The 60,948-nt window shown below is 39.2% G+C and overlaps 1 protein-coding gene and 1 pseudogene across 1 annotated transcript; both read left to right on the top strand.

The window, feature by feature from the left end:
- Positions 1-21,269: 21,269 nt before the first annotated feature.
- Positions 21,270-22,250, top strand: LOC145099736 (BTB/POZ domain-containing protein At5g41330 pseudogene; annotated as a pseudogene).
- Positions 22,251-22,788: 538 nt separating this feature from the next.
- Positions 22,789-24,522, top strand: CM1 (chorismate mutase 1). Its single transcript, XM_079035282.1, has 6 exons — positions 22,789-23,025; positions 23,203-23,425; positions 23,522-23,608; positions 23,697-23,840; positions 23,930-24,022; positions 24,099-24,522. The coding sequence occupies exons 1-6, from the start codon at positions 22,841-22,843 to the stop codon at positions 24,333-24,335; spliced, it is 969 nt and encodes a 322-aa protein (XP_078891408.1). The 5' UTR covers positions 22,789-22,840; the 3' UTR covers positions 24,336-24,522.
- Positions 24,523-60,948: the final 36,426 nt, after the last annotated feature.

The raw sequence follows: 60,948 nt of genomic DNA, 5'->3' as shown, positions 1-60,948 counted from the left end.
AGAAGTTGTGTGATCTTTTGGATTAGCTAGTGTTGAAACACTAGCGATGGTAAGTGTGGTTTCTAGCAGATTGGTCATGGGTGGTGAGAAGGATTGGGAATTCTTCCAGTTTTGTGTGCTGTAGGGCATTAGCTGAATCAAAGTGGGGGAGAATGGCCCAAGGATTCAGAAGCGGGAGCAGTTTTGAGACTAGGATAAGTTTCGCATCTTTATTGGGAAGGAAGATAGCCCAAGCGGTTGTATGGTTTGAGGATAGTGTGAGATGGAAGTTTGAAGAAGCTTGCCAATAAGGAGATCGCGTTCCCGTGATGTTACTAGCAAGCCTTAAGGAATAAGGTTTGGGATTCCAGTCAGGACATGAGTTCAGCTGAGTGCGGGGCAAGCACGTGTTCGATCCAGTATCAGAGTGTTGTAAGTATGCGGGTGTAGCCGTAGCATTCAAAAGATTAGCAGATAGTACTAGAGTGATGTGAGTCTGTGGGTGTAGCCTCAGCCTTCACTAGGTTGGTAGATAGCGTGAGTGCGTTGTTAGGACGCGAAAAGAACAGTAGTACCCACCAGTTCGAGTGTAGCAGTGAGGAAATGGAAATACATGGATTGGATTTCGGAATTTCCCAAACGGATGAGACCTGGTTAAGCCAGTGATAAGATTGTAGAAGCACCGCTACAGAGATGAGAGCAAGGAAGCAGTGGACTGCTTAAGGTCATTTATGACATAAGGCTACAATTGGTCATGTAGCAATCGCGTTTAGCTGTAGGTTGGTAACCTCAGGATTCGACGTGTGGAACTGATCAGTTAGATCAGAAGGCCGCTAGGTCCACAGTAACAAGATAACTAGTAGTTGTTAGTTTCAGAGAAGGATTTCGTTCAGAAGTTGTGTGAGGCGACTAAGTAGGGAGTCCTTGGGGCTCCGCAGCCGGGCGGGAACCCGATATTTCAAATGATTGGCGGAAAATTGAGACCAAGTAGGTTCCCGTAGATGTTGGGAAGCAGCCATGAGGCAGCATACAGTTTCAGACAGTTTGGTTTTCAGGCAGTTTAGTGTTTTCAGGCAGATCAGGGATTCAGACAGTTTTTGGTCTCCAACAGTAATGGTATTTGAGGATCTCATGTATGATAAGCGTAACATATTGCCAAGTAATTTTTAGTCACCAACTGCGGGGTTTATCTATAATGATTCAGTATGAGTGGTCTGTTAGGGATTCAGATCATCTAGAGATAGCAAATTTCAAATAGAGTGCATGTGATCTTGTTAGGAGGAATTAGTTCGCCTACAGATGTTAGGGATTTGTGATGATTGGTCACAACTACCCTAGGAAGGCTAGGGTGTGCCCATGATGATGACAATGTTACATGAGTAGTTAGTGTGTAAGGAATGGTAAGGAATGATTTCGAGGACGAAATCTAATTTAAGTTGGGGAGAGTTGTAACGCCCCATTTATTTAAATAAATTAGTAAATGTAAGACCCGGATTAATTTGTGAAGAATTTTAGAAGTCGGGGGTTAAAAGAGTAAGTTTCAGATGTAATTTGAAAAGGGTTTTAGAATTGGGGGTTGCTTAGTAATTTTTAGGATCTAAATTGAAAGGAATTGGGAGTGTTGGGGGCTGAAGTGTAAATTACGGATTTGTTTTGAAGAGTTATGAGAAGGAGGGACTGGAAGTGTCAAGTTTGCTTGAAGTTTGAATGAACACGGGATTAAACCTGGTGGTATATCATTCCCGTCATATGGTCATCACTTCCAAAACCCTAACCCTAACCTTCTAGCAGCCGCCATCACCTTATGACCCCCAGCCACCATCTCTCTCCTTCGCGTCCGTTTTCCGATCAAACGAGGCCGCCAGCGACCACCGTGCCAATGGAACGCTACTGTGACTTCCCGATATCGTGGTTAGAAGAAGAGAACCCCACCTCCGGTGAGCACCTCAGCCGCCATGCGTGAGCACCCCAGTCGCAGTCGCCATTTGATCGCGCTTTTCCGACCAAGCGAGCCGCCGAGCGTAACAACTTTTATCTCCGGACGAGGGCAGTCGACAGCGTGGCTTCCGGGTGTGTGTGAGTCGTCATTTTTCCGCCATCCTCCTCCTTCTTCTTCTTTTGCTGTTGATGCTCAGGGTCCGACTCGACTGTCCGACGTCGCTCTGACCACCCTTCGCCATCATTTTCCCAACAGACGAGTGGCCGCCGCCACTCCGAGCACCTGATGTACGACGATGTTGCCGCCTCTCCGCGGTTCTGCCATCGCCAAGCACCACCAGGTGGTGGTCGTGTTACTTTTCCAAGCACAAGGGTGGGTGTGTGTTATTTCAGTGATGTATGATTGGGATTGTTTGATCGGAAAGCCGGGAATAGCCACCGCCACCACCGTGAGGTGGTGGCTGCCGCCAAGCACCGCCGCCGGCCACCATGGTGTGGCTATGTGTGTGTGTGTGTGATTAGTTTAGTGTATGTGTTTATGGTTAATTGAGATTAGCCTTGTAAAATGTAACTTGAATTTTTGGATTAATGAAAGGAATCAAAACCACCACTGTAAGGTGGTGGCCGCCTCCGTAAGCCACCATAGACCACCACTACCGGAAGTGGTAGTGGATGGTGCCCCACTAGCAAACCCTAATGGGTTTAGAGATTGGTGTTGCGCCTATTGGGCCATGTTTCGGTGGAAGACCCTAATTGTTAGCATTTGGGCCTTGGACCTATTTGGACCCATTTTTGGGCCATTGGGATTGGATTGTGAATTAAGCCCAAACTATTCCAGGCCATTTATCTAGTAGAATAAAGGACTTAATGGACTAAGTCCTTAATGGGCTAATTGAGAAAATGCTAATATTTGAGAAATTATCAGGACACACGAGAATTATTTAATAAGTGAAATATTAAATAATAACCATTGGCAGGATTAATCTAAGCAATAATGGACTTAATGGATTAAGTCTTTAACGGATTAAGTCCTTAGTGGGATAAGCCCTTAATGGGTTAAGTGAGAAACACTTAACCCTAATTGTCATTTTATGTGAAACCCTAATTTCACTTGGGCTTTGTGTTTGGCCATCCAAGAATAATTAAATGGACTAGAGTAATTAGTTGGGCTTTAGGGTAAGGCCCATATGAAGGATTGGGCCCAATTTGGAAAATTGGGCCATAGTTGGGGCTTAGATGGTTGTATGATATTGGGCCCCTAGAATGAGACATGTTGGACTGGATTGAACAATTGGGCCTTAAGGGAAGTCCATGTAGACGTTTGGGCCCAATTTGGAAAATTGGGCCATATGTTGGGCTTTGATCCCTAGTTGACTTTAGGCCTATGAATTGGGCCTTGGGCTTGGGTAAGCCAAGCTAGGGGTGATGTAGTAATTATCCAAAGCATGTATTTATAGTTATGTGTTAGAACCCAATTATTAATCGAGTGTTATTTTGGTGTCGACAGTTCGAGAATCTGTCATCCAGCAGCTGGGGTTGAGTCTACGGGGCTTCAACAGTGTGGGATTGTGTCTACGGGACTTCAGCAGTGTGAGGTGAGTTTCCTTTCAGTAGGAACGGGTCTATGACCATAATGCCGACCCGTTTAGTTAGCAGTAGTTCCGGACTACAGTCCGATGTAGTAGTTCATTATGCTTGGTGTCTTTGTGATACAGATGAGCTGTGTGTTCCGAACTATGGTCCGATGCAATATGTAGTATATGTGTTTATATTATATGCTATGATTATGTTATGCTATGTTCAGTTAGTTTCGGACTACAGTCCGATGCAGTAGTTAGAGTGCTTGATGTCTTTGTGATTCAAGCATGTTTTGTGTTATGTGTTCCGGACTCTGTTCCGATGCAGTATGCACTATATGTATTCATGCTAGTTGATATGTTAGGATATGCTATGTTCAGTTAGTTTCCGGACTTCGGTCCAATGCAGGGGATGGGGTCCCAGTCAGTTTTGGACTTCGGTCCGATGCAGGGGACGGGGTCCCAGTTAGTTCTGGACTTCGGTCCGATGCAGTTCCCGAACTTCGGTCCGATGCAGTGGGCAAGGCCCAATATGTGTTTATATGTTATTGTATGGTATGTGGTAGTTTGGGGGAGCTCACTAAGCTTCGTGCTTATAGTTTTAGTTTTGGTTTCAGGTACTCAGTTTTCAAAAGAGGAGCTCGGGAAGATTGCAGTGTACACACCATTTGTACTGCCTGGGATGTTTATACTCTGATATACTTGACAGTTGTTATAATATTTTGAGATACATTGCTTATGATTTTTATATGAGGTTTATTGACTATGGTTTTTATTATTAAATTAAATGAAATTTTCAGACTGTGTTTTTGGGATGTTACAGATATAGATTTAATTTTTCATAAAATTCAATTCTAGACATTTAAAACGAATTTGGTAATTCTCCTAATCAAACAAAGATATCAAAATGAAAAAAATCAGGGATCTGACAACCCGATTCGTCGAGTTATTGCAATGCACTCGTTGAGTAGGTGCAACTCGTCGAGTCTGATGAACAGATTGACGAATCTGTTCCCTCCTCCTCTGGACAATTCACATATGCATTAAATTCAACTGAAAAACAGCTTGACTTTGATACCACTGATGGGTTTTCATCATAACTACATCCCATGTGATCATGCAACCCTAATTGCTTTGGATCTATGTTTTTCACTAGTTGAACATACAATTGAATACAAAAGCAATAAATGTGACATCCCCAATTTCACGGCTAGAAAAGACCGATTTTACTTATGCTTTGTTTTATAAAATCAGAATAATCTTTTAAAGATACGGTTGCGGAATTTGTTCCCAAAACAAGATATGATAATAACTTATCAAATCATTTCTCAAAAAGAATGTATTTTTATTCAATAATAAAACCTCGGGATGTCATATTCCGATACAGACATATAAGCATAAGCAGAACTTACATTTAATTACACAATTGATTTATATCTCCTTTAAATCTCTCTGTGAAATATGTCTTTGTATTTAATACCTGTGATACAAAGAAAACTGAGTGGGTCAGGCTTGGGAGCCTGGTGAGCATATAGGGTTTTCAACCCACAATAATGTAATTATTATATTCAACCATCAAACAATCAACCCAATTACCCATCCCTATTATCTCCTTTATTTCTTAGGATTTTACCCTAAGAATTCAACTACCCGTCATTCATCCATTCCTAGGATTGACCTAAGGAATTAGCACAAAAATCTATTGCTACATAAGGCGCATCTACCAACATCATCCTTTAAGCGCCTCTGCCAGGATTACGTCATACACTATGAGGCGCGACTGCCAGGTTTATGACATTTTCTTTTAGGCGCATCTGCCGACATTATCTTATAAGCGCATATGCCAAGATTACCCTATAAGCGCATTTGCTATTATTATGAAAATCTCTATTTGGCGCATCTGCCGACATTATCCTATAAGCGCATCTGCCAGGATTACTCTATAAGCGCATCTGCTTTTATTATGACAATATCTATTTGGCGTATCTGCCGACATTATCCTATAAGCGCATCTGCCAGGATTACCCTATAAGCGCATCTGCTTTTATTATTACAATCTCTATTTGGCGCATCTGTCGACATTATGCTTAAGCGCATCTGCTAGCATTATGTCATTCTCTATTTGGCGCATCTGCCGACATTATCCTATAAGCGCATCTGTCAGGATTACGACATTCACTACTTGGTGCATCTACCGATATTATGCTTAAGCGCATCTGCTAGCATTATGACATTCTTTAATTGGTGCATCTACCAATACTATGCTTAATCATCTTTCATACCTCATCATTTTATCACATACCAACTATCTCATCTACCCATGTTCTACCCAACATATTTGTAGATATAAAATACATATACAGTTTAACTCATTTAAAACTATATAAAACATCCATTCCACACTCATCTCAAATAAACAACAATATATAAACACATAGCACGTATTTTATAACAAATACTCCATATTTATGTGTTAGAAGAAAGTAACCACACACTCACCCAAACATATACTTAATACATTCAAACGATACTTGTATTATACCCGTGTTTATGAAAGGGACTATACACATGATACATTATCGAATGAACACGTAATTCAAAAATATATAATCCGTACTCCCGGATCTAAAACTAACCTCCTGATCTGATCCCTACTCTCGGATCTAAAACTAATCTCTTGATCTGATCCATACTCTCGGATCTAAAACTAATCTCTTGATCTGATCCATACTCTCGGATCTAAAACTAACCTTTTGATCTGATCCATACATCTAGATCTAAAACAAGTTTATCTCTTTATTCTTTTATCTCATGGTCCAACCCACCTTTTATCACCTACCAACAACCTCATCTACTCATGTTCTACCCAACATATCTTTAGATACAAAATACGTATATAGTTTAACTCATTAAAACTTATATAATTCACCCGTTCCACAATCATCTCAAATAAACAACAAAATATTAAACACGTAGCACGTATTTCATAGCAAATACTTAATATTTATGCGTTAGAAGAAAATAACTACACACTCACTTGATCAGAAGATGATCGGACAACACTACGACTTGCAGAAGTAGTAATCCTCAGCATATCTGGAAGATCTCTTCAAAAATCGAACTTCTCGCGGGCAGAGCTTCGGCTCGGGAACCGCACTTCTCGGGATTTTCGGGATCTCGGGACTTGCCTCGGGGCTCGAGTATGATACCGGGGCTTCGGGGTATTTCTGGCACGCATATCGATGCAAAATGGGAGAGAGAAGAGAGAAAATAGCAACCCTAAACGGCTGGCCCTTCAAATCTATTTATAGGGAAAATTTGGCCCTTGCCACGTCGTGGCAACCTTGTTCCACGTCGTGGGCTTGGTCGTCACTGCATGCGTCATCCCAAGTTGCCACGTCGTGGCAACCTTGTTCCACGTCGTGGGCTCTGACAGTTTTGGGGTTTCGCGCCCCGAACTTCAGAAATTCATAACTTTCGCATACGAACTCCGTTTTCGACGTTCTTTATATCGCCGCGAAGGTGAGATTATGCTCTAAAACTCTCGTTTAGACTCCATTGGCTAACTTTGATTTGATTTTTAATATATTATAAGTATATTACTTATATAGTATTTTTAGTAGGCCGGGACAGGAAAACTTCGTTCGAAATTCATAACTCCTTCATCTGAACTCCGTTTTCGTCTGTCTTTTTATCGTTGGACTACTATCGAAGAAATATTCGACTCTCGTTTAGATTACTAAGGATAGATATCTATCTACCTTAAATTCACTATTTACGTCGCGCTGGGTCGCGCTAGGTCGTGTCGGTTCTGTCGCGAAACTTCGACAGGTCTTAACTTCTTTGTTATAACTCGGATTTTGGCGTTCTTTATATGCACGGAAACCTTGTGACATATACTACAACTTGGTTAAGATTAATCCTTCTAAATAATCTTCCATCAAAAAGTCATTTTGATGCTTATCGTCTCTAAATCGACTAGCCCTGATCTACGGGCGTTACAATAAACCCTAGATCTAGCATATAATTTTGAAAATCATATAACAAAAGATTTTTGATGATTACCTTGTTTTTTATGTAGTAATAACAAGAATTCCTTGTAGATCCTTGACTCTTGAAAGCTTAGTGCCCCAAATATTGCACCTCAAATAACTCACAAACACTACTAGCAAGAGGATGAGAGGAGAAATGAGTGAAACACTTAGAATATCGGCTAGGGTTTCTTCTTAGAAAGCATTGGTCGAAAATCCCAAGTCTATGGGGTCTTTATATAGCTGAGGGATACTTGGGTTTTTGGAGGGAACCCTAATTTCCTGCTTAAGGCTTAAGCAACCCATGAACCTCAATTAGGGAGCCTTAGACGAAATCTATAGAGCCTCCCTATAGAATTTTGTTCACTCCTAATTAAGGAGTCCATCAGCTCAGTTTCACAACTATCAATGATTTGCGAAACAACCTCTTTTTTTGTAATTAGTTCCTTTAAACCCAAAATTAATTCCAAATTAATTTATGATTAAATACTAATTAAATAACATGATTTCCAATTAATATATTATTTTCATAGTACATTAAGAAATCAATTTATTATTCCAAATAATAAATTCAACCTCTCTCTCCAAAAGTAATCATGTTATGTTGCTAAGGTGAAGGCAACCCAAAAGGACCATGCTATTATCAAATCAAGTAAATACCAATTATATTTATGGTCTTAGACACCTAATCCAACAGAGCTTAGTCAGATTCACAACACTTTTCATGTCTCTCAATTGTGGAAGTGTTTGGTTGATGATTATCCAGTGGTTCCATTAGAGGACATCCAGGTGGATGATCTCCTGAATTATCTAGAGAGAGCGGTGGTGATCCTTGACAGGCGGATGAAGACTCTGTGAAACAAGGCTGTGGATCTCATGAAGATATAGTGGCAGCACCGAAAGGGTTCAGAATGGACGTGGGAGCCAAAGGACAAGATAAGAGAGCATTACCCCAAATTATGTGAGGTGGCAGACTTCGAGGACGAAGTCTAATTCAATTGGAGGAGAGTGGCAATGCTCGGATCTTAAGGTACTTTATTTGTAATTGAAATGATCATTTTGACGGTTTCCACAACACGGTGGTGGCACCACCACAATATGGCGAGGTGAGAAGGATTTGCGTGTTTTTTAAGCCACCACGACACGGCAGTATTGGCCACGATGTGGTGGACGGCTTATATGAAAACCTTATTTTTCCGGGTTTGCTCCTTATTTAAAGGAATGAGGAGGCTAGGGTTTGTTCGTCCTCAGCCTCCATCAGCCCCCCTCAAGCCTTAAAGAAAACCCTAATCACTTTCCTCCATTATTGAGCAAGTTTTTGTGTTCCTTGAAGCTAAAGAAGGAAGAAGGAGGAAGAATGAAGCAAAGATCAAGCAAGAAAGTCTCTATTCTTCACCTTGGCACTCTTCTAGACCTTTGTAATTGTCCAAGACTCGATTTTTATCATGCTAGGTTTTTAGTGTTGGATTAGGTGTCTAAGCCCATAACGATAATTAGTATATACTTGACCCGAGAGTAGCATGGTCCATTTGGGTTGCATATCAGCAGGACAATTTGATAAGATGGACTTTTGAGAAGAGGTGATTTATGATTTGTTAATATATTATAAGTTCTAATCTATAAATATGAAATCATATTATTTAATTAGTATTAATCAAAAATTAATTTGGAATTAATTTCGTGATCAAAAGAGACTAATTAAGTATAAGGGATTGATTTGGTAAATCATCCATTCTTATGGTGTGGGCCAATGATCCATGATTCCTTAGGTTGGGCTAAACCTATGTGACAACCCATGGATGATCCATGGAGGTTTAAATCCATGGAGCCTAAGGAATATGGAAGGCCATACACATTAGGGTTTACATGGTGTAACCCTAATCTTGCCACACTATATAAGAAGCCTCATAGCATCCAAAATGACACACTAGTGTTCTTGGAGATCATTGAGCCGATTTCCATGTTAGGATATTCTCTCAAAAGTCATCATTTGTCCTTGCTGTGTTGTGATTCCTTTTGAGGCATTCATACTATTGGTGCTGAGTTCTTAAAGGCCAAACACAACAAGTTCTATAAGCTACATAAAGAGGTAAAATCCTAACTAGTATTTTATGTAGTTTATGACATTTGTATGCTAGTTGTAGGCTTAATGATTTGGAAACAATGTTGCATGTATAATTAGAGAAAACATAGATCCAAAATATTTAGAGCCGTATGTGCACCATAGGATGTTGTAGTATACTAAAACCCAACACTGGTATCAGAGCCGTGTGTTGTTTTCTTTTATATTTGATGCAATGTGTTAATTTTCAAAGCTAAAAATTGTTGTCTGACAGCCCTACTTGGCGAGTCCATTCTTGTACTCGACGAATAGGTTGAAGTTTGCCTTAGACTCGTCGAGTCCAGTATGGGGTCGACGAGTTGCCTGTCCAAACAGCAGTTTTTCGAGTTTTTGGCCTGTTTTGGATTAGAATCATTACTACAAAATGTTTCAGTTCATAAAATCTAATTTTGTTGATATGATAATGATGATCTCATCAAAATAAAAGATAATTGTCAAAGTTTCATGATTTTTATTAGTTTATATTATTAGGCTAATTTCTTGAAATTTGTTTGATATGAATTATCTTAACTTATGAGTTTAATTAGATCATAGGCAAATTGTTTGACTTTGTTAGTTGGAATTTATGATCTAATTGTCTTTGGTGAAATCCATAAATTGTCATAAAGTTATGGAAAATGAAAGGTCTCATTTTTAAATGTCATCTTAAATGGTCTTATGTCTTCCATAACTTGTCCTCAAGTTATGGAACTTGAAGAGTCTTTTACATAAATGTTTTTATGAACTCCATGACATGTCCTCAAGTTATGGAATTTCAAGAGTCTTTTCATAAAACCTATATTAAACTCCTAAGTTATGGATACCAAAAGTTTTTTAATAGTTCAAAACTTTCCCTCAAGTTTTGGAATTTGTAAATGCAAAATCTTACTTTGAAACATTTAGTTCCAAGCCCTAGAGTTTTAAAAGTTAAAATTCAATCATTATACTATTATAATATTATAGGTTTAATATTTATATATGTATAAGAATAAAGTCAGTCTTACCGTTCGTAGGCCTCATTCACGAAGCATGTCTATAAGGGGGGGGGGGTGTATAAGAATACTGCCTATAAAATGACAGTTTAATGGGTGTCCACTCTCACCCATCACTTCCTTGACTGGTGGAGGGTCGTTAACCAAACGGGTTTGACAGGACATTTAAATGTATAACAAAATCCTAAGTAACTAAACACTTATAAATTCCCAATCTTAGTTACTTAGAAAAATGTAAATTTGGTGCTAACCCATGAAATTGCACTCTGCACCTTGTTAAGTCATTAGTGGAGCATGTGTGGTTAATCGGCATACTAAGGGACTGACAGTGTATGGAAAAGGGTAAATTAATGCTAATCATAGATCAATGGAGCGTGTGTGGTTAACCGACACATTGATTAGGTGGTTGTAATATTGAGTGTACCAAGCTAATTGGCATGGTTATTCACACCTTGTTTGTGATCCTCGGCATCCAGTCACAAACTTGAAAGGCACAATTAGGATTTAAACATGCCATTGAAAAGTTCAATGAATCTCAACGGATCTAGGAATTTCAATCTGTTTAAAACCTAATGATCAGTTTCGTTTTTCATGGTGGAAATTGGTAAATCGTCATTTACCTACCTTCAAATATTTTGCATTCGGATTACAGCATCCCTCTTTCGAATTATAAAATATTGTGTTGGGTCCTAGCCTTAATATTTCATTTCGGTGTTATATTAAGGAGTTAAGTCAACTAACTTGAATTTCTTCCATTATAGATGTCTAGTTTAGACAACTATGGTCTCCCCAAATCTTTTGGAACAAGTTTTCCTCTTGAAGATGATGTTTCACGATTGGATCGTGGAGGTGGAAATCATACTTCACTTCCTCTACCTCCTCTGATTATTCTCCCTAACCCACAAGTTCAAAGACTTGAAAAGTTCAAGCTCGCTCAAGCCCTATTGTATAACAAACACAAGGATGGAAAGTCTGTGTGTGCACATGTCTCTAATATTAAGTCATACATTAACAGGCTGCGAATGTTGGGTGTTGTGTTCCTAAGGAAGTTGGTTATTGACTGGGTTCTTCAGTCACTTCCTGAGTCATATAGTGAGTTTGTTAAAGACTACTGTGTGACAAATCACGACATGACCCTTATTGATCTTACTTATTTGCTGATTGCTGCTAAATCAACAATGATTTGGCGCAATGGTCAAGAAAATTTGACTGGAAGATCTACCTCTCAAGCTGACATGGGCAATGACATGGATATCCCATAAATGATTCCTTCTCCTAAAGGAAATGAGTTGGCCATGATCAAAAGTTTTGATCATAAGGGAAAGGCCAAATCTGAGATTGTTCCATATGTCATTCCCAATGAGCCTGTTTGTTTCTATTGCCAAGGAAAGGGACATTGGAATCGAAGTTGCACTGACTACCTGACAACTTTAGTCAGATTGTATGGTTCTGCTTCATGTAAGTCCACTATCTAACTCTATTAAGTTCCTAATTGTTGATTCTTAAAACATGATGTGACAAGGTTGCATTTTGATGTTTTGTAGGATCATGCAAAAGGAAGGAAGCTTAAAGGAAGAGTATGTTGAATCTGGTTGCGAAGATGGATTTCAATCACATGGTTCAATGATCGGATTTTTGAGCTGTTGCTTAAGAGTTGTGATAGATTGCTTAGAAATTTGTAATAACATACTTTTCATTTGTAATTGCATTGTAAGGAAAAGTTTTTCGCATTTTATAAATAAATAAAATTTTATTTTATTTTATTATATCTCCTTGCAATGGCATTTGTGAAAATTGACGTTTGTATGTTTCTATTTTAGCAATATGAATTTGATTCTTTCATTTGTGGTGGTGTCAAAATTTACTAAATAAGGAAAGATTCTCATCACCCAAGTTTCAGTTGGATAGAAACTTGGAATCATGTAACTTGTAGTGTGTGATGAATGAGAACCCTCATCTTTCGTAAATTAAGACTAATTCCTAGTTCACATGTATATGTGAGTCAAGTGAAGGACTAGGGGATCGGGTACACTGGGTGTGCGCTAGTCAGGTCCACCTCAAAGAACGATAAGACTATTTGTCATGATTTACTAAAGTTTGGTAAATATGGTTATGCTTACAAGTTCAAGTATAATTCTGAACATTAAAAAAGTTTCAATGTATGACAGAACGAATAAGAAGAATCAAATTAGCCAGAAAGATAAAAGTTTCTCCAATCTGAAAAGATGGGAGAGTACTTTAGTATCATGGTTCAATTGATCCTCTAAGGTCATCTTAGTGCATTTTCTATGACTAAGAAGAGGAATCGTGAATTGTTGGAATGGTTAAATCAAAAAGTTGAATCATACTTTGTTCCAAATCAAGTATTAGTATCATACTCCAAGATTGAGTCTTCAGTGACATAATCTTAAGAAAGGTTTATAAAACTTATCAAGTGTAGAGTAAAATGTTTTCTACTCTTTTACATTTGAAATTGGTAAGTTGTGATGTTTTGGAAAAAACAAAGATCAACTAAGGCCAATTATGTGAAGTGTTAGTCTTGATTAGAATCCGCACTAACTCTTGAATATTTGTTTGTCAAGGAATGGTTCTTAACAAGAGGGTCTTATATGTCAAAAGGTCAGTGGGAGTCTTAAAGATCTTAACAAGTTTCAAGAACTAATCAAGAATAAAACCTATTGTTAATCACTAGCACACAACTTGAGGTTGTAACCTATCGTGTCGACATATTCTTGTTTCAATGCCCATTCTAGTTAAAATTGACTATGCATGTGAGTTCTGAGAGTTCTGAATTGGTTACATAACAACCTAGAAGCAATGGTAGGCCCTTGTGCTGCCAAGTGGCAAAAAAATAAGATTGAACAAGATCAGTCCATAGGGTTTGGATTTGTCACTTTCATTTTCTTGTGATTATCGTTTTGACAAATTCACATGGATAGGAACACATACACCATAAAATCAAGTGCCATAAGGTTTCTCTCCACTTCATGAAAATGATTGTGAGGAAACGCTTTCACTAAGTAGATTCTAAGGAGATAGCAATTATGGTACTTGCATTCTCAAATTCGATTATGATTACGATCCCTCTTTATAGTTCGAATTGTAAGAAATGGAAAAAGTTCTAAACATTTGAGACTTATTGTTATAAGTTCTAAAATTGTTTAGACACACATGTGAAATATCTAAGGAAAGGTGTATGAGTTTGAGAAGCTTAGATAAAGTCTTATCGAATCATCTCGTATCAGAAATCTAAACTTTGGAAAGGAAGTCAGTAAGTATTGATTTCTAGAAGTCTAACTAAATTCTGAAAACATGTCAAAGCTAGTGGAAGCATAAGTGTTATGTTAGTAAGATAATAATTATTATTTTAGTGGGAGCATAATTATTATGGTACGTGTTGCAAGTTAGCAATGTTAATTATAGAAAACAAAAGTTTTAATCTACAAAGATGCAGGATTTGAAAAGTTGTTTTGCTTTAATTAAGGGAGAGGGATTCATACTTCAATTCATTTCAAATCTAAAAGCTTAGATTGTGAGATTTTAATCAAATTTAGTCATACTTCAAGATTGTATTAATTGTGTATTCAAAATTCGATTATGATTACGACATCCCTCTTCATAATTCGAATTATGAGAACATGGCAAATAGAAATATTGTAGCAAAATGTTGGTCAAGTATCATGTCTTTATGTTAGACATCATGAATCGTGTCCAATATGCTTCAAATATAGGATCGATTACATGTGCTATAATATTTATTTGTTCTAAATTTTCCAAATGCCTAGAGCATTAAGAGGGAAAAAGGATTAGAACCGGATATAACTAAAGTGGCCAAACAACTGTTAAGGGCAATCTAAGGTTCGCTAAGGATTGGTCGTTTGTAGTTGGAAGTATAAAAAAGGATGGACCATATTGACATATTCTGAAAAGATGCAACTCTTGTTCAGAAGTGATAGTCAAAATGGGAATATGGAAATATTTCCATAAGTGGAAGCTATTCTTTAAATCTGTGTAAGATTAGAAAACTTAATGCAAGAAGGATGTTCAAAGGAATGTACTTTGCATTTGAGACTTCCTTTCCATGGAATTGCTCTCCGTTGGAATGCTTTGTAATGTCTGTTGCCAAGTCTCTGTGAAATTTGTGCATAGTCATTACAAGAGGATCATTGCATATAAGTTTAGAATCTAACATATTACAGTAAATGACAAGAGTTTAGTAATCTTACATTTACGGTAAGGATTTGGAATTGTGAAATGAGCATCATTGAAATGTTGTCAATTGATCTATTTCACAAAGTAAGGATCATAGATAAACATAGTGTGCATGCTTGGAGCATGGGACATCTATTGTTTTAATTCAAGTATTAAGTTGATTATTTGAAACATTATATAATGAATAATGAGTAATCAATATGGCACTCAAAAGTTTTGGGGCCATATAGGATTAGTATTATTCTTGTGTTTCACTTTGCATGTTTTGACTTCTCGAATAACTATGTTATTCAAACCATCCACAGTCGATCATACTTTGGAAGTAGCTATTGAGGCAAGACTGTCATGAATGGGTTTGTAGTTTGTCTAGGTGTTTTAGACATAGTTGTAGTGTTCATGAGTACTCCTGGAATAAGATTCGAGTATTGGATTCAACTTACGTCATCTGAATCACTTCATGTATTTTACCACGAGTGATTGTGAGACGATAATATCTTATATTATTGAAACCAAGACATGTGAGTTGTAGTTTACACGTCGGTTGCACATTCAGTAACTTGGTGTTATAAAACATATTGTTATGTGTAATTTGATGAGTAAGTACAAGCAAGCATTTGAGTCGAAGTTTATCCATTCCCTTTTACCCAATGAGGGATAAAAGCGATATCTGTGGGCTCCTCGATGATTTAATGATGACACCCCTAAGTGCTTGGCCAAGCCTGGACTGATTTGGTTTGTTCAATTAGTCGGTCTTCATAAATCGGAAATCAGGAAACAACATATGGGCAAAGAGAATGATTATAATCCATGTCTCACTCCATATGATATCTAGAATGGAGGAATATATGATCCCTTATCTAATGGACGCGTCATTGACCAGGTCAGAGTTCGACAACGACTTTTAAGAGCTACAATTGCTAGTCAGGTTGTAGATTCATACTTGCAATAATAGTTATTAGACTTATCCAAGTGGGAGACTGTTGGATTAGGTGTATAAGTCCATAACTATAATTGGTACGTACTTGACCCGAGAGTAGCATGGTTTATTTGGGTTGCATATCACCAGGACAATTTGATAGGATGGACTTTTGAGAAGAGGTTATTTATGATTTGTTAATATATTATAAGTTCTAATATATTAATATGAAATCATATTATTTAATTAGTATTGATCAAGAATTAATTTTGTGATCAAAAGAGACTAATTAAATATAACGGGTTGATTTGGTAAATCATCCATTCTTATGGTGTGGGCCAATGATCCATGATTCCTTAGGTTGGGCTAAACCTATGTGACAACCCATGGATGATCCATGGAGGTTTAAACCTATGGAGCCTAAGGAATATGGAAGGTCACACACATTAGGGTTTACATGGTTTAACCCTAATCCTGCCGCACTATATAAGAAGCCCCTTTGTATCCAAAATGACACACTAGTGTTCTTGGAGGTCATTGAGCCAATTTTGGTGTTAGGATATTCTCTCAAAAGTCATCATTTGTCCTAGGTGTGTTGTGATTCCATTTGAGGCATTCATACTATTGATGATAAGTTCTAAAAAGGCCAAACACAACAAGTTCTACAAGCTACATAAATAGGTAAACTCCTAACTAGTATTTCATGTTGTTTATGACATTTGTATGCTAGTTGTAGAATTAATGCTTTGGAAACAATGTTGCATATATAATTAGAGAAAACATAGATCCAAAGCATTTAGGGTTGTATGTGCACCATAGGATGTTGTAGTATACTAAAACCCAACAGTTAGATCTTGAGTTTTGTCCCATAAACTTCTTGTTCTTATTTGTTGAGATGATGAGATCTCAAAAAGTTTGCAACTTTATGAATCTCAAGGGCATTTGGTATAGTTTGTGACTTGGATCTGGAGTTTGGTTGAGTTTTCAATCCATGCATGGGATTTAGGTCATAAAACCCTCACTTTGACCTAATATGGATTCAAGACATGCATTGAACATGCATGTCTATAAAGCATCAACTTTTAGGTTAGTTTTGGTGCTATAAACACTACTGGAGAAGATAGACTTCAGATTTAAAGGAATAAATGCTTAACGGTTAAGTTCATGCCTTATGGATCCTAGGGTTTGAGTTTTGGTCCTTAGGGGCAAAGTTAGAAATTTTATCCCTCTAGATCATGTTTTGAGTGAGATCTGAGCTTTGTAGCTCGAGAGGTTGAAGAAAACAGCTTAATCAATTAAGTTGTTTGGAACCCAGTTTCCACAACATGGTGTCAGGTCACCACGCTGTGGTGACTGGGGGTCAGATCGTCTGTTTTCTCCTTTAGGGACCACGACATGGCGAAGGACCACCACGACGTGGCAAGTCAATGTTAGCTGCTTTTTGACTTTTGACTTTTTGGCCAAGTTTGACCTGAGGGTATTTTGGGTATTTTGAATTGTATTTGAGATTGGTCACTATTTGATGAATAGGTGACAGGTAGAGCTGATATTTGGATCCGAGACCTATTTAGCTATTAGTTCCGACTGAGAGGTGAGTCTCCTCACTGTACTTACAGGTCAAAGGCACCAATGTCGGCCCATCAGATTATGTTATAGTATGCTAGCTGTCTTTGTGGCTCTTTCATGTATTTTATGTTTTTATATGTATACCGGGTGACGCCCGATGCCAGGCATGGCCTGATGAGTGTGTTGGGCGGGGCCTATCGCATGTTATTGACAAATTTGTTCCGGGCGGGTACCGATGCTTGTTGGGCAAGGCCCATTGTATGTATGGTATGAGGTGTTTTGAGGAACTCACTAAGATTTGTGCTTACGTTTTTTAGTTTATGTTTCAGGTACTTCCTATTTGAAGGGGAAGAGCTCGGGATGATCGCATTGCCGCTTTATTGATTATGATGTACTTTTGGAATGTTTATTGATATACACTGAATACTTCATGCTTTTGACAAACATATTTCGTTGATGGATTATTCAGCATAAAAAGAAAATTTTTGGCTGTGACTGCAATGTTCTAAATAACGTAACGCGTGACATGGCGGCAATGTCAAGCCTCAAGCTTTTCCGAGCCTTGGCGAGTCACGGCGTTTGTAAGGCGTGACTTAAGGCGGCAATTTTCTATATAATTAATATTTTTATATGTATTTTCAACTATTATTCATTTTTATACACATATATGAGTTAAGGCGGCGTTTTGGCAAAGCTTGGCGGCAAGTGCAAGCCTTGGAGTCGTGGCGCGCCATGGCGGAGCCATGGCGAGCTTTTTAGAACCTTGGTTCTGAGTTTTGGTTTGGAACGTTAAATATTGATTATGACATCCTTACATATTTTATTTGAGGCAATCTTGTTCTCAAAAGATTTTTATATACTGAGATTTTTCGCAAATGAAGTATCATGATTTTTAAAGCGTAAAGAAAGTTCTTTTTGGTTTTGAAAATTAGAGAATGTCACAAGAAGAGGATAATCGACACCCGATTTACAGGCTCCTGAACCACTAGTTGACACCCTGCACCCTCCTTCCATCACTGGTTCTGATTCCAACACTCAAATAAACTAACGATAATAAGCGGGTTGATTCCTCCCATATAAATCATCGAGTCCCGAAACCCGATTGAAGCATCAACATCTGGAAATCTAATTGAAAGCATTAGGCATTAGTAACAAAGTAAGGGATGTTCTCTTTCGTCTTCGGTATGCTGGAAACTCAATTAAAGCATCAAATTCAGAAACCATCTATTTTTGGGATTTTTCATGATTCAATTCCAGTGGGGGTCAATTTTGGATTTTGTTTATGGATCATTTTTGGTGGGATCCAACATATATGAAATTAAGAATGAGAACTTACTAGTCTCCATACACAGGTTAGCGACATCATTCAAGTTTTTTACCTTACTCATAGTTCTAATAGTAAGTTCGGGAACATCAGACTCTTCTTTCATATCAAGAGCTTTGAAACTCTTCATTCAATCAGTATTCATATCTCAAACTATATATCACATTACACATACACCAAAGTTCACAGATTAATCGAAGGAATAATCGAATTTCCCAAAGTGAGCAACCAAAATTAGGGTTTCTCCAGCAATCTTGATGATAATGCAATATAGAGTGAAGTGTGGGAAATATTGGTGTTTAGAATTTAGAGAAACTGAGCTATCAGATTTGATTTTCCTGGAAGGTGTGATGTTAATTAGAAAAGAGGATGATCAAAGCAACCAACACAAAGAAAATGAAAGTGAGAGCAACATCTCGTGGTGTCGTTCGAGCTTCAAAGAGGGGTAAAAAGAAATTATAAAAGAAAATGAACTTTTATAATTTTTAAAAATATTTTAATATTTTTTTAATCTAGAAATGATAAATAAACAAAAGTAAATTAAAAAAGAATTTATTAAGGGCAAAATAATATTTTTATGTCCGTAGGGATGAAGTGTGAAACTTTTAATGACATGAACGACGGTCCGAGTTAATTTTTGAAAATATAGATTATACATGCTTTTTGGCACCTGCACGAGAAACGATTCGTGTAATTTACCATTGAATTTTCTTTATAGAATCATAACTTATGTGATTAAAACTTATAAACTACAAGGTAAAGTTTTTTCGATATCATTTGATTATGCATTGAATAACAACGTTGAAGGTGTAAAAAAAACTGTCAAGCAAATGCTTTGAAGGTGAAAAAAAACTGTCAAGCAAATGCTTTGTGATATTTTTATTATATTAACGTTTGATATCATAAATATATTAAGTTTTGTGTCGATGTGAATGCCTTTTTCTTAGGTCCGAACTGAGATGTACCTACTCGATGGAACTGCACATGTAACATGTTTGAATGTGGTTTACGTCAAAAAGATACTTTAAAATATTTCATGACAACCTTATGAAACGTAATCGAGTTATGCCTTATCCAAAATCGAGTTGACATACTCTCAAACTTAATTGTTTCCAAAAATGCTTGGAGTTTTAAAAAGCTTTTGAGTCACAAATTTATTATCCTCCAAGTCGTTTAACTTTAAATCAAATATTTTTAATGTGTTTGAAAAAAAATGAGATTGAAATGTGGAGTGACATGTTTGAAAATGGTGAAACCAATGAAGGGCAAGTTTATGAAATATTCCGAAAGTATCCTTCCCATTATAAATTGTGTCGCGGTTTTGAACATGACTATAAATGTTGGCTGGGTTGATTATAACATTTCTTATTCTAATGATTTGGGTTTATTAGAAAAATATTAAGATTATGATTCAAAAGAAATATCAAATTTTAACAAAGTTTTTCAAAATTTGTCTGATGTTTTATTTAACAAAATACGATTCAACAAACATTCATGATATGATGCGAAATTTAGGGACATCTGGATCTGCTTTTCATGATAATAGCTAAACAATTTGACTCTATAATACTTTTAGAAACGAAAATATCAAACGAGTTCGGTCTAGCACTCCTAGTAGCCAACTCGAAAGGTATATTGGATCCGACTTTTTGGCACATATAAATATAGAGTTTGAGAATTTTGATATTTTGCCTGTGTGGAAAAATACGGAATCCCAATTTCCGATTCTAGCCGCTATGGTCCGTAATGGACTAACCGTTCAAACTTCTACAATAGCTTTGGAATTTGTTTTTCCTGTTAGTGGCCATGTTATATAATCTAAAAGAACAAAACTTACCACTTTGCCGGTGGAAGTATGCATATGCTTCAAAGACTACTTAGCTGGCGTTGAATGAATATAAAATGTTTCACCACTTACAGACGAGTTGTTGAGGGTTAAACGAGAAATAGTGATGGGAATATAAATACCATTTATCTTATAAAAACTTGCATATGAATCAAAATTACGCGACATGAAGGAGGATGACTAAATCCAAACAATAAAAGGACGACTAATCAAAACAAAAAACCACTATGTTTAATGTTTTCATGTTTGAATAGGTATTATTTTAATGTTTTATTTATATTTATGAAAAAAAAAGCCTTATGCCTCGTGTAGTAATGCTTTCGGAGTTTATTCACTGCCACATTAATTTTTTTATTGACAAAACTTCAAAAATGTTCCTGTGGTTTCCGAAAATATCAAGTTTAGTCCTTAAGTTTAAAAAACCTCACAGATGGTCCATGTGGTTTCAAAACTTTTAACAAATGGTCCTTCCACCTAACTCCGTCAGCTTTCTACCGTTAAATGATGGGCATTTTCGTCATTTCAATACACAGGGACCATTTATGAGGTTTTCTCCATTTATATATATATATATATATATATATATATATATATATATATATATATATATAATTATTTAATTAAAGGGCCTCTCTCTCTCACACACACACACTTTTCTAAAAATTCTTTTCTTCTTCACCTACACAAGCAAACCCTAAATTCTCTAAGATCTCCAGCAAAATACAAAAACCTAAACCCTAATTCTGCCATACATAAACATTGAAACCCAAAGCCAAATATTGCAAAAATGCAGTGCCTAAGCACTAATTCCTTCTGTTTCAACTCTTCTTTATGTGATTGTCATCCTGGGTACTTGTACCACGCTACAACCAACATATGCTCCCCTTTCATCGTATCCAGCGCCAACGAGTTCTTACTGGGTACCAGAGTTGATTATTCGATTAATTTAAACTCTATATTGGTATACGACCTGAATGATAACTCTGTAAACTCGGAAAATATGACCAAATCTGGTTCAATTGTTCAAGCAACTGGAACTTCCCCTGAGCTTTTATTCACTAGTTTTGAATCAAGTCGTAGGAATTCAAACTCTATGTTGGTATATGACTTGAATAATAGCTTCAAAGTTGTATAAGAAATTGGGCATAATGTAATCTTTGGTGCTGATCATGATTCTGCAATTCCATCAACAAAATTGAATTGGATTCCAAGTCTTAAACTGCTTATGGCTTCTAGGTATCACAGTGGACCATTTGGCATTTCAGGAAACATCAAGTTTTGGGATATAAGATCCGGGAATCTTGTTTCAGAAAAATAAAAGAGAAAGTGGATTGCTTTTCGGATATCACAGTTTATGATACCCTTTCATCTATTTTCAAGATCGGAAAAATTTTGGAGAGGTTTCATACATTGATTTTAGGAACATTTTGTCAGATAATTCTTGGAATTGTCTTGGTGATTCAATAAAAGTGATGAATGTGAAGAAAGAAGGGTATGGTTGTAAGATTGAAAGTCATGGGAATCAAGTTTTTTTTGCAGTAAAGAAGGTGAATTGGAGCTGTGGTCTGAGGTTTTGATGGATTCTTTGAGAACTGGTAAAAATGGGAAAGAAGAGAGGGTCTTTAAGAAGAACATGTTGGGTAGGTCGAAGGATTTAGGACAAAATAGGATCACAAATCTAGGGTTTGGTGGAAACAAAATGTTTGTTACTAGGAAAGATCAGCAATTTGTTAAGAGAGAGAGAGAGAGAGAGAGGCCCTTTAATTAAACAATTATATATTTTTCTTTTTTTTTAAATAGAGAAAACCTCATAAATGGTCCCTGTGTATTGAAATGACGAAAATGTCCCTCACTTAACGGTAGAAAACTGACGGAGTTAGGCGGAATGACTATTTGTTAACAGTTTTGAAACTATATGGACCATCTGTGAGGTTTTTTAAACATAAAGACTAAACTTGATATTTTCGGAAACCACAATGACCATTTTTAAAGTTTTGTCTTTTTTATTTTTGATGTCTCTTGGGCCAAATACAAAAGCATACGCTTTTTCCGAACCGATTTGGCCTGTTTTTCAATTAAATGGGCTGTGATTACCGAGAGAAGAACAATTACAAACAACAAAACAGAGTGAAAATATTTTCAATTTGCCCTGTTTTTTCCGAACCGGTTTCCCTTAAAACAGTGTCAATTCGATCCGATTTCTATATGCTTGAGTATCTTCCGGTTTAAACCTGCTTGATATCGAACCGGTTTTGACTTGTTTGACTCGATCCCATCCGATTTGGGCACTGCCACTTCTACCACCAACCCCTTTGTTTTTCTTTATATGTGATTCACTTCGTCATTGTTTATTTTTCCATGGAGGCTACGCTACTCAGAATCCCCTTTTCTCCTGCCATCTCCGCTACATCTTTGTCTAAATCTTGTAGACCGATCACTCCATTTCGTCCTCCAATGTGGAAGAACTGGAACTTGCAGATACCCAATTCAGGGGTTTCGAAGAATGGTGTTCAATCCGTTCAAGCATCCGCGACTTCATTTGGGTAAATTATCTTCAATTGGTCTGCAAATTTCTCGGAATTTAATCGATTCGAACTCTTTCATTGGCATTTCTTGTAATTTCGACATAGATTTTTTAGGGTTCTATCCAATCCCACCTCGATCACATTCCAATACTTTTCAGAGAACAATATTTCATATGTTCGTTTTATTCCTTATAGATCAAAGAATGAAACACGAGTAGACGAGAGTGAAATCTATACTCTTGATGGTATAAGAAGTTCTTTAATTCGACAAGAAGACAGCATTATATTTAGCCTTGTAGAAAGAGCTCAATTTTGCTACAACGAGGATACATATGACCCTAATGCTTTCTTCATGGATGGCTTCAAAGGTTCTTTAGTCGAGTTCATGGTCAAAGAAACCGAAAAAGTCCATGCTCAGGTAATTCAAATTCAAATCCACAATTTCACATTCTGTTACAAAAATTGATGATTTCATCATAAAAGATATCGACTTTTCACCCTTTTCTTATCACAGGTTGGAAGATACAAGAGCCCTGATGAACACCCGTTTTTCCCAAAAGACTTACCTGACCCTATGTTGCCCCCATTGGAATACCCACAGGTAATGATAGTTGGAAAAATGAGTTCTTTTATTAGTTTTATTGGATTGGATTTACATCAGTTTTTTTTTATTGATATAATAAATATAGGTGTTGCATCCTTGTGCTCAAGATATTAATATTAACCTCAAAATATGGGATATATACTTCAAAGATCTTCTCCCTAGGCTTGTAAAGGAAGGAAATGATGGTAATTGTGGATCAGCAGCAACCTGTGACTCCACCTGCTTGCAGGTATGAATTTTAATTTTTTAAAAAAATTATTTCAGAAAACGGAGGGCAAATTTGTAAAAAAATAATCTTTACTTCGTGTTAATATGCAGGCCCTGTCTAAACGAATTCACTATGGGAAATTCGTAGCGGAAGCAAAATTCCGAGCTTCACCTTCTGATTATGAAGCTGCGATTAATTCGCAAGTAAGAATCGAATCCGAATGTATTGGTTATTATTTTTTTGGTTTCACAAGGGTATAATGGTAATTTCGAGATGCAGGATAAGAAAAAGCTGATGGATTTATTGACGTATCCGGCTGTGGAAGAAGCAATCAAGAAACGGGTGGAAACAAAAGCGAAGACTTTTGGGCAAGTGGTGACTGTTGGGTTTGGGGAAGATGCGATTGAGCCTGTGTATAAAATAGAACCCAGTTTGGTTGCGGATCTTTATGGGGATTGGATTATGCCATTGACGAAAGAAGTACAGGTTGAGTATTTGTTGAGAAGATTAGATTGAATGATTGAATGAATGTGTATGAATTGTGTTTTTTTTTCAAAGATATATGAAACTTTTTAACACGATTTGGTAGAAATTAGTGGAGGGATTGATGATCGAAGAAATCTCAAACGAGTTTGAATCGAATTTGGATGAATGTCTTTTGGAATTTTTGAAAGTAATCGAATCTAGAAAAGGAATTGGAATATGAGAAGATTTGAATCCCGAGAATTATAATCTATCATGTGTTTGTTTAGCGGGAAATTGGATGGAAGTGATGATAAAAATTTATATAATATTTGAATAATTTTGTTAATTACAAATTTGATTTTTGTGCTTTATTAAAAACAGCTAAAAAACGTCTGGACGATTTTGACTGTAGTGCAAAACCGCCTCCAGAATTAACCGATTAATGTAGAAATTTCAAATTTAATTTAGCAAAAATTTGTTATAGAAATGGAATGTAAAGATGAAAAAAATGTTGTAAGACCAATGTTGTGTAACCAAAGTAGCTATTTGACCAAAACTACTTTATTGCAAAAGTTGTTGCATGGATAAAAATGTATGACTAAAGCAGATGGCTAAAGCATGTATATAAAATTTTGGAAAATAGTTATAACTTCTTTTTGTAATTGCAAACGATTTTTGAAACCGTATTTTTTTTTTTCATCCTTATCAGTTTTATGTATTTCTTGAGTCTAAATAGCCAATATAATTCAATTTTTTGAATCAACAAGTTTGTTACTTTATTAACAACTATATTGGAATCAGTGCGCCTTTGGCGCTGTGGTTTTGGAATTAAACTGCACCGCAGTTTTGCATAACAGTTATGTAAGACTTAGACATAGCAACAAAATATTTACAACACCAGATTTCTTGCATAAGGACAGTTACATACCAACATAATATTCATAGCAAAAGATTACTTCATTAAGGGTTGCATAGGTACATATTGTTTATTTATAGTAGAACATCACTAAATAGGATAACATATTACTTATAAGGATGCTTGTCTTTAGGGAGTTTCTTGATTTGTTGCTTGAGATTGTTGATAAGGGCGTTATATTTTTCCTGCATTTCATAGATGATGTTGGTCATTTTTGCTGTCTCGTAGTGGTTGTCAAGCAGCACATGTTACATAGTGTTTGATCGTCAACGTCGTCACCGTGATTTGTTATGTATAGTCGGATATTTTTGTCAATTGTGAAACTTTCTTCTAACCTCGATTGAGTTGCTTCAAGTATGTCTGCAATTTCTCTAAGGAAGGAACTCGATCATAATCATCAAAGTGTTATTGAAATATGTACTATTCATTTTGATATTTATGATGCGATGTGGTTTAGATTTAGTTTTCAAAGTTACAATTTATATGTGTGGTATATTGTCATTTTGTGCATGTAGATAATGTAAGATGTAGTTATATACTTCCATGTGTGATGTTTTCCTGTTTGTAGCATTGCTTATTGATTACTTACAAAGTAATCGAGAATAGTACGTGGCTTGTTATGCAGTGGGTTGGTAACAAATGTTATAGTAGGTTACAGTTGAAGATTATTATTATATGATGACAACTTTAAGTAAGTAAAAAACAATAATAGTAAATAAAATTTATAAAAACTTATAAACGTGTGGTATATTGTCATTTTGTGCATGTAGATAATATAAGTTGTAGTTATAGACTTCCATGTGTGATGTTTTCCTGTTTTTAGCATTGCTTATTGATTAATTGCAAAGTAATCGAGAATAGTATGTGGTTTGTTATGCAGTGGGTTGGTAACAAAATGCTATAGTAGGCAGTGGCGGACCTTAGTGGTGACCCAAGGGTCCCGGGCCACTGCTCCGACGCCGGCACCCGACACGTAGTGTAAAAAAGAAAATTAATGTTTTTTCTATTGGATGCACTGGCTTAAAACACGAGTGACACTACTAATATAGATTTATTTGAAATTTTTTTTTAGTGTCACCCTTACGAAAATGTTCTGCGTCCGCCACTAATAGTAGGTTACAGTTGAAAACTATTATTAAATGATGACAACTTTAAGTAAGTACAAAACAATAATAGTAAATAAAATTTATAAAAACTTATAAACGTGTGTGTGGTTAGTTATGTAGAAAAATTTAGTTGGAATATTACTTTCATGTTTTCTAATAATATATTTTTTATTTAGGTCGTATTAATTTAGTTTATATGAATATGTATTTTTTTTTAACTGACTCTTATTATGATGTTGTATAAATATATATTTTTGTTTTACTTAAAATCAATTACGTTTTTTTTTATTATCTCATAGAAAATGTGAACAGTAAAATATTATATGTTGTAGTTGATAAGATATTAGTAGAGTTAGATATGTGCCCCAAAGTTGATAAGATATTAGTAAGCTATTATAGGTTGTAGTTGATAAGATATTAGTAAAGAAAAGAAACAAAAGGAAAAATATGTGCCCCAAAGTGAAAAGGCGAAGACTCCCATATGCAATGAAGAAAGAGAAGAAAGTATACTGTTCATGAAGGTTTTAAGTTTGTATGTTATATATAACAAGTTTATTCCTTTGTTTATTGTGCGTAGGTGTTTTGTAATGAGATAATCTTGCGGATAAACCTAGCAACGGAGCATGTTTTAACCCTAATCAAATCCAAATCTTATAAGAATTATGTTTGTATACTTGTTTATGACAATTACTCTTAGCTATTTTATTATATGGGTTAGGTGGAATTATGGATTATATTATTGATCATTTCCATTTATAACTAGCTCCATTAAAGAATAAGACTTTGAAATTTGTTAATAATGTTTGGGTAAAAGGTTGATTCATTTCAAATCCATTCTACGAGGATTACCCGAGATTATATTTGTTGATTTAAAGCATATGATGCAAAGAATTTTAAGCGAAAATAAAAACACGATGTAATCAAGATACAAGCAACCTCGTTCCTTTGATCCACATCATAACATTTTTTTTTTCTTTTTTTGAATTTTACCCACGTATTTTTCAATAGTGACAAAATAATGAACTTTAATCTAAGTATTTTATTTTGTTTCTTATACATTTAAGCTATACTCCACACGTTAGTTATTTGTAGAAATTCTCCATTAACACGTAATTCTTAATTTTGATCAATATACGATCCGTAATATCCTCTTGTTATGTGTCGGTAATGTGAAAGGAGGTTTTTGGCTTTTTGCAAAAATTGTCCATTAACACGTATTTCTTAATTTCTATTAATATACGATTCGTAATATCCTCTTGTTATCGAATGATCGATGCTCCAACAATGGGTTTCCTCGGTCAACGAACGATTATATGTCGGTAATGTGAAAGGATATTACGGTTGACAAGTCCTAGGAAAATATAATATACGTGTTAGTTGGTAATTTCGTAAGTCTTTAGCAACATTGTTTAATTAAAATGTATTGTTTAGGAAAATAATAAAACTTCTTGATGCGTAAGTTTCAATCAAAATAGGTAGTGTCCTTGATTGCTTAAGCAAATATATTACAAGTGGTTTAAATATTAAATTACGATGCGGCATCTAATTAAAATACACAATGAATTATAAATAGATGCAAATTTGAAAAGATAAAAAGAGAGGATATTTTGTTTTCTTATAATAAAATATGGAAAACACGCTATATGAAATGAAAAAAAATTAAACTATGCTGTGCCTAAAATCTTACGTTCTTTAAAATAAAAATTTCCTTAAACAATATAAAATATGTGCATATAAATCACATTCATGTAAATATCAAACAATATCCAAACTATTCGCAATTGTTTACACATTCGAGATTTTTGTAAGTAATTTTAGGTTTTAATAAGATAAGTCCCGTTTAAGCACGTCATCAAATAATAGACGATTTCACAGAGTAATAATGCAAAATGAAAAAAAATACACAATCAATTTATATGGTTCGTATGACCAGAATGATCAGTTATGTCCACAACAAACACTGGAGAGGGAATTTGATTACTTTATGGTGAATGGTTTTTTAATACATGAGGTTAAACGAATTCAAAGGATATAAATACTAGTTGGTTAGCTGATGACGAAAATTGAAGGCGAAATTGTTACAAGAATTATCCCACGACTTAATAATCTCCTACTTGGATGCTGATGAATAAAATTATTGTCATCAATTCTAGAACTCTTTAACCTCTCTCTCTCTCTCTCTCTCTCTCTCTCTCTCTCTCTCTCTCTCTCTCTCTCTCTCCCCCCCCCCCCCCCCCCGGTGCCTTCTCTTCAAAGACATGGAAGTCCAGTTAAAGCCAAGAACAACTTCAACTTATTTGTAGTCACCACCTTGTTAAACATGTATGTTGGATTCTTTGTTGTAACACCCCAAGTCCAGAAGCAAGAAGTTGGAGGGTGCCAAGTGTAAAATTAAGGAAGCTACTCGACGAGTAGGTATGCTACTCGTCGAGTTGGAGCGGGATTGATCGCGAGTATAAGTGGCCAACTCGACGAGTAAGCGGCTTGGACTCTACGAGTTGGTGCTGAAGAGAGAAAACCCTAATTCCGAGGGTTGCACCCTATTTAAAGGACTTTATGTCCTTCTCCCAGCCTCCTAATCTCCCTGAGAGTTCCAGAAACCATAATCTTCGTGTGAAACTTCTTTGTTGAGGAGATTGGAGCCTTGATAAGTGATTTTGGTAAGAAGGGGGCTTGAAGATCAAGAGGTTTGCTGCAAAGGAGGGGTGTAGATCCGGGATCTACTTTAGTTGAAGCTTATTTTGGAGGTAATAATCTGTTGCTTGGACCCTTTTGCATCTAGATCTATTATCATGTGAGATTTGGGGCATTTTTGGTATGATTATGAGCTATCTCGAGTTAGAGGCTTAGATCTGAGGTTGCTATTTCAGATCTAGGCTTGTGATGGTCCATAATGTCATAAAGTTTCAGTCTTTGAGTTGTTGGTGAAGCCCCATTGTCTAAAACCCAAGCCCTAGTGTGTTTTGGGCTTATATTTCCTTGGTTTCACGTAAGTTTTGCAACTTTATGTGAGGGTTAGATTGTAGAAGGGTGGACCTATGGATTGGAGCCCTGCATGGCTCAAAAAGCCTCTGAATGGATTGAGAACTGAAGGGACTCGGCGAGTCACATGGGTGTACTCGACGAGTTGTATGAACTTGTGCATGGACTCGACGAGTTGGAAGAACAACTCGGCGAGTCTGATGAAGATTGCCTTGGACTCGGCGAGTCTGTTCTTGGACTTGGCGAGTCAGGTCGCAGAACCCCAATCCCTGTCAGTTAAAGCCTTGGATTAGTGTTCGGTTGGGGACTCAGTGAGTTGGTCAGGATGGAACTCAGAGCTCGTTGGACTCGGCGAGTCTTGGGGCGACTCGGCGAGTTAAGTGTGTTTTGAGAGTTTTCTGGATAAGGGAACTCGACGAGTCTCGGGGTGACTCGGCGAGTAGAGTCAACAAGGAAGGTTGACTTTAACTTTGACTTTGACCAAGATTTGACCAGTTTGACTTCCAAGGGTACTTTGGTAATATTGGTATTTATGGAATTGGTTCTTTGGTAGTGTTCTGTGGTGAAGATCGTGTCGGTGGTCGGAGCAGCTTGGTCTTATCTTTTCAGTCGGCAATTGCAGGTGAGTTATCCTCACTATACTAAACGGTCTAAGGCACCAAGGTCGGCCCATTGGATTGATATCTTAGTAGTTGTTGATATGATTGAGTTTGAGTTAGTAACGTATGCCAGTTGATATGCTAGTTGGGTAGGTCTGTAGGACTGCCTGTGATACTGATTGATTACCTATATGTGCATTTATCTGTTACATGTCGACATGTTATGTGGGATGGGTTGAGGTTGTACTACTCCGTGCGGTATCCAACAAACCCTAGAGTATTCCAGATATAAGCTGAGGGCCCGGTAGGCATTCCAGACTCATATTGAGGACTCGGGAGTATTCTAGATATGAGCTTAGGGCCCGGTAGACATTCCAGACTCATACTGAGGACTCGGGAGTATTCCAGATATGAGATGAGGTCCTAGTAGGCATTTCAGACTCATATTGAGGACTCGTGAGCATTCCAGATACGAGCTGAGGGCCCGGTAGGCATTCCAGACTTGTATTGAGGGCTCGATAGCATTCCAGATGCGAGCTGAGGGCCTGGTAGGCATTCCAGACTCGTACTGAGGGCCCAGGGGGTAGTCCAACTTGTAAACGTGTGGACCCAGTGCATGATGTTCTGTTTTGATTGATATGATATGCTAATGTTGATATTGCTATGTGAACTATATGTGTATCGGTATCTTGGGGGTAACTCACTAAGCTCTCGGGCTTACAGTTCAGTGTTTTGTTTCAAGTACTTCAGGAGATCGTGGCAAGGTTAAGGCGTGATCGTACCGCTCCTCATGTTTTATGATTTATGTGACATGGTTCTGGGGAATACTCTGATGTTTAAACTATTTTGAAAACATTGTGTAATGACTAATGGGTTTTGAATCGTTTAAAAGTTTTAAATTTGCTTGAATTTTGCGGGTGTTACAAGTTGGTATCAGAGCCTTCGTTTGAGTGAATTGGAGGAACACTCATGTGAATCTAGTCTCAAATCAAGGAAAGATTTTCAAAATGATTTTAAACGGTTTCAAAATAACTAAAAGAGGATGCAAAGTGTACGATCAGCCGGAGCCAGTAAGTAGACCCCAAAATACCATACAGTTATTTGATATTGTGATATGTTAGAACAGCATGCTAGTACTAGGCTAGGGATCTTCAGGAATTGCATGATAGAATTGCCTGATTATATGATGCCTGATATTTCTTTATATGAGATTGACATCATTACTGTAGTTGCTTAGTGTATGCATCACGGTTATACATAATTAAGATCTTATAGTCTGAGAATGTTTAATTTGGCCTTATGTTCTGTTCTTGTTTGATTGGGAGCTTAGGGTAGGATTGGATATTCGAAAGTCTATAGGGTCTAGCGTTATGTATGGCTAGCATACATTAATGTTGCAGGGTTGGTGGAAGTTTCATGGATAGGTGGGTCGGGAGAGGTCGGGAGGCCAATTATGAGATATTCAGTATTCCTCTAGGAGTGAGGATTGAGTGCCCGCCATGTTTCTATATGGTTAGGGTGTTGTGGTGATACTTGAGACAAATATGGGTAGGTGTGGAAAGTAGTATGGGCCCGTACTACTGAAAGCACAGGACCTATACGCATAGCAAGGAAGTCACAACCCCTAGAGTTGGGAAGAGAGTTGGTCCCCTGTCATTATATGGATTATCAGAGATCTTTCTGGTGTCATTCTAGAATGGTGGTTACGAGACGTCTTGAGATCGGATCCAGGTTAGGATCGAGAGCTGGCAGCCAGGATAGGCCAACATTGTCAGAGGACTGTGTCAGTGAGATCATCCGGGAGGAGGTGATCGAGTTTATCTGCGGATAGTTTTTGGGGATGTTTCGGTCTATTAAGACCGCCACGGTTGAGTATTTTGACGGGTGCTACGCAGCCATTGCCGAGACGGTTGCCGCGGTAGCTATATCAGCTGTAACGACGGCAAGGGGAAGAGCTGGTCGAGCTTTTCAGTACCGGGACTTGTTACTGGGGGCATATTCTGACGAGTAAAGGGTTGCAGTTACTTGGGATCAGGGAGATGTTATGTACTCGTTACACTCTGCGGTGTGACACCCCGAAATTTTCTATTGCCTTGAAAGCTCAGCCATTTAACCCAAAAAATTCCAGACTTATTCCTGCAATCTTTTAGCACAAGATAGAGTCTGTCCGAGCATTCTGAGCCTAGTACACTTAAGGAATAAGTGTTGGGGTTTATCTGCCAAAGCTATTGTACAACGAACGGGCCTGAAACACGTCGAACTGGAGTTCACGGCCACCACATGGGAGTTTACAGCTGTAAACTCCATGTGGGTCGTAAACTCCACCTTATATGGTGGAAAGTTGGCCATTTTGATCATTCCTTTCCTCCTCTTAGCCCAAATCCTCTCAACCATCATCCCGTTCTTCGTCCCCAATCTTCAAAACTCGTAAGTTCCTTGTCCCAACTACTTGATATACTACTTAAACTAGTGATATTACATGTTTTCATCCATGAAATTCATGTTTTCATAGATCTTCAAGTTTCACCAAGAACACACACTAGTGTTCTTGGCCAAAAACAACCATTCAAGCTTCTAGATCGTAAGTACTCTTATCCTAACTCATTGTACACTAGGTTTAACATGTTTAGGGCTTAGAAACAACAAGAAATCAAGGATGAATGAGAGTTTATGGCCTAGGGATGTTCTTGGGCCGTAAACTCCCTTTAAGGGTGCAAAGTTGCCCTTTCTTCCTTCCTTATGCCCAAAACTTAACCTAGAACCAACCACCATTGAACTAGGGACATTAATCATCAATGAAACCATGTCCTCATAGGGTTTACGGCCGCAAACCCCTAAGGAAATGGTCCATGGGTCGTAAACTCCATAGAGGGGTCATATGGTGCCCCTAACCCTCCCTATGGCTTGTATAATTGACTAGGTCCTTGCATGCTTAATCTAGGATCATCATAACACAAAATAATTGGGCACACATGAGTTTAAGGCCGTAAACTCATATGTTTACAACCGTGAACTCCTCCAAAGGTCCATTTGGGGCCCTAAACACTTCCTATGCCCTAAATTCGAGTCTAGCTAAATTCCTTGAGTGGTATAAGACCTTTAAACACCCCATGGCACCACTACCATGAGTTTACGACCGTAAACTCATGGGGGTTATGGTCCAGGAACCGTAAACACTCCTAAGGGCCATCATTTAAAGAGTAAACTCCAATGTGAGTCCATACACTTTTCATATGCAACCCTTGGTACTCCTAGCACTTGTAGCAAAGTGTTTTCATGTAGTAGGACATCCTTACTTGCTTAATTAGTTATTAAATGACTAATTAGATACTTAAATGTATCATTACTTGTTAAATAGGAACCGAGTGTGTGTTAAAGTCCTCAATTGACACATAGCATCCTATACCATCCGTTCATCCGAATCACCCAAGTTAGGTGAGTTCATACCCCTGAATTAACCTTTTAAATGTTTTTAAATGCTTTTATGGGGGGAATACAAGTTGAACCATGCTAGTTATCATATCAATCATATGTGATTAATAACCCGCATGCAAAAGGATTTATTACACTTTCATCTGTTTACCAAGTATATTACTTCAAATGGTTTTCCAAAACGTTTTACTTGTTTGGATCTTTCTCAAACTGTCATTCGTGCTGTATGTTTTCCTTCAAAACCTGTTACAATAGTGTTTTAAACAAAGGTTTTCTTCACTTAAACTTTTTTATCAAATCATTTTCCAACGCTTGTTTATTAAAGGGACATCAAGTCGTAATTTCTTATTAAAGGGTTTACCAAAGGTTTTCAAAGCTTGCTTTTATAAACTGACATCAAGTCGTAAATTCTTATTTGTAAAGTTTTCCAAAGGTTTTACCAATGTTTCCTTCATGCTTTTATAATGTTAAATGCATGCTTTTATAAGTAATGCTTAAAGGACTTAGGAAGGCTAGCTCGCCCTATTTCCTTTTCCTTGTTTGGATGTGGTTCTAGGGTATCGGTTATCCGTCCGAAGGTCATTTAATTATTAGTTATATATCATGTATACACATATAGTCATAAAGGTTTCCCTTAACCAGTTCATTTCTTTTGGGTAGCAAAGGCATCCTTCCATTCGTTATTCATATTTCTAGAACCTTAGTAACTATTATATGAATATTTAGGAGATTTTATTTACTCTTTCTAGTATAAAGAATTCCACAAGAGTCAGTTCATTCGTGAGTCTATACTATTACTATATTACTTTCAATAGAATGTGACGTACTATTTCCCGATACGCCGCTTCCAAGCGCCATTGACGTCTAACCAGAGTCTCCTGGAGGGAGAGCGGGCATCATGTGTATAGATCTAAGCGGGACAGACACTCCCACACCTTGACTGCTAGCTATAGTTCGAGCCGGTAAGGCCCAATGGGTGACAGATGTTAGAATTCATCACATGACCTGGAGGGTCATTAAGGATTCGATCGTCAATCAGCGTGGTTACATACAAGTTCGCATTCACCCCTTTTATCCATCCTTTCATTTAGACTGAGACTGAGCCAGGTGTATTGTTCATTCGATACCCTCCTGGAGTCTATGTTTTCCTTGTTCAAGGACTTTGCTAGGCGTATTGTTCATTTAATACCCTCCTGGAGTCTATGTTTTTCCTTGTTCTAGGACTTTGCTAGTTGTATCGTTCATTCGATACTGTCTGGAATCTGTGTTTTTTTGTTTTTGGACTTTGCTAGCTGTATCGTTCATTCGATACTGTCTGGAGTCTGTGTTTCTTTGTTTTAGACTTTGCTAGCTGTATCGTTCATTCGATACTGTCTAGAGTCTGTACTTCTTTGTTTTAGACTTCGCTAGCTGTATCGTTCATTTGATACTGTCTGGATCTTGTGTTTCCTTGTCTTAGACTGAGCCAGGCGTATTGACCTTTCAATACCCTCTTGGAGTCTATGTTTTACTTATTTTTAGACTTTGCAAGACGTACCGTCTGAAGTCTATGATTTAATTATCTTTAAACTTTGCGAGGTGTCCCGTCTGGAGTCTAAGTTTTATTTACTTTTGGCCAGCAGTGTTTCTGCTGAGGTAAAATATTATTTTTCCCTATTGCTTTTACTTGTGACTTTTCTCACAATTCCTTTAAAGTAAAAACTATATTTTGATAATAATAGTAGTTTGGGGAAATTACTCCTTAAACATAAAACAATTGGGTCTTGGTAGAAGACTACTTTTATTTAGAAAATATAGGATTTTCTGGAAATGATTCTAATACTCTGTAGATTCTAAACTACCATCTTTCATGAGGTTATTTTGAATAAAAATGTATATCTATACTAATGTCATTAAATACTTATGAACTCACTAGCATTATAAAAATGCTGATACTCGCTTTCAAATAACTTGTATTCTCAGGTCATCGATAGACAGGTACATCCCGGGAGCTTTTGTGAAGTCAGCCTAGGACCAAGCGGCATATAATCTATGTTCTGTATTTACTTTGATGTTTCTATGTTATGTAACCTATGTAAAATTATTACTATTAATGCAATGGTTGTTGTACTTTGTTTACTATATTGCATATGTTGTGATACTTGACATGACGTCCTCCACCTGAGAACGTATTCCGTCGTTCTTGGTTTTGGGGTGTGACATGCGGGTTGAGTGGGAAAAGTTAGTATATTAGTTTCCTGGTTTGAGGCTTCAGGGGTCTTACTCGAGGTCGAGATTCGAGTTGCAGAGATTCCGAAAGGGAGCGATGATTACGATCAGTTAGAGTTTTGGTAGCTGGAAGTAGAATGGATAATAGATGGATAAGAATGTCGTTTCCTAGGGCAAGGATTATGCTTTTCTAGTTGTTCGAGCTCTGAGCATTGAGCAGGCTTGCGACCCTAGGATCAGGTTGTGTTCCAGCTCGAGTTAGTTGGTCACCAGGATTGGCGACGGTATTTCAGCGCTGGTGAGCGTGGGTGGGTCGATGTGGCATGAGTATTTTGTGAGGTCTAGTTCACCTTGGATCTCTTGTATCGGGCTGTAAGGATTGATTTTAGGATCTATTTCACTTTTGGGACCGGAGACTATGTCGTGGGTGTAGTTTGTAACCCGGTTTAGGGCAGAGGTTGTTTCAGCTACTGCAGTTCAGTTGAGGATGATCGACCTGGTGAGTGAGTCAGGGGTGCAAAACCCTGAATGATATGATTTCTAGAGCCGAGAGCGGGAAATTTATTGGAGCACTTTGGGAAGAAGGGTATTATGTGGAAGGTCTACGGACAGGGTCCCACAGGGTGTTTATTCAACACTATCAGTATTCAGTGGCTTTAGTAACCGTTATTGACTGGCGGATGAGAGCGCCAAGGGAAGTAGCGCGTTGTTGATATACTAGTTGGAGCATCTATTTTTTGACTTCAGGAATTGAGTGTGGGATCATTCGAGTTTTAAGGACTGTTGGTTCCCTGGGATGCAGGGAGTATTCATCTAGTTTGTAGAAGCGTGTGATCATTCGGGATCAGCTAGTAAGGGAGAACTAGTTGGAAAAGTGTGGTTGTCATCAGATCAATCGATGGAAAGTAAGAAGGATTGAGAATTCTTCAACTTTAATGTATTATGAAGACTTAGTCGAATCTAAGTGGGGGAGAATTATTCCGGGATTCAAAAGTAGGAGCGGTCTTGAGCATGGGATAATTTTCGCGTAGTTGTCAGGAAGCAAGACAACCCTAGTGGTTGCCTGGTTTGAGTGTTGTGTGAGTTAGGAATTCGGTAAAAACTCCCTAGCATGTATATCGCGTTTTCTCGGGGCTTGATCGCAGAACTTGGGGAAACCAGGTTGGACACTTGAGGGTCAACTGTGCACAGCTTGTTGCAAGACTGGTGTCGGCTCCAGCACTGGCCACATTGAGGAGTTACGGGTGAAGGTCAAGGTGGAGCGGAGCCTTCGAGGGCTCAGGGGCGCGCTTTCCAACTTACAGCAGAGGAGGTCAGGGCAGAGTCGAATGCAGCTGCGGGAATGTTTTACATTTGATATATTGTTACCTTGTGGTTCTTATGGAGTATTGTATATATGCTAGTCTCATTCGCATGATTCATGGTATTGTTTTCGTTCGTCCTTTCGCTGGGTTTATCGAATGATGGAGGGTCTTAGTATTAGGAGTCTTAGTTGGTTATTATCCATGGGGATTCTTGGTGAGGGTTAGGCTTGTTGGTTTGATGTCGGGTATAGTATTTGCAATTTGAGGAGTGTTCAACTGAGGGTCGAACTCCTTTAGAGTTCAGGATGTGCGATGTCGGGATGTGATTTCGTGAAGGTTGCTCGTTTTAGAGGAAATCGGTTCAAGGATAGTGGGAGTACGTTGAGTAGGGTTGTTTATGTGATGCCAGTTGGGTTATCGGTGGTCGGAAGTCAGTGCTCTAAGTGGGGAGAATTGGAGAATTCTCAGGAGGATCAACAAGTAATTGAGGATGATTAGCTGTTTGGGATTCAACAGTGTTTCAGTCAGCCAAGAGTATGGGCTGGTATTAGTACGTGGCAGTCAAAAGGAGCGGGGTACAGACCAAGGTTTTCAAAAAAAGGGGGCAATTGGTTGTGTAAGGCCTAGGATTAGGGCGGAATTTGAGTATATAGAATGGAGTTAGAGTTCGGAACCCCTAGAGGTCTAGAACAGTATGTACGAGAGAGATTTCCAGGAAGGATAGTTCGGGATGATGTATGATAGTTTGAGCGGTCTGGATAGACTGAAGGCCGGTGGGCGTACCAGTCAGGCCGAAGGCTCGAAGAACGGTCCAGACAGGCTGAAGGCCCTGGAGGGCGGTCCAGACATGCTGAAGGTTCTGAGAGTGGTCCAGATTTGCTAAAGGCCTGGTAAGGCGGTCCAGTCATGCTGAATTCTCTGTATGTGTTAGTGGATCAGTATGAGGAGAACGAGGGAATATGTCGCCATGAAATGGTAATCGATATGGTCTGGCCCCAAGTATTGATCGTGATGATGGAGTTGGCTGGTGGCCGTGCGTAGGCCTAGTTAGTTATGTGATCGGATTCGGACTATTTGGGAGTTCGAAAATGGCAGTTACTCTACATGGTTAGTGTAGAGTGGAGTTGGTTCAGTGGCACTTATAGTTGCGGTAAGGGTTGTTGAGTAGACTTCCTGGCAAGGAAAGGTATGTAGCTCCGGAAGGAATGTGGGTCCTCTAAGAGGAAGGCAGTAGAGTAAGTGGATGATCGAAAGTGCTTCAGTTATTGGTAGTAAGCACTGGGATTGTACCAGATATATGGAAGCACATACGGGTTGGATGCCTGTTAAGGTTGTGGCAATGTTTGGATGATGGGTTGTGGAAGCTGAGGGATGCAGTATCTTGTCAGCGCATAAGGGATAGAACCAGAGGAAGGAATAGGATTCGTTCCAGGTTGCATGTTATCAGGGTTGTCACAAATTTCAAGCAAAGGAGAATGGATTAGTGTCGTGGCAGAGCTTAGTGGGTGTTTGTGGTATCTAGCGTTCTCAGGGGGCTAAGGTGTGCTCCTAATATGAAGGGTTAGTATTATCGGATGGTTCGTGGTTAATTTGTGGTGCTATTGAGTTGAAAGGACGATGATCGGGTTGGAATAGTGGCAAGGATGCCACGTGAGAATAAGGCATTTTAAGAGAGGCGCAAAACTAGGGTTGTAGGAGCATGAGTTGATTGAGAAGTCGGAGTCTGCAGGGCAAACGATTTTATCTAAGGCGTATACTGCAGTAGGCTTTGAGGAAGAAGCCTAATTTAAGTGGGGGAGAACTGTAACACCCCAAGTCCGGAAGCAAGAAGTTGCAGGGTGCCAATTGTAAAATTAAGGAAGCTACTCGACGAGTAGGTATGCTACTCGTCGAGTTGGAGCGGGATTGATCGCGGGTATAAGTGGCCAACTCGGCAAGTCAGCGGCTTGGACTCGACGAGTTGGTGTTGAAGAGAGAAAACCCTAATTCCGAGGGTTGCACCCTATTTAAAGGAATTTATGTCCTTCTCCTAGCCTCCTAATCTCCCTGAGAGTTCCAGAAACCATAATCTTCATGTGAAACTTCTTTGTTGAGGAGATTGGAGCCTTGATAAGTGATTTTGGTAAGAAGGGGGCTTGAAGATCAAGAGGTTTGCTGCAAAGGAGGGGTGTAGATCCGGGATTTACTTTAGTTGAAGCTTATTTTGGAGGTAATAATTTGTTGCTTGGACCCTTTTGCATCTAGATCTATTATCATGTGAGATATGGGGCATTTTTGGTATGATTATGAGCTATCTCGAGTTAGAGGCTTAGATCTGAGGTTGCTACTTCAGATCTAGGCTTGTGATGGCCCATAATGTCATAAAGTTTCAGTCTTTGAGTTGTTGGTGAAGCCCCATTGTCTAAAACCCAAGCCCTAGTGTGTTTTGGGCTTATATCTCCTTGGTTTCACGTAAAGTTTGCAACTTTATGTGAGGGTTAGATTGTAGAAGGGTGGACCTATCGATTGGAGCCCTGCATGGCTCAAAAAGCCTCTGAATGGATTGAGAACTGAAGGGACTCGACGAGTTGTATGAACTTGTGCATGGACTCGACGAGTTGGAAGAACAACTCGGCGAGTCTGATGAAGATTGCCTTGGAATCGGTGAGTCTGTTCTTTGACTTGGCGAGTCAGGTCGCAGAACCCCAATCCCTGTCAGTTAAAGCCTTGGATTAGTGTTTCGGTTGGGGACTCAGTGAGTTGTTCAGGATGGAACTCAGAGATTGTTGGACTCGGCGAGTCTTGGGGCGACTCGGCGAGTTAAGTGTGTTTTGAGAGTTTTCTGGATAAGGGAACTCGGCGAGTCTCGGGGTGACTCGGCGAGTAGAGTCAACCAGGAAGGTTGACTTTAACTTTGACTTTGACCAATAGTTGACCAGTTTGACTTCCAAGGGTACTTTGGTAATATTGGTATTTATGGAATTGGTTCTTTGGTAGTGTTCTGTGGTGAAGATCGTATCGGTGGTCGGAGCAGCTTGGTCTTATCTTTTCAGTCGACAATTGCAGGTGAGTTATCCTCACTATACTAAACGGTCTAAGGCACCAAGGTCGGCCCATTGGATTGATATCTTAGTAGTTGTTGATATGATTGAGTTTGAGTTAGTAACGTATGCCAGTTGATATGCTAGTTGGGTAGGTCTGTAGGACTGCCTGTGATACTGATTGATTACCTGTATGTGCATTTATCTGTTACATGTCGACATGTTATGTGGGATGGGTTGAGGTTGTACTGCTCTGTGCGGTAGCCAACAAACCCTAGAATATTCTAGATATGAGCTGAGGGCCCGGTAGGCATTCTAGACTCATATTGAGGACTCGGGAGTATTCCAGATATGAGCTGAGGGCCTGGTAGGCATTCCAGACTCATACTGAGGACTCGGGAGTATTCCAGATATGAGATGAGGTCCTAGTAGGCATTTCAGACTCATATTGAGGACTCGTGAACATTCTAGATACGAGCTGAGGGCCCGGTAGGCATTCCAGACTTCTACTGAGGGCTCGATGGCATTCCAGATGCGAGCTGAGGGCCTAGTAGGCATTCCAGACTCGTACTGAGGGCCCAGGGAGTAGTCCAACTTGTAAAGCTGTTGACCTAGTGCATGCTGTTCTGTTTTGATTGATATGATATGCTAATGTTGATATTGCTATGTGAACTGTATGTGTATCGGTATCTTGGGGGTAACTCACTAAGCTCTCGGGCTTACAGTTTAGTGTTTTGTTTCAGGTACATTAGGAGATCGTGGCGAGGCGAATGCGTGATCGTACCCGCTCCTCATGTTTTATGATTTATGTGACATGGTTCTGGGGAATGCTCTGATGTTTAAACTATTTTGAAAACATTTTGTAATGACTAATGGGTTTTGAATCGTTTAAAAAGTTTTAAATTTGCTTGAATTTTGTGGGTGTTACATTTGTATCAAATAGTTTCTTCAAATTCAGGGTCCTATCACTTATTAGTTATCAGATAAATGTGATACCTCGTCTAAATGTGTTTCGTCCTTATATGAAACACTGGATTATTTGCCAAATGGATTGCAATCTGGTTGATGCAATTTTGTACACAATATTCCTATTACATCCCTAACTATAATAGGGAGTTCTTCAACCATCTAAGCTCCTTACTTTCTTCTACAGGTATTTTGTTTTTGTGGTTGAAAGAGCATTACTCTTCTATAACCTATACATCCAACTAATTTATATACCCGCGATTGTGAACACATCACCTCTTTTGCTAATGAACTTCCTCTGTCTCTTTGAGATTTTGGGTGGATAAAAAGTTTAACATTTGAAATTGTTGGTATGTTCCTTTTAAACTCTTTATAAGAGGCAAGGCTTAGGGGTGTACTCTTTTGGTACGTTGAGCGTATTGGCTCATAGATGGATCGCAGATGCACCCACATACACTAGCATACGTAGGAGAATGCAGAGCGTACTTTAGCCATCTAGAAACCCTAATCTTTAGGGTTTTACCCCTATATAAGCTCATTATGTCCCTTGAGCCTTGCGTCTTATTAGCCTCCATACCTCCTAAAACCTAATCTCGACCCTTAGCCACCATTTTAGTGTGTTCTTGAGCTTTGGAAGTAATTTTGTGTTGTTTTGTGTGCATTGAAGAAGGTGGTGCTTGGTGACCAAGTTTTGGATGGACCTGAAGTTGTAGATCCAGAATCTTCATCAAGTTTGCTAGCTCTAGAAGGTATAAAGTTCTTATCTTGGAACCTCTTTATGTTAGATTGAGATTAGGGCTTGTTTTGAGCTTATTATGGTCGTTTAGGTTCCCTTTGGGAGTTTGAGACACTCTATGAGCTAGGATGCTTCATATTAACCCCTCTGATGTTCCTTGTGTAGGAAGGTGTTATCTTGATGAATCATATTGGTCCATGCATGAGTTAGAGTCCTTATTATGGGTCTTGATGGACAAAAATCGGGTTTTGGGTCCCATTAAGACATGCAAGATGATAAAGTTGCCAACTTTATGCATTAATACCTTGAAATGAAGTAGATCTGAAGTTTGGATGTTAGGGGATTAAGTGGTTAAGATAATAATTATTCAAATGGGGCTCTGGCCAGTACGCGGGGCGTAATCCCTAGTATGCTACACGTAATGGGTTAACTGCCCATTTTCGAATCAATACATGCACGCCAAACGTACTCGGTGAAGTGGGCTTTCGACGTTTGGGCCTTTTCGGACTCGATATTATTTTTGGATTTTAGGGTTTGGGCATTTTTGGGCCATTGGACTTCTGACTTTGGGCCATGGTTAGGCTATGGGCTTTCTTGGAATTAGGTCCATGATGATTTTTGGGCCCAATTAAGAAGTTGGGCCATTTTGGTCCTTAGGATGTTCTTTAGGAATTTAAGCCTTTTGAGTAAATGGGTTGGTCCTTGGTTTTGGGCCAAGTAAAAAAAGGGTAAAATGGTCTTTTACCCTGAATGTTGGTCAAGTAACTTAGAATCTTGATTATGGGCCGAGATCCAATTATTATGTAGCACCCGGTTCCTGGTATGTATTTTATTTAAGTATTTTGCATTTTTGGCCTGGTACTCGGCGAGTTGAAGGTCCAACTCATCGAGTAGGAGCAGGTTTGGACACGACACTTAAGTGACGGACTCGTCGAGTCGGCAGCCAGACTCGATGAGTAGGCTCTGACTGGACAAAAACCCTAATCTGAGGATTTGCACCCTATTTAATCATCTCTTTCAGCTAGGGGTGTGCAAAAAAACCGAAAAACCGAGCCGATCCGGCCAATCCGAAACCGAAAAAACCGAAACCGAAATAAACCGAACCGAAAAAAAAAACCGAAACCGAAAAAACCGACTCTATACGGATCGGTTTCGGTTTGTATATTTCAATATCCGTGGATACCCGAACTGAACCGTTATATATATATATATATATATATATATATATATATATATATATATATATATATATATATATATATATAAAAGAAGTAAATAGACGTAATAAAATAATAAACTGTATCATCTCAATTCTCATATGCCAGCTTTATTTATATGTATGGTATTTGTCTAGAACTCGAGAAGATAATTTTTAACACCTTTATAAACTTTCTATCTATTGTTTTTTTTAAACTGTATAGGATGTCCCCGAAGGGACTCTTTTATACTGTATGATATATGTTTTTTGTGTGTGTAAATTTTTATGGCAGAAATTGAGAAACTGTTTCTACATTCATCAAATAAATTGTTTAATTATGTGATTATAAATATCACTAAAAGAGAATAAATATTTTATATGTATATTACAACAACATAAATTAAACACAGAAAATATCGTTAACAAACATAACATGTACGTGATTTATTTTATAAAATGTTGTCAACTTCGGTGATGACTTAATAGTTGTTTGTATTTTTAATTAATGGTTATGTTTTTTTCTATTTAACGGGTACCCGTGAACCGAACCGTGGATACCCGCCTTCATACAGTTCGGTTCGGTTTGGTTTTTTTCAAAATTCGGTTCGGTTTCGGTTAGTGCATGTCAGGTATCCGCCCCGTGGTCACGGTTCACAATTTTATTACTATCCGAACCGAACCGCCCTGTGAACACCCCTACTTTCAGCCACCACTCATCCCTATTGCTCCCAGAGACCCTCCATAGCAAACCATAGCCGAGTGTGTGAAGATCTAAAGGCATTTGTGGTGATTTTGGTGGTTTTGTTCACAAGGAAGAAGGAAGAGCATAGAAGGATCAAGAGGAGACTGAAGGATTCATGTTTGGGACATCATTTGCGGTCTTTGAAAGGTATAAAGTCTATACCTTGCTTGCTTGTTTGTTAGATCCCTTTTTGGGGAAGATTTAGGGCTTTTAAACCATATGAGGTGACCAACCATGATTTGCAAACATGGTTGGGGGTCAAGACTTCGGATCTAGCCCTTGGGAAGAGTCACAAGGCAAATTAGAGTTGCTTTTGCACTCAAGGAAGGTCCCATGCATTATAAGAGCCATTTTAGGGCCTTTTAGGCTCAAAAGTCCCATGCATGCACGTAAAGTTCGTAACTTTACGTGATAGATCGAGCTTAGGGGGTTGGATCTATCATTTGGACAAGTGTGCACACCAAAAATCGAGAAATGAGACTTGGACAATATAGACTCGACGAGTTGTTCTTGGGACTCAGCGAGTCCAAGGCTTGATGTCCCCAAATCTGTTGAGGGTCAAGGGGAACCAGTTGGGTGTTAGAAGGGTCTTAGAGGTTTCAAAGGAGTGACCCAACATATTGGACTTAGCCATAAACTGGGAGTCTATAGGACTCGACGAGTGCATGAGCAAACTCGGTGAGTCCAAGGCGATCTCCCAACTTTTGAAGACAAACTCGATGAGTTGTTCATACAACTCGGTGAGTTAAGGACAGGACTCGTTCATCAGATGAGGATGGACTCGACGAGTTATTCATACAACTCGGCGAGTCGGATGAGGATTCATTCGGTGATTCATATGGAATGGGAACTCGTCAAGTCGTTGCTAAACTCGACGAGTAGATGCGCGAAGAAGGACAGATGATAGATAGGGACTCGACGAGTTGGCGGCCCAACTCGGAAAGTTAGGTCAACCGGATGTTGACTTTGACCAATGTTGATTTTGACTGGACTTGAACTAACCCTGATTAGGGTTGCATGTTCTGTGTGATGACTTGAAGGTTGTTGTGTAGGGATCGAGGAGTTGAAAGGAGTCGACTTGTACGCCAAGGATAGTTCAAACACTGCACGACATTGAGGTGAGTTACCTTCCAGTAGGGGTGGGTCTACGGCTACAATGTCGGCCCACCAAAAAGGGGTATTTAGAAGATAATTGTCTTCGTGATAATTATCTTGGTATGGTTATGTGCTTTGGTCATGAGATTTATCTGTATGATATGTGATGTGCATAGTAGGGATTAGTTTCCCTGACAGCGGTCCTTAGGACCGAAGGGTAGGTCAGTACACAGATATGCCTGACTGTATGATTATATCTTGTTATTGTATGCTAGTCGTAGGGGATGGAATAGTCCCCAGTTACCGGTTGAAAGATACTGATGGCAGTTACCGGTTGAAACATACCGATGATGATTACCGGTTGAAAGATACCGATGATGATTACCGGTTGAAAGATACCGATAGAAGTTACCGATTGAAAGATACCGACGATATTATATGGTATGTGATATGATGGGGGAACTCACTAAGCTTTATGCTTACAGTTTCATTTTTGGTTTCAGGTACCACTTCGTCTAAGGGGAAGGAGCCGGCGGCGTAGCATCGCATCACACACACATGATTCCGCATCGGACTTTCTGGGATTGTACTTTGATTTTTATTGTACTGATGATATGGATTTTGAGACACGAATTTACGATTTTCTTTATTGGCAATGTTCTGGTGATATAACTTATGTTTTACTTAATTTAAAAATGAAATTATCGGGCTTGAATTTTGGGATATTACAAGTTGGTATCAGAGCCTTGGTTTGAGGGATTCGGACACACCCTAAGGGGTGTCTGGACTCAAACCGAAGGACTAAAAGATTCTTACAAGGAAACGGTTTTCTAAAATCTAAATTAAGGGATTTTAAGAAAGACGAGGTGTGTGATGCATGCGACCAGCCGAGCTCAAGTAAGTTTTCCCCAAGATACCTTTACTTGCTATGTTATGTTATATGGTTTTGATTCAGAGAACTGCATGCTAGAATAGGACTAACGATCTAGGAGGATGACTTGTGTGCCTGATATATGATTCTGAGAATTGCATGCTAGTTAGGGCTAAGGGTCTAGGAAGGATGCCTTATATGCCTGTTGTATGAGCTGTATGCTAGGATTGTTTAGTCAGCAGTAGGATGGCCTTTGTAGGTTATGCCTGGTTTGGTTACTCAACGCACAAATGCTGCTTGCTTTGTGCTATGGGATTTCTGGCCAACTTCAACTAACTAAGGAATGGATATGTAAAAGTATCCGCAAGCTAGTTAGGGGGAGGTGGTGGGGACTCCTAGTGCAGCTGATGGTGGAGAGTAGGTCGGAGAGAGTGCCCTAGGGAAGCCTAGTATGAGGTCATTGGAAAGGGTATTGGTAAAAGGGACTTGGTGAAGTCGAAGCAATCCTTGAGGAAAGTACGAATAGATGTGGAAGGTAGTATGGGCCTGTACTGTTGGAAGCAGAGGATCCGTACTCGAGTCAAGGAGGGCCTAGATGGAACCAGGAAACTTGGAAAGTGTGTCAGACCTCTAGAAAGTATATGTGACCCTAATAATTGTATGTTTATTTTCAGAATGGTGGTCACGCGACATGGAGCGGGAGGTTCAGGATCTGGGTCGGGCTTGGGCTCGGGTGTAGGATCTGAGCATGTGGATGATGGGTTACGCGAGTTCATCGCATCCGAGATCACGAGACGTATCCTTGATGCGACACTGGTTATCTTCGGGTCGATCAAGGAGGGGATCATTGAGCTGATGGAGGATCGCCTCCGATCATTCAGGAGTGATCTGGCGTCTGGCCAGACGGGCATGCACACACTGTCCTTTACGGACTTCAGAGGGAGTGGTGCACCGGATTTCCATGGGGTGAAGGACCCCATTGCTGCTAGGAGATGGATCGCAGACATCGAGTCTGTACAGCTAACGAGCTTCTTCCCGGAAAGGTCGAAGGTCCGTTTTGTTACAGGATGTTTAAGGGACCGAGCCAGATATTGGTGGGAGTTGATTGGTGACACGTTGGGAGCCCCAGCCATTGAGGCTATGACGTGGTCAGATTTTGTGACCCAATTCAGGGCCGAGTTTGCACCAGCTATGGAGCTTCAGCAGCTGGCCAGGGAGTTCTTGGATATGAGACACACTACAGAGACAGTGGCGGAGATGACCGCCAAGTTCCGGGAGAGGGCTTTGTTGGTGCCCCAGTATGCGGGTGATTAGGACATGAAGAGGACCCGTTACCATGACATGCTAAGAGCTGACATCCAGAAGCATGTCAGTTTTTCAGCTTGCCGGCTTGCCCTACCCTGGATTCCATGATTTCTAGGGCTAGGGAGAGGGAGATTGATCTGGAGCACATCCGGATGAGGAAGGCAGAGGAGGGGCTGATGACGGGGGCTTCAGGGAAGAAGCCCAAGGGATCCAATGGTAGGCCGAAAGGCCAGTCAGGACGGGACCGTTGTGGGAAATGCGGTCGGTCACATGAGGGAGCTTGTCTCACTGGGCCGGGTTCAGGCTGCTATAAGTGTGGTAAGGTTGGGCATTTTGGCAGAGATTGTACTGCCCCTACTCCTGCGATTCAGACATCAGACCTGATTTGCATTCATTGCAATCAGAGGGGCCATAAAAGGGCCAATTGCCCTAGATTGACAGCAGCAGCGGCGCCGACAGTGGCGCCGACTCCAGCAACAACACGGGTTGTGGATGGCCGGAAGGCCAAGTAGGAGGCTCCAGTGGTTCGGAGTCGAGCATTTCAGCTGACAGCCGAGGAGGCACGCGTTGCACCCGATGTGGTGACAGGTATGATTTCTTATTTATGATTTTATGTTATTTCGCTGTGATTTTGATATATTATGTGCCTTGCTTAGGATCGTTCCTTGTGAACGGTATCCCAGTTCAGGTGTTGTTTGATTTGGGTGCCACCCGATCATTTGTCTCTCTTGCGCTTAACAAGAAGTTTCCTGAGTCTTCGGGCATGTTGGATTGCCCTCTAGAGGTTGAGATTGCGGACTACCGATCGGTACGAGCGTCAGAGGTCTATCGGCATTGTGTTTTGAGGTTGTTCGAGGAATGTTACCTGGTGGACTTGGTTCCCATACCTTTGCGGGGGAACAAGGTTATTATTGGTATGGATTGGCTGAGCCCCAATCGGGCAGTAATCGACTGCATGCATTAATCAGTGCGGATCAGGACCCCTAGTGGGGGAAAGCTGGTGGTTCAGGGTGAAAGGCCACAACGAGGACCAGCTTTATGTTCGGAAGCGAGGGCTAGGCTCTACCTCCAGTAGAATTGCGCAGGTTATGTCACCTATGTTATGGATACCCAGGAGGCGGGTAAGGCGACGGTGGGCGATGTGCCCGTGGTACGGGAGTTTGAGGGCGTATTTATTGGGTTATCAGCATTCTAACACTTTTAAGTGTACATGCAACCCAAAATACCTTGGATATATGTTTTCTCTATTATATATGCAATTATGAACTTTCCAAGGTATTACCCTATCTAGCATACAATAATTGATACTTGGGTAATCAAATTGATAGAATACATACCTTTGCTTGATGTAGCTTGTCTTCATGAAGCTTGAGTGCCTAGTGCCCCAAGTGTGACACCTCAAATGGTTCACACAACATCATATGCACTTAGAAAGACTTGAGAGAATATACACACTTCATGAAAATCGGCTAGCCCTTTCTATCATACTCTAGTCACCAATTTTGTCAACAATAAGATTCTTATATAGTTTGTGACAATTAGGGTAAACCCTAATTGTCTTGGCTTTCCATTTCCATGATTCATGGGTACAAAACACCATGGAGCATCCATGGAGCATCATATGGGTTTTAGCCCAACTTGATAATCCATGGAGCATTAGCCCACTATACAAGTATGGATGATTTACAAAATCAACACATATATTTAATTAGTCTTCTTTTGATCACTTAATTAATTCTAGATTAATTCTTGATCAATACTAATTAAATAATCTTATTAATATATTAGAACTTATAATATATTAACAAACCTTAAGTGTTATTTCTCTCATTATAGTTTATCCAAATGCATGATGCCATGCAACCCAAATGGACCATGCCAGGTCAGGTCAAGTCTTACCAATTACAGTTATGGACTTAGACATTAATCCAACAGTCTCCCACTTGGATAAGTCTAAAACTATAATTGCGTATGACTTTAAGAACTGACTGGCAATCGTAGCTCTCAAAAGCTTCCGTCGAACTCTGACCTTGCCAATGATCTCTGACCTTTGTCAATGACTTGTCCATTAGATAAGGGATCATATATTCCTCCATTCTAGATATCATATGGACTGATACATGGATTATAAATCATTCTCTCTGTCCATCTGTTGTTTCCCGATTTCCGATTCATGATGACTGACTGATTGAACAAATCAAATCAGTCCTGGCTTGGCCAAGCACTCACATGTATCATCATTAAATCATCGAGGGGCCCACAGATTTTGCTTTTATCCCGAAGGTAAAAGGAATGGATAAACTTCGACTCATATGGCTTGTTCTACTACTTGTTGAATCATACACAAAGGCATGTTTTATAACATCGAGTTACTAATGCATTTTCGTGCAATCAATGTATAACCAACTCATAGTAACAACTCATATCTCTAGGTTTGAAGAATATAAGATATTATCGTCTCATGATCAATCATGATAAAATCCATGAAGTCATTCCAATCAGCGTGGGTTGAATCCAATACTCAGAACTTATGAGCACTCATGAGTGTTGTAGCACCACTTTGCCCAACATCTTAGACCTCTACAAGCCCAACTCATGACAGTCTTGATTCATATCTACTTCCAACATATGACCAACTGTGGATAGTTTGAATAACTTAGTCATTCAGGAAGAACGACCTAGTTATTCTGGAAGTCAAAACATGCAAAATGAAACACAAGAATAATTGAATCCAATATGGTCTCAGAACTTATGAATATAAATAAAACATCTTTTATTTATCACCATATAATTACACATTATTCATTGCATACTGTTTCAGTTATCAACTTTATTCTTGAATTAAAACAATATTTGTCCCATGCTCCAAGCATGTACACTATGTTTTTCTAAACAAAAGCTTTGCCATACACCAAGTATGCACTCTGTGTTTGCCTATGATCCTTACTTTGTGAACTAGATCGATTGAACATAATTTCAATGATTCTCTTTTCACACTCCAAAACCCTTATAGAAAATATAAGAATTCCAAATTTCTATCATTTATCGAAATCTATTAGATTTTAAACTTATATGCATTGATCCTCTTGTAATGATTATGCACAAAATCACAAAGACTTGTCAACAGACATTACAGAGTATTCCAATGGAGATCAACTCCATGGAAACATCCTTCTTGCATTAAGTTTTCCTAATCTTACACAAATTGAACAACTTCCACCTATGGAATCATTTCCATATTCCCATTTAACTATCACTTCTAAACAAGAGTTGCATTTTTTCAGAATATGTCAATATGGTCCTTCCAAAAATTAACACTATACTTCCAACTGTCCCTGAGCAACCAATCTTTGGTAAACCTTAGATTGTCCTCTACAATTGCTTATTCATTTTAGTCATATCTAATTCTAGACCTTTTCCCTTCTTAATGCCCCAGTCATTTGGAAAACTTAGAAAGGATAAATATTATAGCACATGCAATCGCTCATGTACCCAAAGCAAATGTGACACGATTCATGATGTTTCACATAAAGACTTGATTCTAGATCAGTCTTTTGCTACAATATTTTTTTATTTGCCATGTTCTCAAGATATGACTATGAAGAGGGATGCCGTAATCATAATCGAATTTTGAGAACGCAATATATAGAATTTCCTTATGTTGAACCAATCCAACATGAAATTCATATATATATTCTTGACTAAAGATAATTAAAATCTCAATCTAAGCTTAAAATCTCACTCTAAGCTTTTTAGAAATGACATGAAGTATAATTTCCTCTCCCTTAATTATAGCAAAATATCTTTTTTCAGCGAATTGAAACTTTTAATTTCTATAATTAACATTCCTAACTTGCAATACTTATCATAATTATCGTGCTCCCACTAACATGATGATTATTAGCATAACACTTATGCTCCCACTAGCTTTGACATGTACTCAGAAATTAGCTGGACTTCTAGAAATCAATACGTTATTGACTTTCTTACCAAAGTTCAGATTTTTGATACTAGATTGCTTTGATAATACTTTATCAAAATCACACACCTTTTCTTAGATAGCTCACAGGTGTGTCTAAACAATTTTAGAGCTATGAAAAGGGATGTCGTAATCATAGTCTCAATTGTTTAGACCTTTGCTATTTCTCATAAGTCCATGTTAGTGTGCTCTACTAATGACTTTGTGAATGCAAAGATTGCTATCTACTTAAAATCTACTTGGTGGAAGTGTTTCCTTACCATCATTTTCATGAATCGGAGACAAACCTTATGACTGTAGATTTGATGGTGTGTGTGTGTTCTTATCCATGTGAATTTGTCAAAATCATAATCACAAGACTAGGTTAGTGACAAATCCTAACTCATATGGATCAAACTTGTGCAATCTTAACTTTTGCCACCTGGCAGCACAAGGGCCTGCCAATGCTTCCAAGTAGTTATGCAAACAATTGAGAACATGTAGAACTCAAATGTATAGCCAACTTTACTGGAATGGGCACAGAAATGTCAACACGATAGATTATAAACTTCTAGTCGTGTGCTAGTGATGAACTTCAGGTTTTATTCTTGATTAGTTCTTGAGAATTTCAAGATCTCTAAGACTCCCACTGTCTCCTTGACATATAAGATTTTCTTGTCAGATATTCAAGAGATAGTGCGGATTCTAATCAAGACTAACACTTTACACAATTAGCCTAAGTTGGTCTTTGTTTTATCCAAAACATCACAACTTTCCAATTTCAAATGTACAATAGTAGAAAACCTTTTACTCTTACATTTGACAAGTGTTAGTAAACCTTCTTTAAGATGTGTCACTCAAACTACAATCTTGGAGTATAACTCTAAGAATTGTTTTTGGAAAGAATCATGACTCATCTTCTTGATTTAATCATTTCAACAATTCAAGATTCCACTTCTTAGTCATAAGAATACACTAAGATGACTTTAGAGGACTAATTTTGACATGATTTTTAAATCATTAAGATGATCACAAAACATGATGCTAAAGTACTCTCCCATCTTTTCAGATTTGAGAAACTTTTATCTTTCTGCCTAAGTTGATTCTTCTTATTCGCTCTACCATACATTAGAACCTTTTCCAATGTCTCAGAGTTACATTTAAGCTTGTAAGTATAACCATATTTATTGAGCTTTAGTAAATTATGACGAATAGTCTTATCGATCATTTGTGGTGAACTTGACCAATGCACAATAATGTGTACTTGATCCCTTAGTCCTTTACTTGACTCACTTAAACATGTGAACAAGGAATTAGTCTTAATTTTCCAAAGATGAAGATTCTTATTCATCATACAAATTGCATGATTCCAAGTGTCTATCCAACAGAAACTTGGGTGATGAGAATCTTTCCTTATTTGGTAAATTTAGATGCTACCACAAATGAAAGAATCAAATCCATATTTCCAATATTGCTATCAATGGAATCATATAAGCAACAAAGTTTTTCACAAGTGCCATTGTAAGGATGTTTTAAAATAAATAAAATCAAAATTTTTCCTTTTATTTTAAAAACTTTGCGGAAAAACTATCCTTACAGTGCAAAGCACATGGAAAATTTGTTGTTATATATTCCTAAGCAATATATCATAACTCCTAAGAAGTAGCTCAAGAATCCGATCTTCAAACTATGCGATAGAAATCCATCTACACGATCAGATTCAGCATATTCTTTCTTTTAGTTTCTTCACTTTTCTTTGATTCTTAAAACATCAACATGTGACCCAGTCGCATCATGTATCAAGAATCTTAGAATAGAAACTTAACAGAGTTAGATAGTGGACTTTACCTGAAGTAGAGTCAAACTTATTGACTTTAACATCCTTAGGTAAAAATTGGTAGCTTCGCAATTAATGTCTATTCCTTTGGCAATTTAACATATGGACTCTATGGTAATGGTACATGGGACTAGCACAGACTTAGCATTTCTCTTTACCATTTGGTCAACCGAGTTGACTATGGTCGATCCTTTTCCATTGGGAAGAGAATGTTTTTTCTGGATTTCCAATGTTATCATTGTTAATGTCCATAAAGTTTTGGGAAGTTGATCTTAGCAAATAGATAAGATCATTAAGGGTTTTGTCATAGTATGTTTCATAGGAGTCCCAAAGGAACTCACTATGTGACTTAGAAAGTGATTGGACATCCAACTTTCTCAAGACTTTGACACCCAACTCTCCTGGCTTGTCAATATGTGACTTCATCTCCAAGATGTGTGCACACATAAACCTTGCTTGCCAATAGGGCTAGAGTGACCTTGAACTTGTGGGATAGGGAGAATAATTGGAGGAGGTGGAGGAAGTGAAGTTCCAAGAGATTTGGGAGGATCATAGATGTCTGAACTAGACATCTTTTGGGAGATATTCAAGATAGTTGATCTAAAGTCCTTAATATAACACCCAATATGAAATATTAAGGCTAGGACCCTACAAACTATTTTATAAATTGAAAGAGGAATGTTGTAACCTAAGCTATAAAATATTTAAAGGTAGGTGAATGACGATTCACCAATTTCCACCAAGATAAACGAAATGTATTATTAGGTTTTAATTGGTTTTTGAAACTCCTAGATTCTTTTGAGATTCATTGAACTGTTCAATGACATGTTTCAATCTTGAGTGTGCCCTTCAGGTTTTGTGACTGGGATACCGAGGATCACAAAACAAGGTGTGAAGTAACCATGCAAATATACTTGGTACCCTTAATATTTACCCCTTAATCGATGTGTCAGTTAACCACACACGCTCCACCGATACTATGATAAATATTAAGTTACCCTTTGCCTACCTTGTTAAGTCCAGATTAGTGTGTCGGTTAACCACACACGCTCCACTAACGGCTTAAACAAAGTGCAAAGTGTAATTTCATGGATTAGCACCTTATTCACATTTTCCTAAGTAACTAAGATTGGGTATTAATAAGAGTTTAGTTACTTAGTATTTATCATTAATACTTTTAATGAAGGGGGAATTCTAGTCCTTGTCCTACCCGTTCGGCTAACGACCCTCCACTGGTCAAGGAAGCGGTGGGTGAGAGTGAACACCCATTAAACTGCCATTTTATAGGCAGTAACCTTATACCCCCCTTATAGACCGACTTCGTGAATGAGGCCTACTAACGGTAAGACTGACTTTACTGTTATATATATATATATATATATATATATATATATATATATATATATTATTAAATTATAATATTATAGAGTATAAGGTTTGAATTTTAACTTTTAAAATTCTAAGGGCTTAACTTGGAATTAAAGTATTCATGAAAGAAAACTTTTCAAATTTCAAAACTTGAGGGCAAGTTTTGAAACTATTCAAAACTAATTAATTTCATAACTTATGAGTTTAAAGTAGTTTTAATTAAAAAACTCTTCAAGTTCCATAACTTGAGGACAAGTTATGGAAGACTTTAAACTATTAAAGAAAGTAACTCTTCTTCTTTTGTAACTTACGGAACTAATTAAGGCTACACATTTTTAATGATTTAGTGAAGTGACTCTTGAACCTCTATAACTTGAGGACAAGTTATGGAGTCATAAAACCATTTAATGAGGACAAGACTCTTCATTTTGTAACCATTGCCAACATTTATGAGTTTTGAGAAACTTTAATGTGACTTTTCATGTAACTTGAGTACAAGTTACACAAACACAATTTTGAATCATCTCTTAGATTAAAATGGATTGAAAACACATAATCAATTAACATATCTATTAATCTAAGCAACTCATATGAAAAAAGATAATTCACATCAAACTTTTTCATGTAATTAGCATAACTTTTAAACTAATAGAAAACATGAATCTATTGACAATTATCTTTGAAATTGGATTAGCATGAACATTACCACATCAAAAACAAGTTTAAAAGTCCAAAAAGATCTTAGGGTAATGTTCCTAGTCCAATTCCATCCAAAACAATCGAATATATGCTATCAGGGGGTCCAACTCGTTGAGTGCACAAACCAATGCGGCGAGTTGGATGCTTTTTGCCTTGGACTCGGCGAGTCCATCAGTTGACTCGACGAGTCTGTTGTGCAAACAACACCAAAATTCGATATTTAAGCAGTTTAAGCAAGTATAACAAGAAAACAAGCCTAGGCTCTGATACCACTGTTGGGTTATGAGCATTCTAACACTTCTAAGTGTACATGCAACCCTAAATACCTTGGATCTATGTTTTCTCTATTATAAATGCAATTGTGAACTTTCCAAGGTATTACCCTATCTAGCATACAATAATTCATACTTGGGTAAACAGATGGATAGAATACATACCTTTGTTTGATGTAGCTTGTCTTCATGAAGCTTGAGTGCCTAGTGCCCCAAGTGTGACACCTCAAATGGTTCACACAACATCATATGCACTTGGAAAGACTTGAGAGAATATACACACTTCATGAATATTGGCTAGCCCTTTCTATCATACTCTAGTCACCGATTTTGTCAACAATAAGATGCTTATATAGTTAGTGACAATTAGGGTAAACCCTAATTGTCATGGCTTTCCATTTCCATGATCCAGGGGTACAAAACACCATGGAGCATCATATGGGTTTTAGCCCAACTTGATAATCCATGGAGCATTAGCCCACTATACAAGTATGGATGATTTACACAATCAACCCTTATATTTAATTAGTCTTCTTTTGATCACTTAATTAATTCTAGATTAATTCTTGATCAATACTAATTAAATAGTCTTATTAATATATTAGAACTTATAATATATAACAAAACTTCAGTGTTATTTCTCTCATTATAGTCCATACAAATGCATGATGCCATGCAACCAAAATGGACCATGCCAGGTCGGGTCAAGTCTTACTAATTACAGTTATGGACTTAGACATTAATCCAACAGTATTCCCCGAGGAGTTGCTCGGGATACCTCCGGAGAGACAGGTGGAGTTCAGGATCGACCTAGTCCTTGGTGCGGCTCTGATAGCCAAGGCACCGTATCGTTTGGCTCCTCCTGAGAGGCAGGAGTTGTCTACACAGCTGCAGGAGCTGTTAGACACGGGGTTCATTAGACCGAGCAGTTCACCATGGGGAGCCCCGATTCTGTTTGTGAAGAAGAAGGACGGGTCACATCGGATGTGTATAGATTATCGGGAGCTGAATAAGGTGACGGTGAAGAACCGTTACCCACTCCCGATGATCGATGATCTCTTTGACCAGCTACAGGGAGCATCTTGGTTCTCTAAGATTGATTTGCGTTCAGGTATCACCAGATGAGGGTCAGAGAGGAGGATGTGCAGAAGACTGCCTTTCGGACATGTTATGGTCACTATGAGTTTGTGGTGATGCCTTTCGGGCTTACCAATTCTCCTGTCGCGTTCATGGATCTCATGAACCGTGTGTGCAGACCGATGCTGGATCGTTCTGTGATAGTTTTCATCGATGAAATCTTGGTCTATTCCAAGACGCGAGAGCAGCATGAGGAGCACTTACGGGAGGTTTTGAGTACTTTGAGGAGGGAGAGCTTATATGCTAAGTTCTCTAAGTGTGAGTTCTGGTTGCGCGAGGTACAATTTCTTGGGCACCTTGTCAACCAGAATGAGATTTTGGTAGATCCAGCCAAGTTAGAGGTCGTGATGAGGTGGGAGGTCCCGAGGTCTCCATCCGAGATTCGGAGTTTCCTAGGACCGGCAGGCTACTATTGGAGATTCATCCAGGATTTCTCTAAGATAGTCGTGCCCCTTAGCAGGCTAACAAGGAAGGTCGTGGTCTTCCGTTGGGGGCCTGAGCAGCAGGCTGCATTTGAGACACTGAGGCAGAGATTGTGCAAAGCTCTGATCTTAGCCCTGCCAGAGGGCATGGATGATTTCGTTGTATACTGCGATGTGTCCATCTCGGGTTTGGGCATAGTATTGATGCATATAGGGCATGTCATTGCTTACGCTTAGAGGCAGCTGAAGCCTCACGAGCTGAACTACCTGGCGCATGATTTGGAGCTGGGGGTTGTTGTGTTCTCCCTCAAGATTTGGTGTCATTACCTCTATGGGGTTCGTTGTATGATATACACGGACCACAAGAGTCTGAGGTATCTCATGGACCATCCAAATCTGAATATGAGGCAACATCGGTGGCTTGATGTGGTAAAGGATTATGACTGTGAGATCCTCTACCACCCGGGGAAGGCCAATGTTGTGGCTGATGCGCTTAGCTGCAAGGCAGCACCGATCAAGGATATCTGCATGAGGATGACAGTGGTGACTCTGCTGTTGGAGAGGATACGGGAGGCCCAGTAGGAGGCCATGAAGGAGGAACATCGGAAGAGCGAGCGAATCGTGGGCCGGGTCTCCTCTTTCGACTACGATAGCCGGGGATTGTTGACTTTGTACCGTAGAGTGTGGGTTCCGTACCTTGGGGGTGTGCGCCAGGTATTGATGGAAGAAGTGCACAAATCCATATTCTCTATTCATCCCGGGCGACGAAGATGCATATGGATCTTCGTCTGGACTATTGGTGGCCCTTCATGAAGCGGGATGTGGCATGGTACATGGAGCGGTGCTTGACCTGCAGGAAGGTCAAGCCCGAGCATTAGAGACCTCACGGCAAGATGCAGCCGTTGTATATCCCGCTGTGGAAATAGGAAGACATCACGATGGATTTTATCATAAAGCTCCCTAAGACCGCGTGGGGAGTGGATACGATTTGGGTCATCGTCGATCGATTGACCAAGAGCACCCATTTTATCCCAATTCAGGAGAGAATCTCGGCTAAGAAGTTGGCCGACATCTATATCAGGGAGGTGGTGGCGCGGCACGGGGTGCCAATTTTGGTGATTCAGACAGGGATGTGCGATTCACTTCCAGGTTTTGGAAGAAGTTTCATGACGAGCTGGGTACTCGTCTGTATTTTAGCACCACCTTTCACCCACAGACGGATGGTCAGAGCGAGCGGACCATCCAGACTCTGGAAGATATGCTTCGAACACGCGTGTTAGACTTTGGAGGTAGTTGGGATACCTACCTTCCCTTCGCAGAGTTCTCCTATAACAATAGTTATCATGGGAGCATTGACCGCCCTCTCTTCGAGATGTTGTATGGGATGAAGTGCAGGACCCCGATATGTTGGGGTGAAGTTGGCCAGAGGGTCATGGGGAGCACCGAAGTGGTGCTCAAGACGACAGAGAGGATTCAACAGGTCCGAAGCAAGCTTCAGACTGCTCAAAGTCGGCAAAAAAGTTATGTCGATAAGCGCCGATTAGACCTGGAATTCTAGGTCGGGGATATGGTTCTCCTGAGGGCGTCGCCATGGAAGGGCGTCATCCGATTCAGGAAGCGGGGCAAGTTGGGCCCCAGGTACATTGGGCCTTTCAAGGTTATCGCCCGGGTGGGCAAGGTGGCGTACAAGTTGGATCTGCCAGCCGAACTCAGTCAGATCCACAACACCTTCCACGTCTCCCAGCTGCGGAAGTGCCTGGTGGACGACTCAGCGGTGGTACCCTTAGAGGATATTCAGATCAATGACAACCTGAATTACATTGAGCGGCCAATGGCGATCCTCGACCAGAAGTCGAAGGATATGAGGAACAAGAGGGTGGAGCCAGTGAAGGTGCAATGACAGCACCGGAAGGGCTCAGAGTGGACTTGGGAGCCGGTGGATGAGATGATGGAGCATTACCCAAAGCTTTTCTAGGAGCGATCAGCAGACTTCGAGGACGAAGTCTGAAATAAGTGGGGGAGATTTGTAGCATCCGGTTCCTGGTATGTATTTTATTTAAGTATTTTTGCATTTTTGGCCTGGGACTCGGCGAGTTGAAGGCCCAATTCGTCGAGTAGGAGCGGGTTTGGACACGGGACTTAAGTGGTGGAGTCGTAGAGTCGGCGGACAGACTCGATGAGTAGGCTCTGACTGGACAAAAACCTTAATCTGAGAATTTGTGAAACGACCCAAAAATACGACCCAAAAATTTTTGTTTTTAATATAATCAAAACTGTAATCAGAGCATCATATAATAAAACCATACGTGATGTATTCCAAAACATAATAAAATACTGTGCGGAAGAACTGTATCATACTACATCAGATCAAAACATCTAAATCAATCCCAGGCTAAAGCTGAGGCGGTGGTGTGTGCGATGCCATCATCCCGGGCTCTTCCCTTTGCTTGCGGAAGTACCTGAAACCAAAACTGAAACCGTAAGCACGAAGCTTAGTGAGCTCCCCCAAAATACCACATACCATACAATAGCATATAACACATATTGGGCCTTGCCCACTGCATCGAGCCGAAGCCCGGAAACTGCATCGGACCAAAATCCGGAACTGACTGGGACCTTGTCCCCTGCATCGGACCCAAGTCCGGAACTAACTGCATCGGACCGAAGTCCGGAACTAACTGCATCAGACCGAAGTCCGGAACTAACTGCATCGGACCGAAGTCCGGAACTAACTGGGACCTTGTCCCCTGCATCGGACCGGAGTCCGGAACTAACTGACTGAACATATCATGACATATCGACTAGCATGAACACATATACTGCATACTACATCGAGCCGTAGCCCGGAACACATAACACGTAACACATAAAACATAGCACATAAATCCTGTCTGAGCCACGAAGGCATCAAACATTCTAGCTGCTACATCGGACCGAAGTCCGGAAACTACTGCTAACTGGACGGGCCGGCATTGTGGCCTTAGACCCGTCCCTACTTGAAGGAAACTCACCTCGTAAACTGGCGGCTGAGTGTGTGTCTCTGAAAGCTACCGGCTGCTGCTCCTGAATCTCCTCGGCTACAAGCCCATGAACACACTCAATCAAATACTAAACACTGCACTTGGGGTAAAATGACTCTTTTACCCTTGGTCAAAGTCAACTTACTTTTGGGGCTGACTCGCCGAGTTGGGCCACCCAACTCGCCGAGTCCTACTCTCACTTCTCAGTTCTACATGCTGCTACTCGTCGAGTGTGGCATCGACTCGACGAGTACCCTCTTGATCCAAGAACTCAGACAATCTTCATCCGACTCGCCGAGCCGTATGAACAAACTCGACGAGTTGTTCATGATCCTAAGAAGATTGCTTTGGACTCGCCGAGTTGTATGAACAACTCGCCGAGTCCCTTCATCACTGAGTCTACCCTCAACTCGCTGAGTCCACTCTCTAACTCACTGGATTCACTCGACACTGGTCAAAATGAAGGACTCGGGAACTCGCGACCCAACTCGCCGAGTCGTTCTTCCCGACTCGCCGAGTTGCCGCCATGCAACTGATTTTTACTCGATTTTGTTTGAATCCAACGCATACAATAGATAGATCTGAGTCCAATAAGCTGATTTACCACGTAAAGTTTCCAACTTTACGTGCACAACCTCATGAATAAGGGAAATAAGGCTAAAAGATGCATAAAATGGGTAGATCTATGATTATTATGCAAAGTAACTCCAAAAAGACAGAAGATATGGGCTCTACAACACCCCAACATTCAGATCCAAAGGTATTTCGACTTATTAAGACATTCATGCAAACATAAGGCTTGGAACAAACATCAATTAGCTCTTAGAAGAGCTCCAATGGAAGTTTAGGGCATATAACAAGAGGGAACTCCGAAAATACCTCAAATAACTCAGATTTGCCCTTGGATCTTTGCACTCCAACTCTTCTCCTTGCTTCTTTCTTCTTCTCCTTCTTCACACCTTCACAAAATGGCACAAAACACTTAGCTCACACAAGGGAGGATTAGGGTTCTTTCTTACAGTGTTCACAGGGTGAGGGAGGCGAGAATGGGGCTATAAGGTGGTTTAAATAGTGGGCAACCCGGGGATTTAGGGTTTCACCCAGACGGATGGACTCGCCGAGTCCAGAATATGGACTCGCCGAGTCCCCGGCTCACGCGTGCTCGCAGCCGCGACCCTACTCGGCGAGTCAGGCTATGAACTCGCCGAGTTCCTCCTGCAAAACTCACAACAAAGCCCAATAAATTAACATACCGGGAACGGGTCGTTACAATTTGCACCCTATTTAATCATCTCTTTCAGCCACCACTCATCCCTATTGCTCCCAGAGACCCTCCATAGCAAACCCTAGCCGAGTGTGTGAAGATCTAAAGGCATTTGTGGTGATTTTGGTGGTTTTTTGTTCAAAAGGAAGAAGGAAGAGCATAGAAGGATCAAGAGGAGACTGAAGGATTCGTGTTTGGTACATCATT

This window comes from Lactuca serriola, chromosome 4, assembly GCF_051521515.1.
Source record: "Lactuca serriola cultivar US96UC23 chromosome 4, Lser_US96UC23_V15, whole genome shotgun sequence".
In the NCBI taxonomy this organism is placed as follows: Eukaryota; Viridiplantae; Streptophyta; class Magnoliopsida; order Asterales; family Asteraceae; genus Lactuca; species Lactuca serriola.
This window is presented reverse-complemented; position numbering and strand designations above follow the sequence as displayed.

Excerpts from the sequence above, each read along its gene's own strand:
- CM1 (XM_079035282.1), top strand. The coding sequence starts at position 22,841 with ATGGAGGCTACGCTACTCAGAATCCCCTTTTCTCCTGCCATCTCCGCT. Across the intron at positions 23,426-23,521 it reads CCGAAAAAGTCCATGCTCAG|GTTGGAAGATACAAGAGCCC; the intron begins GTAATTCAAATT and ends TTCTTATCACAG. Across the intron at positions 23,841-23,929 it reads GTGACTCCACCTGCTTGCAG|GCCCTGTCTAAACGAATTCA; the intron begins GTATGAATTTTA and ends GTTAATATGCAG.